This window comes from Notamacropus eugenii, chromosome X, assembly GCF_028372415.1.
Source record: "Notamacropus eugenii isolate mMacEug1 chromosome X, mMacEug1.pri_v2, whole genome shotgun sequence".
NCBI lineage: Eukaryota > Metazoa > Chordata > Mammalia > Diprotodontia > Macropodidae > Notamacropus > Notamacropus eugenii.
Window position 1 is genome coordinate 90,185,044 of NC_092879.1, and position 72,089 is coordinate 90,257,132.

The following is a 72,089-nucleotide window of genomic DNA, read 5'->3' on the forward strand; positions in this document are numbered from 1 at the left end:
AAGAATCCAATACTTAAATCTCTAAAAATACTTCACCCTCAGAGGAATGACTTTGCAAATGCTCCTTCTTTCCCTCCCCCTCTGTATCCAATTCATCTCCATGCCATGGTAGAGCTGGTGTCCAAATGAGAGCCTAGGGAAAAGGTAAAACTGAGGAAGACCATTCTAGAGGGACAGAAGCAATAACTATTCATAGGAGAAATAAGATTGAAAAAGTCATTAGAACTGCAAGCGATTTACAGCCATCCTTGACCTTTTCCAGAGACAAGGATGGTCTATTTTACAGTGAGAAACAGTCTGTTTAGAAAAAGCAAACATTGGTGCTTGGGGAGGAGCTGTTCGGCTGCTACCGCCATGGACGGCCAGATTTGATGATCCAGAACTCTAACTGCTGGGCTCGGAATTTTGTTTATGATCAATAGTTATAACCTCTTTGAGATGTTCCCGGCAAATACCCCATCATGTTTGTCCTTCATTTTCATTTCATTTTGTCCTTCATCTTTGATTCACCATTCGTCTTTGGGCTTGTCTCCCATCCTACTCAAAATGACTGCTGGGGAAATAAAGCATGAAATAGGGAACCTCACTGGATGGGAAACTTTCTTCACTACTATCTGACCATTTGTAATCTTCAACTTGAAACAGGTGCATACTGGGACTACAGGTAGAAGGGCAGTCCATGCAGCCCCAAACAATGTATTTGGGGCAGGAAGTCTTTTGTGCCCAAAGCTATGCAAATGACCGGTTAAATTCAGTTTTTATGTTGTGATCTTTCTTCAGTGAGAATGACTGTTTCTTACAGGAAAGATAGACTATGTGGGAACCAATGACAACTCTTATCTTTATGACATGTATCAATTTATGCCCAAGTGACATAAATCACTTTTTATACATTTTTTCTGTAATGGAAAAATATTGTGGGGCATTTTAATAACCAATAAATTATATGTTTAATGAACCAGACCCAAATATAAGCGGTATGAATCAAACACCCCTTAGAGTGAAGACTGGCTAGAAATTCAGATCACATTGGCTCCAGGCTATTAGATCCTCAGTAATAGACAAGAAGGAGGCTTATGCTTCATCTGATCATCCAGATGAAAATTCTTTTTGTGACTTAATCACTCATTTTCAGACCTTGCTCTTTTATTTACAGCTTAAAATATTTCTCAAACAAATCAGCAGTGACAACACTCAGTTTCACCTTTAACCTCTTGAAACCATTACTCTAATATAGTAAATCCATCAGAGTTGGGCATGGGGTGGGGTTCTCCTGGATTCACTTAGCCTAGGCAGCAATGTCCTTTTCATGCCATATTCCAAATACCATTGGAGGCTCTGATTAAAATAGTCACAGAAATGGGCAAGCACAGTATCTACATATGCTCATATGTATGTGTATGTATGTATGTGTCTGTCTATCTTTCTATCTTCTCTGGAAATCATTGTAGGGATGGGTGACAGAATGAGAAAAGGAAAAAAAAAAAGAAAAAAAAAACCCAAAACCCATAGGCAAAAACCAAACTTCAAACTTGAGGGAAAACCTGTGATGATCCTGCACAAGCCCAGGTCACAGGATCATAGGTTTAGAGTTGGAAGGGTGTTGGAAGGTCACATAATCGAAGGTTCAGAACCACAAGAGACCTAAGAGTTCAACTAGTCTAACCTGTCTATTTTACAGGGGAGGAAACTGAGGCTCAGAAAAGTTAAGTGACTAGTTCAAGGACCGATAAAGTTTGCAGTGAGTGCCACAGGTAGCCAGATCATTGAGCTCAGTTCTTTTAATGAGAGACAGCTTAGAGTATTGAAAAAAAGCATCCGATGTAGAGCCAGGACATTTGCATTCTCCATGTACTACTTATGTGACCTTGGGAAGGTCACTTCATTTTTCTAGGCCTCAGTTTCCTCATTTATAAAATTAGAAAGTTGGATTGAGGCTCCTTTCAGCTCTGGAAAAAATCTATCTCTATATGTGTTTATATCTTCATTTATATGCCATATGTCCCAGAAAAAAATCCCTTAAATAGCTTTGCTTAAGTCTTGCTAAAAGAAATATGCACTGTGTGGGCTGGTGGGTGGTGGGATGGGCAAGGGCAGTGGGGTTGTAGCAGAGAGCCAAGTGACCCCAGAGGCAGGCCTCCAAACTACTCTTTCAGGTCTTAGTGGCTTGGTCTAGGGGGGATGTCACTTCTCAAAATTCCATCATTCCATATTTCAAAGGTCTCAGTTTGCATGTTGGATTTGATACAAGTGCACCCTACTTTATGCTACAGATATGTTTCAGAAAAGTTGCAGACATCAGATTTTTGTAAATAAAAATCTATTTTAAACTCACATACAGTGGGAGATAATAGCTATTTAAAGAGACTGAGTGTTGTGGAGCTTTCTGCAAAGTAAAGACACAAAACAACCCTAAACCTGATTTTTTAAAAAAAAATGTGAATGATCAGACCCTATTTAAAAAAAATAAATTTAGACTTTGATATACTGGGTTTATATCAAGTACTGGCATGTTTTACATAAAAATGGGCACCTGTTCCAATGTACCTTTATCACTGGGGAAAAGGTCATCCCAGAATGAGAAACTCAAGAATTGAAAGGCCCTGCAGTGGTCACTGATCCAGTCTGGATCTGAACAAGAATGTGCTCGCAAGCAGTCAGCCTCAGCGGTTTTGGACAGTGCTTATTTTGAGGACCCACGAAGACTCCAAAGGATATCCACACATATACATATGCATGCATGTATGTATACACATATGTATATGTATAGGTGTACGTACACACACACAAATATGCACATTATTGTTGGCATTGTTTAGTCATTTTCCAGTCATGTCTAATCAGACCCCACTGGGGGTTTTCTTGGCAGAGGACTTGGCAGAGTGCTTTGCCATGTCCCTCTCCAGCTCATTTTACAGATGAGGAGACTAAGGCAACAGGGTGAAGTGACTTGCCCGAAGTGTCTGGGGCCACATTTGAAGTCAGGTCCTCCTGACTCCAGGGCTAGCACTCTATCTACTGTGCCACCTCATTGGCCCAGTATAAATACATCTGTGTATATATACACATGTATATCCACAATACACACATATATTCCTTTTGAATATACGTGTGTGTGCATGTGCATGCTCGCGCACGTGTGTGTGTGTGTGTGTGTGTGTGTGTGTGGACACACCTTCTCTCAACTATGCTGTCATCAGCCTCTCCAGTCTTGTTGTAAGCTGTCTATCTTGGAGACAGACCAAGTGGGAGAGAAAAGTGTGGTTGTCAAGCTATCTGAAAGTCTACATGGCATGTCATTCATATTCAAATTTGGAAGGTCCATTCCCAGCCTCTGCTCCACTTTCTCTTTCCTCAAATATGGAATCATTTCTTTCTCTGGCTACATTTTCTAAATTTGTCAAGATGTGTTTTTGCTAATTTGGGGTCAATGGGATTTTCAGAGAGAGCTGGTTAAAACTGAAGCATTAAACTCCCTTTGGCATCAGAGAGAAACAGGAAGATGACATTGGTGCTCTAGTGGCAATAGAAGTTGCGAAAGGAAATTCATTTCCCCTAAACTTGTAGATGAAACACTAAATTGAGCGCCAGAGTTGGCTACTGGGGCTTCCTAGAGCCTCTTAGGTAGACGGTGTTCTAGTTGTTGTCCATCACTGTACATTCAGGTCAACAGCGCTCTTTGATCAACAGTATCAAAGACAGTGGATCAATCCAGGATAATCATCATTCTCTTGAGGTGAACCTGTTATTAGGTTAACTAATGTTTCAAAATGAACCATAGTAACTTCTGCTCCAGATTTGGAGGTAGATTGCAAATAACAGGGGAAAACTAGGGGAAATGCAAAGAGCCTACTAGCTTTGGAGATCCCCAGACACCATCAGGCATCACTTGGGAGGTAGTTCAATTCTACTCTCTGTATACTGTGGTCTTCCTGCATTCCTTAAAGGATCAATAAATCAGAGTTTGGGGTGTGTGCTATTTTCACAACAAATCAAAAGCAGTAGAATCATCTGACTATTGTGACTATAGGCCTGGTTCATGGATGTTCATAATAGCATAGGCAGCTGTGGGTTTCCCTATAATTAATAAAAATATCATCCTGACAAAATGCATTCCTGACTCCCACACAGTATCATGTACCACAATGATACAATCAGCCAAAGGACACCTGCCTTTTCCCCCTTTTCCTTTCTCTTCCTTTCCCTGTTCAAAATATACTCCAAGGTGGGATGGGATGCTTCCAAGAGTGGGGAGATCCTCCCTCATTTGATATTTGCAAGTGAAGGCTGGGTGACCATTTGTCTTACATGCATGGATAGGGCTAGGTGACCAACCTGGAGATTCTGAGACCCACAAGAATTCCAACTCTATGATGAACAATACCGTTATGACACACAACCTTGAACATGTCAGAACAATGTATTTTTTCTAAATATAGATAGTGAAGAAACATTCTTTTGTCTTCATTCCAGAAAATACTGATGTTGCAAATGCCAAAAACCAAGCTTCTCAAAAATAAAATAACAATCCAATTACCCCAATTTGTGGAAGCCATCTATTTGACCTCCATCACATCTTCCATTTTCTCTAATGACTTCAGTATGTAGCCTTCGGTCTTTCCACCTTGGATGCTATCTTCAATCTTCCCAGCTTCTAACCCTACCTCTGCTTCTATCTTCATCCTTCAGCAATTTCACTAGATATATGGAGATGACACTCCTTGAACTATAACCTCAGAACTTCTCAGCCTTCCTTGACTTTCAGACCCTGCATCTCCATTCTGCTTCACTCTGCCCCTTGCCCAAAGCAGCCAAATCATGCCATCCTGTGACCTTGCAATCACTCAAAACTCTTCCACTTCCAAGGTCACTAACTCAGAAATTTTCCTAACAACAGCTTGCCCTTTTAACTCCCTAACTCTGTCTCTCCTAGTTACGGTTTTCTCTTACATAATGACCTCTGGTTCTCAGCCTCCCTCTACTGTCTCAATCTGTCTGCCATGTTCAAGCTTCACTTGCTGACAAGTGGCCTCAGGGTCAACTATTCCAATGGTTGATGGTTCACCACCACCAAGAATTAATTCTTGATCCCCCCGACTTTTGCAGGACTTGTTTTGCTAATTCCCAACCCTGGCAAAGTCTCACTATTTAATTTAATAAATGCTTATTAATGGTCCCCTGGCATTGCCTAGGACCATTGTAGAGTTCTGCTTAGGGCTATACCAAATTTCTGCCTCCTAATTATAACCAAAGAAATTATTTTATTCCTCTCTTGTTGACTGCATAGTGCAACTCTTACAGAGGTTGTCTTAATTATTTTCTACATTACTCAAGCAACTAAATGCATCCCTGCATATTCTGAGCAAGAAACCTCAGTTCTAAGTCTACTGAGACAAGCAAGGCAATCAGAGATGAACTCTCCTAACTCTCTTCTCCACGTTTCATTACTTCTCTATGGCTCCACCTCCTTCCCACTTGTCTCAGATGAAGAGTCAATCCTTATTGCTGCCAAGGGCAACCTTCCTTTAAAACATGTTTGTGGATGCCTTTTAAAAGTGTCATTGTTACTTCCCAGTTCTTCCACCATAGAAACCTTCCAGGTAACAAAGATGAACAATGATGCCAGATGAACCAACACAGAACTTGTCTCTTATAGAAGTGGTATAAACTCAAACAGAAATGGTGCCACTAAATCATGCAAAAGAATCCCTGTGGTCAGCATATTGACTTAGTTTTAAAATGTAATATTATCTATTTTCTTATATTTTAGTTTACTTTGTTAAAAAAATCTCAATTACATTTTAATCTGGTTCAGGTCCGACAGGAGAGTGTTGGAGACCGTGCTTGCCATCTCAGTCTTATAGGCCATCAAATCCAATGGCTTTTCTTAGTTCTTATCTTTCTTGACCTCTCTGTTGCATTTCACATTCTTGATTACCCTCATCATCTTGAAATTCTTTCTCTCTGAAGACAATATCATGGCCAAAAGCATGACATTGTCCTCTGATGGGTCCCTTCCTATCTCTCTGAATACTCTCTATATTTTGCACTAGTTTTAATCCCTCTTGCCCTTAAATGTAGCCATTTCCTAAGAACATTAAAAAAGGGCCAATAAATATCGACAGATTTCAAAGGAAGAAATCCAATCCATAACCTTATGAAAAAATGCTCTAAGTTGTTAATAATTAGAGAAATGCAAATTAAAGCAACTTTGAGGTTTCATATTATACTCATCAAACTGGCAAAGATGACAATAAGCAATGTTTTGTTGGAGGCACTGTGGACAAAATGGTTCACTAACAAAACAAGAAGTTATGAATTGGTCTGACTCTTCTGGATAGCAATTCAAACTATGCCCCCAGAGTTACTGATCAGTGCTTACTAGAACTATATCGCAAAGTCTTCAAAGAGGAATGTGACCTCTATGGACAAAATGTTTATACATTTCTTTTCATAGTAGCCAAAATTGGAAACTAAGGAGGTGTTGTCCTTTTGAGGAATGACTAATAAGGCATAGCATAAGCGTTTAATGGAATGTTTTTGTGTACAAGAGATTATGAAATGGAAAATTTCAGAGGAAACCAGGAAGACCTCTATGAACTGATGAAGAGCAAAGTGAGGAGAGTGTATATGACAATGACACAGAGAAAGAACTTAAAAATATTTTAGAGGGGCAATCAAGGCAGTGACAAACTCTGAATTAAAAAAATGTGAGATGAAATACTCCCCTCACGTACCAGAGAAGTGAAGAACCTAAAATGCAAAACAAGATGTACATTTCTGGGCTTGGGCAATGCAGGAATGCATTTTGCTGAATTATACATGTTTTTAATGTGGGTTTTATTTTTCATTTTTTTTTGCTGTTAAATTGAGGAGTGGTCAGTGGGAGGGATAGATTATAAATGCATGTCAAAACAAGTATTTTTAAAAATAACCAATGTTAATATAAGAATGCCGAAATCATATGAAAAATGAAAAAAATAATCATAGGATTATGGAAGCTGGAAGGGACCTTAGTAACCATCTAGTCCAAACATTTAATTTTTAAGATGAGGAAACTGAGACCCAAGGTGGTTAAAGTGACTTTCCTAAGGGTATTCAGGTAGTAAAATACCAGAGGCAAGATCTGGACCTACATCCTCTGACATGAGTCAGTATTCTTCCCACCATACAGTACTATCTACTGGTAGATTCCACTCTTTTCTTTGTAACTTTTATGCTCCTTCACTCTCTGTTTTCTGTTAGTGTTAGTGAACTCCCTTCCCCCAGCTATGCTATAAACTCCTTGAGAGAAAGCTGTGGGACCTCCACTACTCTTTTGAAGTCCCTTGGCCTAACATAATGCTTAAGGTTCGTTGTTGTTCAGTCATTTCAGTTATGTCCAACTCTTCATGACCCTATTTTGGGTTTTCTTGGCAAAACTACCAGAGTGGTTTGCCATTTCTTTCTCTGTCTCATTTTACAGATGAAGAAACTGAGGCAAATAGGGTTAAGTGACTTGCCCATGGTCTCACAGCTAGGAAGTGTCTGAGGCTGCATTTGAACCCAGGAAGAGGAGTCTTTCTGACCCCAGGCCTGGCTCTCTATCCACTGTGCCACCTAGCTGCCCCATATCACACACACACACACACACACACACATATATGTCTGTGTGTATATGTATATATATAATATACTATTACATATATGTGTATTTTTTATCTAACACACACACACACACACACACACACACATGCTCCTACTGCAATAGGTAGAAATTTCTAGAGCATCACCTTAAGGAAGAGCTGGAAGTGGATGTGTGACTAGCATGCCAACTCACAATATGACCTTGATCAAGTCCTTTCCCCAATCTAAGCCTTGGACTTCTCACTTCTAAAATGAAGGGGTTGGCATACCATGTGTTTGCAATGACTAGTCTCCATCTGGACAAGCTGTGTGGATGTCCAGCCCTCCCTCCCTCCTTCCCAGAAGGGACTGTCCCATGGCAGCAGATGTTGCCCATGCTGTTCCACATGGCTTCTGTGTTAGCTGACTTTGCTGAAATATTGTTCTTTGCTATAAGAGAAGGATCTCTGGATGGCTAGAGGGGTGAGGAAGTGAGCTATATATGGAAATGATGGTGATGTAAAAACAGGAGCTGAAAAATAATAAAGACAAGGATAAATAAGGGGGGAGGAACTTCATGATGGTTCAGATCCCTTCCTGCTCTTAAAGATCCAAGACATTGTTTTCTGAGAGGTGGTTGCTGGTAAACAACAATCATTTCTTTCAACACAGAATCACACGCATCACAGAAGCACATATGGTTCTTGGAAATCTTGAACGTTGTTTCCTGTGATTGAAATTCAGTACACTAAATGATTTGGAATGAACTGAGTGATTAGAATGATCCTGTGCAAGAGGAAGCTAAGCCGAACAGGCCTGGTTTCCACTCAGGAAACGCTTCAGACTCCTGTGTTGGATTTTGTTTTCCTGTGGTCCTCTTTATCATGAGCATGAAGTCCTAGGGCTGCTTTCTCTTCATTAAATCTCTGTCATGAGCAGGCTTTATCAGGACTTTAATGCCTCACCAATTCCGTAAATTTCTCTCCTCCATTCTCTTCTGACCTTTTTAATATTCTGTGTTTAGATTGCTTTACATATTATACCGTTTCACAAAAAGCTTATTGCCCAGCAATTCCTCAAACTGGATGTAAGGCCACAAATGATACTGGAAAGTGCACATGTCTCATTATGAGGCACTTGGTTTTATAATTGCGACACTGCAGACCTAAGTCACTTTCATTTTGATCACTAAGTTGCTTGTTACATTGAATTTTTCCTCCGTTATTGAGGTGACTACACCCCAAAGGGATTATGACAGCTGCCTGCATTCCTGCACTATACTTGAAGGGAAAGCAGGGTGAAGATTCACATTGGTAAATCTACAGTGAAGACTCTTCTCTTAGAATCTTTATTCCCATGGGACATTCCTCTTTTGGAGAAAAAAAATGGAGAAACCATTGCACATGTCCATTTCTTCTTGAATTATGGTGTCAAAGAATTCCAATAACCACAAATGGAATTAAAGGCCTTTGCATCCCATATTCCTGTGCCTGACTGTCCCTAAGCATTCAAGAGTATGGGTTTTAGACTTAAAAAAGAGAATAATGAAAAAAATCTCTGCTTATGCATAGCCAATGAGCCCCACACTATTCAGAGCATATTTAATGTGGATACAAGAATAGCAGTAGAGATACCTGAAATTTTATCAGAGATAAAATCCAAGAGAGAACAATAAATGTGATAGCCTCAGGTGTATGTAGAAAAGCTCACAAAAAGCAAGATGAACTAAAAATGTGAGAGGTAAATTTGACTTTACAGGTTATCATTGAGACTTGACAGACTAGGAACCATGACTGGAACATGGCTTTGGAAAGGTGTATATATATATATATATATTATTCAAAAGAAACAAGATAGGTAAAGTGAGGAGGGGCAGAGTAGCATTTTATACGAAGAAGATCCATTTCTGTGAGGAAATCTGAAAACACAGGGAAAAAACAAGGTAGAGAAAGCTGGGCTAAAAAGACTTATCAAGACAACGCTGGCATCAGATCCAGACAGGTCTTGGTACTCTCACTCTGCCAAGGGAGGAACAGTTATAATTTCCTGACTTATCTTAAAGATAATTTCATTCTACAAAGGGTAGAGGAACCAATGAAGGCAATTCTTCTTCTGGATATAATTCTCTCCAACAAAGAGGAACTGGTTGTTGGGGCGAATGTGATGAGGATATTGAAGGAGGGGAGTAACTCATCTTAGAATCTGTTACAAAACCAAGAAAGCTTGGCATAGTTTATCCTGCACCTTCAAGTTGGGGAAAGCAGATTTTAAAAGTATAGAGAAAAGATAAGTAAGCTCTTATGGACTAAAATTCTATATGAAGAGTCATCCATGGATGGGTAGGGTGCTGTGAAGTTTGAAATTGTGATGATACAAAGAGAAACAATTCTGATGAGTAAGAAAAGGAGGAATCTAAAATCATGAATGTGGACACATAGAAAACTCATCAATCAAACTAGGTAAAAAAAAGACATATAGAAAATGAGCAGGAAAAGGATGAAAAATACAAAAGTATGTCTCAGTCCTGGAAGAACAGTGTTAGGGTACTTTGTAACTGTAATGTTCATGTTGACACCCCTGAGAGAGAAAGAATGAGAGAGTAAGAGAGCGAGAGCAAGGAGAGAGAGAGAGAGAGGGAGGGAGGGAGGGAGGGAGGGAGAGAGAGAGAGAGAGAGAGAGAGAGAGAGAGAGAGAGAGAGAGAGAGAGAGAGAGAGAGAGAGAGAGAGAATGTACATCCTTGTCTTTGCAAAGATGGAGGGCTATGGACATGGAATGTTGCATATACTGTTAAGCTGGGTTGATATTTTAATTAGTTTTAGCAAACTTCCTTTTCTCCTCTTTTTTATTCTTTATTATAAGGAATAGCTCTCTGGGAAAGGGAGGGGAAAGGAATATAATAGGAAAGAAAGATTATGTAACAAACAAAGGATAGCTTTAAAATATGAACAGAAATGGAAAAGAAAGAAAAAAGAATAGAGAGCTAAATTTCTGAATGAACTGAGGCTAGAGAGAAATGCAGAGGATGACACAAAGAATTTTTAAAGTAGGGATAGTGTGATGTCTCAGCAGGGAATGGAAGGATGTTAACTGTTGACAGAGAGAAGGCGAAACTACTTGCTTTTTTTTTGCTTTACCAAAAGAATGACTTTTGGACTGGAGAAGACAAAACCCCAAAGGCTAGCAGGAAGATGAAATATCAAACGAACAGGGAGATGGGAAGAGAGCGCCCCAATGCTGTTGCCGAACTCCAGTCATCAGGACATCACACTGCAGATACTGGCAGACTGCTTCCTGAGAATCCCTGTCAGTAACCTCCGAAAGAACTAGAGGAAGGGAGATGTACTACAAGAAGGGAAAAGAGGGGAGTCTGAAAACTTGAAACCAGCTAACTTGACTTGGATCCCTGGCAAAATTCTAGAACGTCACATGAAAGGAACGATTAGAGAAAGAGAAGTAGTGATTACACTGGTACCTGGAGCATGTCCAGAGGAAGGCACCCAGGATGGTGAAGGGCTTTCAGTCCATGTCATATGAGGAGAGTTGAAAAAACTAGAGATATTGAGTCCACAGAAGGGAAAAATATGACAGCTCCCTTTTAGATGTTCATTAGGCTTGATATTAGGAGAAACTTAATAGCAATTGCAGTTTGTAGCTGTTCAAGGTTGGAAGTGGCTGCTTTCGGAGGTTATGGGATGTTTCTTCTTGAAGGTCTTCAAGCAATGACTGGGGGGTCACTGGTCGGGCAGGGTTTGGACTGGTTGGTTGTTGTCCTTCATCTTTGAAGACATCACCATGGTAAAATGAAATTTCAGTGTGTTCAATTGTAGCTGATCAGACCAATACGAGCTCAGAATGCTCTACCACAGGTTGGGCACAGAGAGTCCGTGTGAATATTTGGGGTACCTGAGGCCCCTTCCAACTCTGAGTCTATGGATAAGGTGAGTTGGTGTTGAATATTAGACACTGGAACCTTGGAGGTTTGGGTTCTGGATCTAGCACTTTCACCAACAGGCACCATGATCTTCAAGAGGTAACTTTATCTTTCTGGTTCTCAGTTTCTACAACATTAAACTAAAGGATGATGATGAAGATGATGAAGATGATGATGATCATGTCATGACAATTGTGATGAGGTTGATGGCTAGCATTTCTATGGTGCTTCAAAGTTTGAAAAGTTCTTTATGTGCATCATTCCAAATGTATGTTACAATCATTCCCATTTCATAGATGAGAAAACTAAGCTATAGTAAGGAAAAGTGGCTTGCCTTTGGTCACATGGTTAATAAGTGTTGGTGGCAAGATTCTAATCAGGGACTTTCTGAATCCAAGTCCAGTGTTCTATCCATAGTACTCAATACTGCCTATAATGCTAAGTTCTTCTGATTGTAGCTGTAAATTTTGAGATGGGTCTAGTGGAATAGCTTTGGTTAGGAGCCTCCCTAGGGATGGTGCTCTGACCAGACTTGGGGACAGAAAAAACCATGGGCCTGCTTGAAGATGTTTTTGCACAGACTTTGCTTTTTCTTATCTGGTTAAATGCTTTTTTTGCATTCAGTTCTCTTAGTGGATTAATCCAGCTTTGGTTAGGGTTGGAGCATAGGAAGAGAGGAGGTGAGCAAGAAGAAACAGGACCTATTCAGTGCCAAAAATGTAAACCACACATGGTCTTGCTCATTATGTGAAGCACCATTTTCACCTGGAAACAAGGCATCTTGTTATCATTTTTGTGGTTTCTCAATGCAAGAAATATCAAAACATTCAGCTCTGTGGTAGGGTACACCAGATGCAACATTCCTGGCCTTTTAATCCAGGTATGGGAGAAAGAAAATTTGCCAACACCTTGCAGTATTTGATGGCCAGACTTCGAGGCCTTATTTTTTACATGTTAAACACTTCTATTTTGTACAACATGGGCTGGAACAGTCTCGATGGGTCAGAAAAAGAGAAAAGGAGCATGTACAGTGATGTCCAACATTGCTCTGCCCTTAATCTTCCTGAGTGATTGAGAGGTAGGTAGGTGACAGAGTGGATGGAGCTCTGGGCTTGGATTTAGGAAGACCTGAGTTCAAAACTGGCCTTGGAAACTTACTAGCTACATGACCTGGGGCCTCAGTTTCTTCTATTGTAAAATGAGTTCATAATACCACTCACCTCAGAGGTGTGTTGTGAAGCTCAAATGAGATAATATTTGTAAAGTGCTTACCACAGTGCCCAGCACACAGTAGGTACTTAATAAATGCTCAATGTCCTTGCCTCCATCCTCTTCCTGTTATGTTTTCAAAAACCCCTTTCTTACAGTATCCCTGGAAGTTTAGTTCCATTTTCCTGATGAAGAAACTGAGATTCAGAGGGGGCCACCACTGGGCACCCATCTGGGTTCTCTGAGCTTGGGCCACATGATGTCCCTTATACTCTAAATCCAGAATTCTCTAATCCTAAGGTAGTTCAGGTGGCCTGTGTCTGTCTGTCCAGTTGCATGGCTTTGAAGTCTGAGTCAGAGGGCAGACTAGAATCCTGGGCTCTCTTCCCCAAGGCACACCACAAGCCACTTGCTACAGAGTGCTCCATAACCATTGCAATGTGAATAGTTCTCATTATTTGAAAGTGAAAAGAAGTCATTTCTGAAGAAAACATTCTCTTGGGGGTGATGAGTAAGGTTGACTGTTTCCTTTCTCATGGCTATAAACTTTATTTGCTGCATTGTAGTGTTTGAATGATTTGGGGGCCGAAAACACCTAGTTCTGTTCCTGGGTGCTTTGCTGAGCCAATTATAAGCTGTCTTGGGGAATGAGTTGAAGAACACAAAGAACATTGTGGGCCCAAATCCAAGAGTTCTTTGGTGACAATCTCATCTTCCAAGTTGTAGCTTTTGTGCTGATGCACACACAGCAGAAAAGATGACCTAATTATCAATCGTCATGATTGCTGACTTTTCCATTTTGGAGAAGGTACAGGGAAGGGGCTAGACATACAATTTCATCCACGTAGGGAAACTACCAGGATAGAGGCTTTCGCTGTAAGTGTGCACTGGCTAAGCATCTGTACTGAGGGAGCAATGGGACTCAGTGCATAGCATGTTAGACTTGGAGTCAGGAAGACCAGAGTTCAAATTCAGCCTCACATACTGACTAGCTCTGTGACCCTTGGCAAATCACTTAACCTCTGTGGCCTCAGTTTCCTCATCTCTAAAATAGGAATAATAAAAATACCTACCCTCTAGGGCAGTTGTAAGGATAAAATGAGAAAATATTTGTAAAGTGCTTCACAAACCTTATGGTGCTAAATAAATATTAGTTATCATTATTACTTATACTTTCAGAGAGTTGGTGATACCTACCCAAATATTCCAATGTTCTGTGATCTCATCAGTGTAGACATTTCCTTCAATGATGCAGATTACAATCTATCCTGATGTGACTAATCTGCACAACTCTTATGTGTGTTTTCACCCAAGTTCACTATTTCAATATTCTAGAGATCTGCCTCACTTTCCCTTGATGTCATGGTGCCAAGACAGCACATGGAGAAGTCATAGGTTAACCTTTACTCTTGTCATGTGACTAGTCCATCTTTTGCACTCACACATTTCTCTGATGCTATCCTTAAATGTCACTTCTCCTTCATGACTTGCCATTTGGAATGTGTTGGAATCCACATAAGCTCACTCCACACCTCCCCACTTCTTGGTTTTCAATCCTTCAGAGACTCTTCTGTTCTACAGGTTGTAGTCATGTAGAATTTGGTGACATCTACTATGGAGAATTAGCATATTACAAAGGGCTTTGGGGAAGTATCTCTTCTATATATTACCCTCAGACACTGCTGGGTTGTTGTCATGTATAAAGGACTTTCCAAAGTTCTCTGCCCTGAGTAACCAATGGCCTGCATGGTGTTTCACAGAAACCTCTGGTTCTTCTGCTAAGGAAGCATGCAATGTTGATCATGAAATGTCACTGCTATGTGAATGAAGAGCTACCACATTAAAAAGTCAGGGATTCTGGATAATTTAGTGATGGGACGGACATTCTTTTAACCTAATGGGACTTGGTGTGACAAAAACTTTTAAGATGATAATAGTCTCAGATAAATTATGATCAGCTAGTTCAACCCCCAGAAAGAAGGAATTTGTCTCTACTATGTTGCCACAAGAGTTACTAGAGCATTTGTAGCTTTTGCAGGAAGAATTTAATATTTATCTGAAATAGTTTGAATTAGAGGGGAGAATTTAGAATAAAATGGAAGATTCTCACATTGGGTGACAAATCTTCCCACTTCAGAATGCTTAAAAAACCAAGGCATTGTCACTTGACTGTTTCGTGATCTGGCCCTGAGATGAGGGGACAGTGTGGTTTGGCAGAATTAAACAAGGATTGAAAAATGAAGAAGATTAGGAGAGGACCTAGAGAGTAGCCTGGATAAGCATCCTCCGTTCAGAAACTTGATCTGGTGGTTTCCTGGCAACCAATGGGCAAACCTCCCACACAGTGCCTTCCTGTTGATTCCAATTCCCATATTAATTCAACAAGTGACAACCCTTTTAATGACATCAGGTCTTAGGCAACATGCACACACACATATACACACACAAGGACTTTGTGTAGCTTGGAAGCAGTCAGAGTTTAGACAGGTAGATCTCTAAATCAACAGAAAAACAGCACCTCTCTCTCAAGGAAGCCATCCAGGATAGCTTAGGTGCTAAACCTTTTAAGAAGAGGGAATTATAATCAACATCAGTAGACACAGGCAACTTGAGCAACAGATGTGGGTAATCCACAAGAACTCTGGCATCCAACAACTGTCTTAGCTATGCCCAGCTGTGCGTCTGCCAGGGCTAATGCATCATAACACAACCTGCTATTTATTTGCCTTACAATGATGGGAATTTAAGAGGAAGATGAAAGAGAACCAAGACCTAAAAAGTAATTAAGAATTTTCTTGAATTTCAACTTCTTCTTCGATCTCCAATCATCTGCACTGTTGGCAAGATAAGCTAAGTCTTAATTGTAACTATAGTAATCATCTACTGCTAAATTAACGTGGTAGGGGGAGATGGGAGGTGGGTGTCTTTTTACATCATGTGCCAACTTCCCAGGAAATCACTTGAGCTGTTGCTGTAATATAGATCAGAATATTATTTGTCAGGCAACCATCCACATACATAATAAATATTCTGGATCTTTTATATAAGAAAGATCTAATACGAATCTATCCTTGCCTAATAATGCTAACTAAATAAAGAATTTGTGGGCTCTTACAAGCAGCGTAAGACAAGAAGCAAGCCTGTTAACAAGGCTCAACCAGATGAAAAATTGGCCCATGTACCATCCTCAACCACAGAGGATGAGCATGACATTTTCTTCTTGACACATGCCATCCTCCATGTCATTCAGTTGGTGTCTATTCTTTTCAAATTCTTATTTTTCATTTCTTATTTAACCAATGCATGAACACAGTGCTAGGCTCCTAGATTCTGCCCCCTACATGGGGGGCTAGCTAGTGACCCTTTTACAAAATGCAGTATAATGTTGGCCACAAGTGGGTCTGGGTGAGACATTGGATGGGTTGTTGCAAGACGTAATGGGAAAAACAAGTAAATGCTAAGGTCCACCTGTTGGTGGTAACATTTTTGCCTACTTTGTAATCAGAAAGTTCTACCGTAATGATGAAGGTCAGATGGGTTTTTACTGGGGAGCATATGACATTTACACAAGCAAAAATAGGTTAAGGAGGGAGGAAACAACATCATTAGGGATATCAGCAAAGGCTTTACACAAGAGGTGGCACCTGAGCTCAGTCCTGGAGGAAGCTGGGGATTCAAAGAGGCAGAGGTGTGGAAGGAGCGTGCTTCAGGCATGTGAGACAGACCATGCAAAGGGGTGGAGGTGGGAGACGAAAAACAAAGTTGAGGCATCAGCCAGTTTTGCTGGAAGAGAGACTATGTGAAGGTAAGGGTGATCTCTTGGAAAGTGGAAAGTTTCAAATGTGATTTTAAAAGACAGAAAGGGCACAGTTTAACAAAATGGAAATGCTATGTGTTTGTTGGGTCCCCCTCCCGCATTAAAAGGAATAACTTTCAAAACAGGCTGGCAGTGCTCTTTGTTTTGTCCCACTAGGGCCGTGGTTGGACACTCGACCTCAGTCTAGCCAACAGAAGCATCGCTTAAAGCTGGCAGGGACTAAGGCCAAAATAATGCCATATGTAGGGCCACATGGCCATGGAGAAGTTTGGGAGAGGCCCGGCACAAGCATCATTTATGGGCTGCCTTTTTACAACGCCCTGAGTACTTCTCGAATTAATCCAGTTCAGGGGCCCAGAGTTATCAGGAAGCATTTCTAATTGGCCATTTCCACTATTAGCCACAGGGGAAGATGTTGTTACTTGCTCTTTTGCATCTGGCAAACATCTAGTTGCAATATAACAAATGTCATGGAGGAAAGATTGATCTCTAGATTTACTTGGGAGTCTGGAGGTGGGGGGGGAGGGTGGAAGGGTGGGGAGTTGTCTGATTGGCAGACTGGTTGGCTGCCTCCCATTCCCACCCCTCCCAGACTTTGCTGCAGAATTCTGCAAACAAGCAAGCCATGCCTAGGTTCAGCTCCTCCTGCCTGATTGCAGCAACCCCACCCCAGGCTTAGCTGGACCCGTGGCATGCCCTAGCTGGCACAGAGGCTGGCCATCCCAAAAAAGAAATCAGGGAGGCCTCCCGAGAGGGAATCACAGCAACTTGCCCAGATGAGCAAATTACATTTTCCTCTTTGAACTGTTCAGCATTTGCAGGGACACCATTTGGGAATGCCTTTGGGTCCCATTGAATCCCCATGTAGAGAGAGACTATGTGCTAATAGAGGGTCAGCATTATAGCCAGGGAATTTTATCTAGAAAGTTATAGAGGATGAAAATCTGGCCTGAAAGAGAATCCCGCTGTGAATGCTGCATTATGACACATTTGCACAGAAATACTCCCTTACTGAGAAGCATTTTTCCAAAAACCTCAGTGCCCCTCAGCCTTGTACCACAAATGTCATTTTGACATCAGAACACCAAGTTCTTTGTATGGGATTTGATGGGTCAAGTAGCATCCCCTTCCTCTACACAGGGCCTCAATTATATGTGCCCAGATTGTAATGGCCGCACATAAATAGCTTCATCAAAATCACCCATGAGTCATTCTTGCCCTACCATGAAACCAGAACACGGAGGCAGCAGGATGTCTTGAGTCTCCCAGAACAGAATGAATTCTCATCACAACTTGATTCTCCTAGGTGGGCACCCTGAAGCTAGACAACAATGGGAGGCTTAGCACAAAATGGTGAACCAGTTCAGAGGTGGCCTGGTGTATCTGATGAGTGTCCCCATCCTGGGCTCCTCCCCCACCTCCCACCTTGCCATGCTTGTCTTTCCCTAGTGGGCTCCCATGCATCCTGAGCACCTCCCATTGCCATGTGCTCCCATGGGAGCTGATCTCTTGGATGGTTCCCCTCTCCCATCTCATCTCTGGAGTCCAAGCAAGGGTTAAGTCCACGAAAGTAACTCAAGCTAAAGTGTTCCTGGTTTTAAATGGTCATGAGTTTTTTCTCTCTTTGTCAACAATCACATTTAATGTTTGCTGAAAATGGTTTTACCTGCCTTACCTTTGAAGGAATAACTAGAAATTCAACATTCTGGCAAGGCCAGTCAGGGCTTCTTTTGGTGGGGGGAGAACGAAAAGTAGGATGATGGTTAGCATCTTCAAATCACCCCATGTAGGTGTCTATCTGTTACACGGCTGCCACATGCACAGTCAAGCAGAGGATAAGCAACAAAGAAACCCTAAGCAACGAGGAAACTAGCATGTTAGTTATGCAGCCAACTGAGCACCACTGGCCAGTGGGAGACTGGCAACCCGAGAGGGAGGTGCCCTTTCCAAGTGAAGGTATCCCATGACATTGGAAGTCTGGATGATACTGAGATCTATGTTGTTGGTGGTGATCAATCATGTCCAAATCTTCATGACCCCACATGGGGTTTTCTTGCAAAAACTATTGAAGTGGTTTGCCTTCCTTCTCCAGTGGATCAGGAAAAAGAGGTTAAGCGACTTGCCTAAGGTCACAGAGCTAGTGAGTATCTGAGGTTGGATTTGAACTCAAGTCTTCCTCACTCCAGGCCTAGCTCTATCTACTGAGCCACCTAGCTGCCTCTACTGAGAGTTATACAATGCTTTAAATATATTCTCTCATTGGAGCTTCACTGCTATCACACAAAATAGATATTAATGGTGATACTATTCCCATTTTACAGATGGGGAAGGTGAGACGTAGAGAGATACAATGATTTGCCAGTAAGTGTCAGAGACAGGATTTGGACCTAGTCATATGGCCTGACTCCAAGACCAATAGTCTATTCACTACATCGTATTGCTTCACACAGAGCTGCAAAGAACAGCAGGTGTTCTAAACAGCAGCCATAGCCACAAACAAAATATCAGTGTTCACCCGTAGGGTGGGAGGGAAAGGGCTGCTGGCCACACATTTGTCTTTTCTGCCACATCCCCAGAAGGTGACCACACCATTAGCAGGGTCATCTGGAATCTGGATGGCATTATAGACAGGGCATGTCTATCGATGCACAAATGAGGGCATGCCATGGGAGAGAGAGGCGGGGGCAGGGAGGGAGGGCATCCACTGGCGAGTCAGCTGTGTGTATATGCCTCTGAATGAGAAAACACCAGTTGGTGATTTATGGAGGTAGCTTCTAGGACTTGCCACATTTTGCTTCCCTGTCATTTTGCACCCATGAATTATTCATAGTTGGACGGATACATTTTTCTGAATTTGAACAACTACAAAATAGAGATGCTAAGGTTTTATTGAACTAAATACCGCTTAGATCTAAGCAAATTTCAGATATGATGCCAGCCAGTACACAGGCTCATGATACCAAGTCACCCATTAAACCCACAATCTTAGCCATTCAGCTCCTTTTAAGCTCAAACCTGTTCCCCTCCAAAGGCTGCTGGCCATGCTTTCCAGAGTGTACCATCTTTGAAGGATCCTGTTTACATGCACTAGACTACCACAATCTCTTCTTTTATAACATGTATTGCTAGAAGTTAATCATACAAGTGGCTCAAAGTTTACATTCCAATCCTTCATGACTCTTCTCTTGTTCAAGGTGATAAGGTGCCATTTCTATGTGAATTTCCATTCCACTTGGAGAATTCTCACATTATGACCTAAACCAACATGGTCTACTTCTGCCTTCAAGATAGAGAGGAGAGAAGAAGATACACCAATCCCTGTTACTCCAGATCAGATACTGAGGACAGCCTTCTGGTACATTAACATAGAACAGGAGAACACTGAGTTTTCTCCTATGGAAGGGATATAATTTCTTACCAATATCAACAACATGAGAATTTAGTTTCCAAATTCATTGAAATCAAGCGACCCAGTTTCAAGATCATCGCCCATATCTACCTGGTACTATATCACTTGAGTTTTCCATTTAAAACAACACAAATAGTTGCTTAGACTGAATGACTAGCTCCCCAAAGAGAGATTAAATGAACCTCTTGTGGTGTAACTAGGATCAAAGACTCACAGCTAGAATGGACCTCCAAAGTTATCTAGCATTCTACAAATGAGGAAACAGGCCCAAAGCCAGGAATAGACTCATTAGAATTTGTAGGGAATTTATGAAGAGAGGAGTTATGGCCACCTGGCTTAAGGTATTTAAGACTTGCCTCTATGTCTCCCAACCTAATACTTTTATCCTCCTATTTGTAATGTTTTATTGAAGCTTAAAAAATCTTACTGACAATGACAAATGAATCCCTTCCCAGGAAAACTCTATTATAACAAAGAGTAGCAGTTAAACAAAGTAAATCAACATATGAACCAAGTCTGACAGGGTATGTGGCATTCTGTGCCCATAGTCTACTGGCTCTACAGAGAAGAGGGAAATATGTTCCATCACTACTTGTGGGTTTTCAAGATTGGTCCTTGCATTAATCTGGATTCTTACTGTTGTTCAGCGATGATTTTTTACATAAGTTGTACTCACTGTTCTTACCTTATTCTTCCCATGGAAGAATCCTATGGAAATAACTTCCTTTTTGCTGTCTCAGTCAGTCTTAGAAGGAGCTATGGCACAATGCAGTACCATCTTACACAATACATCAGGGAAAGAATAGTGGTTATATCAAGATAGAGAAATCTTCCTGATTTCTTTCCATTTGCACATGGCAACACAATGATAGTCAATCAGATGTCTAGTAGGAGCAGAGCACAGTGTGACAGGGGGTGGGCAATAGAGAGGTCGTTCTTGGGGAAGAGAGAATGATTCCCCGTCTTGTTTCAGGACAAAGAGCAGGCACAGTTATTCTCTCCCTGTCTCCACTCCTCCATCTGGCCATGAGGGACTAAGGGGTCAGTACTATGAAGGGACAAAGTTTCTTCTGGTTGCTTATGAACTCAGAAAGACAGATGCCTCAGGACTTGTGGAATCTTTTACTGTTTTCCTTAATGGAGGCAGAAATGCTGTGAATTGCCAGGTTGGGGGAAGGGTGACTGTCTTCTCTCAACTCACCATGTGTCCGTGAACACATGGTACTTGTGTGTGTGTGTGTGTGTGTGTGTGTGTGTGTGTATTTTTCCTTGATCTTAGGTGAGTGAATATTCTGAAGGTGAGTGCCTAAGTGACCAGAAGATCCTTCAATGGGCCTGCCAGGAAGTAAAGCAACAGACTTTGCTGGAGTGGCAGTAGACAATGACAGAGAAAGTGTCTACAAATAGAGAGAAAAACAGTCATCTGAGGATGGCAATAGCTTCAGGGAGTGTTACTTCTAGTAATGGAGGAAACAGCTGGTTGTGGTCTTTAGAAGACACTGATCCTTGAAATCCAGCAGGGAACTTATACCTAGGGGAAAATCCCTTAAGGACTCTATAAGGGGAGAATGAGACACTGGGGCTAGAAGTCTTTAGGTACCACTCAGCCTCATATGTTCTCTCTACACCTACCTTTGTACTTCAAATTGGAGCCCACTCCGCTCAGAGACCCTGAGTGTTCAAGGGGAGAGCACACCCCAAATGGCCCCTGTTTTGTAACTCCTGTTCTTTCTATACTAAACCCTTTTCTAAAAGGTAATTGATGCCAACTGCTTGACTGATAATGGGGAAGACACTTAATGTTGAATCACATACTACAATTTTCCTCAGGTCATCCCTAAAACCCTGAGGGGAACAGCAATCATACCTGATGACTCAGTCTGCCAATGTGAGTCACCGTTGGGAGAGTAAGCCCAGAGACGGTGCTCTAGAACTAAAGGAGGCACGGACAGCTGCTTTACTTAGCAGAGATAGCAGCAATAGCCAAGAGCACCCCAAGGCAATAGACATAGCCAAAGAGGTAAGAAGGGCTCCTGGGGTGGTTGGGTCAAGATCAGAGCCTCTCTTTAATAAGATCAACAAGCAGCCCCTCTTCTTCCTGGCTCAACAATAAATCCCCAAAGCTGAGTTGACTCATTCTCCCAAACTAATTGGCAGAGTGTGCTACTGCATTGTAAGATGTGCACAAAGTGCTCATTAAGGTCACATTTTATTAGGAGTTTTGGCTTCCTTAGAGGATGGATCATCAATCAGATCCTGGGAGCTGAGGTCAGCCTGAGTTCTGGTGCTGCTGGTTGATGCACATGGTCCCAGTCCTACTAAGAGGCACTAGTGAGTGAGGAATGCTCAAGGCAGTTACAAGAAGAGGAGCCAATGGATGGTTGGGTGGGCTCTGCAGTGACCTTACATACAAAGTTGATCGAGATGAAAGGATGGTCAAGGTGAAGATGCTTCAGTGACTCTTTGGCAGGGGGGATGCCAGGTTTAGTTTTATCTTGTGTCTAAGGCAAGTAGATAGAAGGAGGAAAAGCTGAACCAAATGTGCCATGGATATACATTGGTACTTTATCAGGTCCTTAAATGTTAGTTTGTTTAAAACAAAACATAAAACTTCAATTTGCATCCACAGTAATTACTAAAGAACACCTCCCTGACCAAGAATGATGATTGTTTTTTACCAAGAGGGTAAGAGAATATTTTAACCAGAGTATCTAGGAGGCTTTCCTTATTCTTTTCAAATTGCACTATGGAATCTAACACCTAGATTACTTTTGAACCCAGGGTCTTTGAAGAACGCCACCACCCAGTAGACCAGTCATTACTGAATCTGTAGTGACAGAGTCAAAAAGGACCTCAGAAGTGAGCCTACTCAGTCTGCACCCCTAAGAACCATACCTCTACCATGCAGATGATAAGTAATCCTCCTGCCATTTCCTGAAGACCTATATTGCAGGAGAGAGTGGAATGATCAACTCATAGAGCAGCTCTAATTATTAGGAAGTTTTTCTTGATGTGAACCCTAAATTTTTATCTACAATTTCTCTTAGCGCCATGGGTTTTGCTTTCTGGGATCATATGAGAATAAATTCAATTCCTCATCCCAATTTAAGCTCTTCAGACACCCAAAGAAAGTTTTCCTCTGCCATCTTGTCTTTTCTAGGCTAAGCATTTCCTGTTGCAGATCTGCATTTGGTCCTTTCCCAATGGAGCTCTCCTTTGGACTTTACAGCTGAACATGATTTATTCTAAAATGAAGCATCCAGGAATGAAGACAATACTTCCAGAAGACTGACCAGGGCAGAGCACAGTAGAATCAATTCCTCGTTCCTGGAATATTCTTGACCTTTTTGCTTTCCAAATTACAATGTTGACTCATATCGCACTTACTGTCCAGTGAATCCCCCAAATGGCTTTCAAAGTGAGAGAATCTGGGTCTGAAATTCTGGTGCTTAACCACAAAATATTTAATCTCTGTGGGCCTCAGCTTTCTCAAGTATTTGTGCTAGATGAACTCTTAGGTCCCTTTTCTAGTTTTATGAGATATAAATTCATATTCATCATAAGAAATACTGATGCCAAGCTGAATTAAGACCAAGAATGCAGTTCTACACTAGAGGCACTTTGAAGTTAAAGGGTGGGGCAGCTCATCTCTCAGGATCACAAAATTAACATAGCACTTCTGAGTTTGCTTTCCTGGAGAAAACACCAGAATGGGAGTCAGGAGATGTGGGTACTGGCCATCTGTCACTCATACATGGTCTAAACTTGGGTAAGTCATTTGTGAGATGAAGGAATTGTATTAGATGATATCCAAATTTATGGAAGAGAAAACCCAACAATAATAATGTCTGATATTTCTACAACACTAAGGATTACAAAATGCTCTACATATATTAAGCCATTCAATTACTGGGATTTCTAAACACCACAAGGTAAATCAGTCACTCCTTTCATGTCCAAAATGGATGGTTTTGGAAAAGAAGCTAATTGATAACCCTGGGCAAATAGGGCATTTGTTGCTGATTTGGGGAAGATACACAGCTGAGCACAAGGTATGAGCACATTCACCAAGCCCTTTAACTCTGGTTTTAATTTTTGAAATGTGCTTTCTTCAGAAGCAGAGAAGGAGTAAGAAGTAGGTGGTAGAAGGAAAGGTTACAGGATTCACTTTGGGCCTAGCCAAAGTATCCAGTGTCAAGGAGCCCTTCTTGTGGTTCTGTGAGCTGATGCAAAGGGCTATGCATACATGCTGAAGATGGCTTGGAGAGGCACACAGAGACTGTCTTTAATAGACTGGCATGGTTTTAAAAACATTATTGTGACAATATTGCAGACAATTCTGGGGCAAAATGAGCGTGATGGTACAACTCACAGTCTGGTCCTGTACTTCTTAACTTGAGTCTGGAAATAGAAAAGCGTTTCCTTTTTCAATGGAGTGCATAGCAATAATACTATTGGTCCATGAACTAGTCTGAAAGGTCCCAGTTCCATGCTGACCGGATTGACTATCTGTGTGATATTCTCAGACTTAGACCTCTAGTCTTGTTATTCTGCTTAACTTTATCCTCCCACTCATGCTTCTCCTTTTGGGAGGTACACAAGAGTACAAGGCCTTCCGGAGGCCAGAGACCCAGAGAGGATTCAGTCTCTAAATAGCTGAATCCAGGGTCTCATGCTTAGCTGTATTCCTCTTCCCCTGTGGGAACTCACCTCAGTAGATACTCCAACTATCCATTCTCTTCCACTTAGCCCTTAAGAGTTATTATAAAAATCTCTGGGAGTTGGGGGTTGGGTGCCAGGTGATATAACAGTCCTGACTTCTGTGAAGTACTTTCATTTGTTTCCTAATAAGACTTCCTCTAATACCCATGATGAGGAATTGCAGCCTCAGGGAGACACGACCGTTTAGGTCACTGCTCCAGGGCCTGCAGTAAACCTGGCCAGATGCTCACAGGGCTACTGGTTGGCACCGGTTTGTGTTTTCCTTTTGTAAACCTTGTTTCACTCTTTAACAGAGAGTCTCTCCCATGGCTTCTTCCTACACCTCTAGATTTTAACCTCAGATCTCATTGGCTTGTCCATCTGACTGCTGTATGGAGTCTACATTTTCACCTCTGCAAAGTGGGTCAATAGAAGAATCGAAGCCAAGTGGGCCACACATACCATTCTGAGGTTTATAAGAATCCAGTTATTTGCATGTGAATTTCTGGTAAACTCCAAAATGAGCTCAAGGCTGGCAGGGAAATGTTCTTCTAGATACCTAATACTTAAAAAAAATTCTCAATAAAGGTATAATTGAATTCTAGCCAAATTGGAATTATTCAGTGGCTGATTATGCAACATGGAATTATCCTGCTCAAGAGTGTCATCTTCTCTTGCCAACAGAACCTTCAATCTGATCCAATCCAAGAAACGTTTGTTAAGTATCTGCGGTGTGTTAGGTGTGGAGCGCAGAGATGGGTCTTTCCCTAAGGAGCTTCATGCCTTCCCTTCCATATTTGCAAGATCCTTTTGGCCAAGAATCATCAGTGTGTAAGGAGGGGTTCAAGCCTGGTATATTTGCATGAGGCTCTCCTCCCTGGTATAGAGGGAATGATTACTGAACACTGTATGCCTGCATTTGGGGTAGCCATGGTGTGAGATCTTGGGAGATGACTTCTTTATTGCTTTGTGGCACATGTGGTTCTAAACCTTCTTTGAGTGAAATAGAGAGAAGGAAGTAGGGAGGGAGAGAAAAAGGGAGAGAGAGAACATTCCTTTTCTTGCTCCTAGCATTTCCTTATAAGTAGTACATTTCTGGTTTCTGTTTGCTATCTGCTTGGATAAATGGATTTATTTGCTATTCACTATTTCAGGATCTATGGTATAACTAGCATTTGGTGGGAAGGAAATTCCTTGGATATAAACTTCAGGCACTCTTTTCTCTTTAAGGGATAATAACCAGGAAAGCAGCTTGAATCTGCAAACATTTTCATTACACTGACAATATTTTGGGGGTAGAAGATTAGAGTAGTAACTCCCCCGCCCCCAGGAGAGCAGAGTGGCCAGTCTAGAGGCCCCAATCTCCTGCCTCCCTCTAAAAAGGAATCAAAGTCTCTCTTAGAGATGATCAAGCTAGAGGACAAAGATATCTATTTATCCCTCCCCATGAGTTGCATTTAGACAAACCCATATGGCTGTACACATAGCTTAAAAGGGTGCACCTTACAGGATCATCACAGATTTAGAACTCAGAGGTACTTTGCAAGTCATCTGATCCAATCCCCTCATCTCACAAAGGGGGAAATTGAGGCCAGGAGATATGAAATGACTTGTCCAAGGTCATACATGTAGTAAATGGCCAAGTCGAATAGTTGAGGATCTGGCTTCCAATCCAGGGTAAATCTTGTAAGCAGCTTCGACAAAATACCTTGTGAGAATGGAGGATAAAGTTCAATTTCATGGGCTTGCTGTGATTTATGTTTTTATGTGCCTTCCCTTTCTTTCTTGTTGGATGGTTCTACCATCAATGGCCAAACACTTGCAGACCTTGCCTAGACCATGAAAATGAGTACTGCGTGTACCAAGGGATGGTATTGACTCACGTGAAGTCCATTTCATTTGGTAGGAGGTGCCAGTGTTTATTTGTATGAAATGGGTATTTATATACATTAATGAAGGACTTGACAAGAGGACTAAAACCTTTTCATATATTTCTGTCGATGAGTCCTACCTTGGCAGTGGAGCCCATGACGACAAGGTTTTTATAGTCTTGTCAATGCCTAATTTAGTAATATTTGTCCTAATAGTATTTTTGAGCTGACAGTGCTCGGGGAAGAATCTTACTTTGTCACCATCAGAACTGAGCCTGAACAAGTAATACCCAAGAATAACAATCAAAGACCATATTGATTTCCTTTGGCAAGTTGAAGACACTGCCATCATTAGTTCGACGTCCCCATCTCATTGCAGAAGCCCTGGCTCCTCCAACAGGTTGACAGTAAGCAGAGAGTAGCACTGGCCCAAGAATCCCTTTGGTCTGTTACCTAGCGAACAAAGATTTTCCTTGAGATGTAAGAGCAATTGTATACTCTGATATTCGTGTTTTATGAAATTGTATTGTCAGCCACTGATGTTTTACAGAAATGCACACCGGGGGGTGTAATTATTTAAAGTTGAAAATGTGCTGAATAGAACTTTGTTTTAATAAGCATTTCTGAAGTTAAATAGAGAGAAGTTCAAAGGACAAATACTTTTTAAATACAATTATTCATTTCAGATGATTATTTCAAAGGCTGCCACTGAAATTCACAAGGATTTGCTTTGTCTTAATTGTGAACACAATTAACTGCAGTCTCATATCTGCCAGTTTGAACAATAAGACTATACACTAATGAGCTTTATGCTAATTTTGATCCTCAGCCATCAATTTCCCAGATAAAAACACATAAATATCTGGTACTTCCTTCTCCCTTTAAACACGCTCATGTTTGTTTATTTTGCTCACTAGCCATATCAACTGCCATATGAATGTATTCGAGACCTGGGTTTCTTAGTATTATTGAAGTGAAGTGAATTTCATAAGCATAGAAGCACGGAGCAGAGCTCTATCTGACAAATTGGTCTTCCTTAAGTTTGTCTGAAGACCTTTAAGGAAATGCCAGCCTAGGGTGGTTCATGAGTCTCACTTCACGGTTTTGGATGAGGTGGGAAGCAAATGTTTGGCAAGCCAAGGAGACTGGGAGAAGGGAAAGAAGGTGGGAGGGAGATATGAGGGAAGTAGGCCCAAGTCAGGGTAAAGAACTAGGATCAGGAGAGGACTGGCTCTCACTGACGATTCTGTGAGATTAATGTTTGCATTAAAAAAAACCAAACCAAACCAAACCCTTGAAACGGACTAACCTGATATGAGACTTCTGGGACCTGTTTTGTATGTATGGTCTCCTCAGGTGACTTGATCCAGTTGATGCCTGGTATGATTTGAATAATGTAGCCTGGAAGGGAGTCATTGCTGTGGTTGGAGTCTTAGAAGAGATGTTGGTTCACCTCTGACCTCCCACTTTTACAAGCTGTGTGATCCTGATCTCATCACTTAGTCTCTTTGAGACTCAGTTTCCTCATCTGAAGAATAGGGATTCGAATGTCTATGACACAGCCCACTTAAAACTGGTCTATAATTCACACTCTCATGAGTTCAGAGAGAATTCTGAACTATTGCTTCAACTTTTTTCCATGCTCTTCTGGCCACCTCACTTGGCTGTTGTGAGAATCAACGGAGATAATGCGTGTTTCATAAATCTTAAGTAGTACATAAATGCCAGCTATCACTGCCATGTACGGGCCTGGCATGACAGGGTTTTTGTTTTGGGAAATAGAAATCATCTGCATCCAAAGTCAACATACTTTTCAGCCTTCCAAACAACCAGGGGAGACTGAGCAAAGCTTGAGGGGTCCAGATGGGCCTGAAGAAGGAAAAATGAGAAAGAAGAAGAAAAGTGGGTGTACCGGGAGGAGTTGGAGAGAAAAGGCCTCCACAAGCAACTTCAGCAGCCTAGCTCTTTCACTTTGTCTCAGGCTCTGTTACAACTTCCATTCTCCCAACGACCTGGCCTCTTACGGACTTACGGTGCCTTTCTTCCAAAGTGCTCAATATCTTGAACAATGAAAACAATGACCTCTGAGCTAAAAAGCTTCAAAACTACTGACTTCTATGGAATCCTTTGGAGGGGTTTGGCAAGAACAGAAATTACTCCATGGAAAAATGTCGCTGTTCAGTGGAGCTCGTACTACTAGTTACCACATAAAGCAGAAGCAAACTTCCAGTGAGTCAGAAGGGCTGATTATCTATCTGGTAGCTTAAAACATTCTCCAGCTTGCCCTTTCCATTTGCTTCCTCCTTTTAGTTGTTTCACTGCATATTGGCACATCTACCAGATGATGGAGGAGAGAAAAGAGAACAGGCGAAATTTATTGTTATTGACTCCCCAAATGTGGGAAGGTGTCACACCTTGGCTTGGGTTGGCAGAGTCCAAACTGGGGCACCGTGCTGTCTAACACAGGAATTACCTAACAGGGTTCGTCTTCCAAATTGTACAAGATGGTGCCTGGAATGGCTTTTGGTCTAGATGCTGATTTCCAGATGGGTGCGCTTTCTTCAAAGACACAGAGAAACATTTCCCTCCTCCCAACCTCATGGAGACCATGTTCTCAGTCCTTTGCCAGTCTGTGTATCACAATCCCATTCCCTAGTCAGATGTCTCTGTGTTTGACTCAAGTACAACTGGTAGGATCCTACTCTTTTGCCTGGCTTCACCTCACCTGTATACTCCATGACAGATATCTCTAGGGGATGGGCTACCCTACTTCTGGCCACAACTGTACATAGGCTAGAGTGTCTTCTGTGATGTCGCCATCTCTCATTTTGGGATTATCCTTTGTTTCACTGCTGGTCCTGGCTTGACACCAGGTTAAAGAGTTTCCAGCTACAGTTTTAAGAACGTTGAAAACCACTCTCAATTCATGAAAGCCACATCAAAGACTTCAAGTGGGAAAAAGCCCCCCAAAACAACAATGCAAAACAAAACAAAAACTCAAAAACAACAAAACAAAACCCAAACCCAAACCCTTTCCTTGTAGAGGACAACTTATCAAGCCATAGGGCATGACAAACTTTAGTCCAGTCCATGTCCAGACATTAGAGCTGAATTAGTGGGTTTGTATTGCATTCAGTTTTAAGAAGGTTGAGGATTATCTACAGATTTTTAAAAAACCGGCGCTATTCTCATTTCATCCTCCTATCAGTTGTCATACTTAATAGCACCTTCACATTGAGATATTCTTTGTGATACTTTGTAGAGATAGATCAAGACTTAGAAAGTCACATTGTATAATGATGCTCTTGGTTAGGCCATGAGACCATCTCAGAAGTAAGAAATCCTCAAAACGAAGTCTTTTGACGACCTCCATCCACCACTATGTCCCACTAGTTAAAAATTGAAAGCACAACTTTTGCCACTTCCTGCTTTATATCCTCTAGTATCATTAGGAGATTGCAGAGTGTTTCTGGCCTCACAAATACACAAGTAGATCTGTGATCTCATCAATTTGGAAATTTCCATTAATGATGCCAATTATAATACATCCATGCCTGTCCATACAATGGCACTTTGATCCCTTCATGCCCTCCCAAAGGTTCACCACAGGGAGTCCATCCAATATGCTAGAATTCTTTCTCACTGTTTCCCAACATTTTATGAGTACACTCTCATTGTCCACCTATCCTCCCTCACATTCAGCACATGATTAGCCCATCTTCTCGGTACAGTCTTTGATGAAGCTTTTCTAACTTCTGTTCTTCTTTGGAGATTCTTGTTGGTTACATGTTGCAGCCTCTCCATACCCACTATGTACCTCTCCATGACCCTCTCTATGATGCTTAGCTTTAGTTCTTTCAAGGAAGTGGTCTTCCACATCTCGCTGCCAGTTACGACATTGACAAAATGCTACTATTGAAAAGATGGACTTTGACTTCTATGGGTAACATGAGCAAGTAAAAGAACTTTACAGTTTTCCAAAAATCAGTTCAGCCCACTCTTCTTTTCAATTCTGGGCCCAGCTCTTTGTACATACATATATAAAAATACATATGTGCATACACATAAATACATGCATATATATGCATATATGTACTTGTCCCACAGTGTGTATATATACACATACACAGATACATATACACATTTATTGCTGTTCAGTTGTTTTGGTCATGTCTCTTCGTGACCCCATTTGGGATTTTCTTGGCAAAGCCACTGGAACACTTTGCCATTTCCTTCTCTAGCTCATTTTACAGATGAGGAAACTGAGGCAAACAAGATTAAGTGACTTACCCAGGGTCACATAGCTAGTGTCTGAGGCTGGATTTGAACTCAGGTTTTCTTAACTCCACACTCAGCATTCTATCCACTGCACCACCTAGCCACCCAAATATACATATACTGCTAGACAAACTCTATGAAGTGTCCATTGAGATGTATGTTGAAATTCAGGCAATGGTCTTCATATCTATTTTGTGTTATCTCTGTGGATGGACAGATAAAATACCTGTGAGTGATTACAGTGCTCTTTCAGGAGGTTCTACAATGTTTTGGGGCTTGATGACCCCAATACATTATCAATCATGAGGAGGACCATCTAGGGGAACCTCACAACTCACTGAAAATTCCTCCTAGATTTACAGTGGACCTTCTCCATCATACCAATATTTTTGGTTAGCATCTATTTCCCTGATCTGTATTTCACCTGAAGTTTATTATTAGAGGACAACTTAACAGGTTTATTTCTTATACATCCCAAGGAATCTTTAATGATCTTGATATATGGATAGGACACATAAATTGTTGTAACACAACAACGCAAAATTATTGGAAAAGAGCCTGTTGAGTCAAAAGCTTTTTCATAATTAATAAACAAACACAATGGGATGTTACGTTCTTTGTCTTTCAGTTAATTACATGACATGGTCCACTGGTGAATTTTTTTGTGAAAGCCTGCTTATATGGTGCTTGCCTTGTCAAGAAACTTCCAGTTCTTCTCTTGACATTTTAGAGGTGTGAGGTTCCATATAATTGGCTGATCATTGGCATCTTTCATTTCTTTCTCCTAAATCATTCTTTTCCATAGACTTCTCATAATTACCCTTTCCCAGTTTTGCATTAAAGCTATCAAATAGCAGAGTATTATCAAGTTCTTCATAGATTTTCTTTTCTATTTCATCCTCAACAACTAATCTGGTGTGTACACTGCAGTTGTTTTCCTGCAAATACCTATAATTTCTACCACAATATGTAATGACCATATATCCCATGACATGATGTTTCCTGTAGGTTTGGAACATATTATAAGACCTGTTCTACAAGTCCTTTATTTGATTCTCTGTGGAGCACCTGTGAACTATTGGATTTAGCTGCAACTCCCTTCTTTCTTTCATGTTCATTTATAGCAAGAATGTCAAGACTGATTCACTTCTTCCAGGCCAATACTTAGTCATTGGAAAAAATTCTTAATTTGATTGACTCATCTAAAAATGGTATCCTTCTTGGTACCCTTTTTGCCCCTTTTATCAGAGCACTGATGGGTTAAGTGGCACACGAGTTCACATATCCAGTATGTGTCAGAAAGAAAAGGAATGGGCTTGAACACAGGTCTTCCTGGCCTGAAGCCAGTTTTCTAGCCACCACACCATAGTGCTCCTCACTGTGGCTTGACTACATTGGACCAGGCAGGGAAAGACTCACTGTGAATGTGACAGTTATCCCTATGTCACTGTCTGTGCACAGTCAGACCATCAACTTTTCAGAACTGAGATCAGAATTTAAAATGGACAAGAAATAATAATAATCATGAGGGTACCACATGGTAGAAAATTAATCCTGAATTATTGAAACAAGCCATTGGACACAAAAAATGGGAAGTGCACAACAGAAATGGCAATGACATTAACTATAATAATTTTGTCTGGAAAAAAATAAAAAATAATTGTTTGTAGACCATCTACTAAAGACAGAATGGGTAGACAAAGTGTGGTTCATTACTCTAATGGCATATAATCTTGTTCTGAGAAACAGTGAATAGGATGAATATAGAAAATCAAGGAAAGACTTAGATGAACTGATGAAAAATGAAATAAACAGAACCAGGAAAACAAAAGACATAGCAAAAAAGAGCAACCACAGAAGAATCAAAAGTGAATATTGCAAGATGACAAAAAAGCTTGGCTCCCAAGAAGAGGCATGAGAAGACACTTCTTCCTGTTCTTTTGCAAGCACAGGGGCTTTACAGATATGGAACATTTCAAATAATATTAGGATTCTTATATCAATTGGTTTTGTGGAATTTTGTCATTTCGTTTACCTTTTAAAAATATTTTTGTTATAAGGAATAGTTGGAAATGAGAAGGAGCAATAAATGGAAAAGTCGAGGTAATATAAAATATTCTTCACAGGCCCACATCACACCATACCATGTGTCTGCTACAGATAAAGTCATCTACAAAACACTTCCCAAAGGCACCCCGTGTTACAAAAAAATGCCAAGTAGTCACTTTTAATCTGTTAGGGAACAAAAAAGGAAATGACAAACCATAGTAGGTGGTACAGTGATTAGAATTCTGGACCGGGAGTCAGGAAGAACAGAGTTCAAATCTGGCTTCAAACACTTATTAGCTGTGTGACCCTGGCCAAGTCGTTTGACCTCCGTTTGCCTTTGTTTCCTCACTTGTAAAAGGAGGGCAATGATAGCAGGAGTGTTATGATGATCAATGAGATAACAGGTGCAAAGTGCTTTGGAAACCTTAAGTGTTACATAAATGCAAACCATTAGAGTGATTAAATTCAGTTTACCAGGTGAAAGGAGAAAAAATTCACAAGCAATGAGAGGAAGGAACAATTCCCTGAACCCACTATGTGCTGATCTCTTTCTCTCTCTGTGCAGTGAGAAAGATGGATATATCATATATATGTATATACACACATGTATACACATATATGTGTGTATATATATACCCACCCACTGTGTGTATCTAATATGTATATATTTATAAAACATATACATATGTATATGCATATGTATATATATATATATCAGTATACATCAACATAATTCTAGCCTTTTTCTCTTTAGTACCATTTCTATTTTCTCTGTAAACAAGTCAGGACTATGATATTAGAATCCAAGTGTGGTGGTTCCACTGTCCTTGAGGGAGAAAAGAGTTTTGTAATAATTGTTGAAAATCTTTGCCCGTTTCCCTTTGCTTGTATTCTTTTTTGTTTCTGTTTTCATCCTTGAATGCTCTTAGAGTGACTTTGATTAGCTAGTTATCTTGTCTTGATTTCTTTAGACTGGTTTTCTCCTCTACTGCTTCATGAGACAATACCGCTCATGATGTTTCATCCACCATCTCCGTGAGATTTTGCCAGAAACAGCCTGGCAAGGAGTAGCAGTGGTGGCAGTTCAAGGTCCCAGAACCTCCATGAAATGGGCCTAAGGCTATATACTGGGCAAGGGGAAGGAAAAGAAATAATCAACGGTTGTATGGCTCTGACCTGAAATCCAGGTTGCAGTTTAATGCACAGACTCAGGTTAATTAACAATGACAAAAAGCTCAGACCTTAAAATGATTAAGTCTAACTTCCTTCATTTTATAGAAGAGGAAACGAAAGGTCAGAGAGAAGTCACATGCTTAACTGCACACTGGAGCCAGGATGTGAACCTAGGTCTTCTGACTCCAAATACCGTCAGCTTAGTCTCGTAGGATCCTAGATTTAGAGCAGGGTGCCTGTCATACGGGTTTCTTTGAACTTGTCCCTTTGATCATTTCTTATGGTGAGATAATATTCATATACAAATATTCATTTTTTCAGCTATTCACCAACTGATGGGCATCCACTTAGTTTCCAAAATAAAAAATAATATAATATTATATTATCTACAAAAAGCAATTTTCCCTCTTTGCCTCTACTTATTCTCTCAATTTCCTCTTCATAGTCCATTAATAGCTATAGCTAATATTTTAAGAATTATGTCCAATAATAGTAGTCATAAAAGATATCACCGCTTTAACTTTGATTCCAGTGAAAAGGTACCTAGCGTTGTTATAATACAGGTGATACCTGCTCTTTGCTTAGATACTAGTTTTCAAATTTTCTGTGTGTGTGTGTGTGTGTGTGTGTATGTGTGTGTTTTAAAACTAGGATAGTAAGTGTTTTCTGTACCTGTTAACATAATTATATGATTTTATTGTTTTCTTGTTTTGGCTATTAATATAGATTTTATATTTATGCTTTTCCTAATATTGAATCAACCTTATATTCCTTGCATAAAAATTCAACCAGATCATAATGTATAATCTTTTTAATATGTTGCAGTAGTCTCTTTATTAAATTTTTATTAAAATCTTTGAACCAACATCCATTAGAGATATTAGTTTACAGTTTTCTTTCTCTTTCTCTGGTTTAGGCATCAGAACCACATTTGTCTCACAGAAGGACTTTGGTTGGATGTCACCTCTCCCTATTTCTGCAAAATGAATTGTTCCTTGAGGATTTGATAAAGTTTGCTTGTAAATCCATCTGGTTCTATAGTTTTCTTCCTTGGGAGTTCATTTATGATTTGATCAAATTTTGTTTTCTGAGACTTACGACATTAAAATTTTCCAACTCAATTTCAGACAATCAATTTTATATTTTTATAGATATTCATCCATTTAAAGTATAATTTTGACCATAATAAATTTAGACACAATGGTCTTTCTTACCATTTGTTCCAAGTTTTCTCTTTTCATTTTTTACGTTGGCATTTTCATTTTCCTCTTTTTTGTGATCGTATTAGCTTTGTTTGTGTTTGTTTTTAAAAATCTCCTAATTTTATTTATTGTTTCGAAAGATTTTTATCTTATTTTGTTTTCAATTTTGCTTACTGCTTCTTTGATTTTTGAAATTTCTGGTTGTGCGTGTAGTTGGGCTTTTTGCTGTGGAAATTTTTGTTCTCTGTTGCATGACTGATGGCAAGGAGGTTGTTATGGCAGTAGTGGTGGTGGTGGTATGTGCCTAGTGGTTAGGTTATAATTGTCCTCAGAGGGCAGCATCTAGCTTCAAAAGGGAAAGGTTGGGAGCTTGCACAGTAGAGAGATGAGGCAGAGTGAAGAAATGAAGGGAGTCAAGGGCAAATGTTACTGTGGGAAAGACAAGCTCTATGACTTGCAGTTGTGGAAAGGGAAGGATGCAACTCATCTTTCCAACCTCTGACTAGTTGATTATGTACAACCAGAGTCAGGACATGACCTCCAAGTTGGAGCCTACTGTGCCAGAGGATGATCATGGTATGATTGGACAGAGCACTTCTTAAAAGATCTGGGAATAGAAAGAGATATGAATTGGGAGCCAGAGGACCTGGGTTTGAAACCCTAGTTTTGCCACTAACTATATTGTTGACCTTGACCAAGTCACTGAAATCTCTATGGATCTGTTTCCTCATCTATAAAATGAGAGGATTGACTATATGACCCCCGAGGTCCCTTTTCAGTGACAAATCTATGATTCTAATTCATTTTTGAGGTGCCATTTTATAAGTATAACAGATGCTGAAATTGGCACTAGGATACCTAGATTTGAGTTCTGCCTTGGTGACTTCTAGCTTAGGTTACTCTGAACAAGTCACTTTATCTGAGTTATAGAGTTATAGAGGAAATAAACCTCTATAAAATAATCCTTGTGCTTCAGAGTTCTTGTGAAGAAAGTACTTTATAAGCCTGAAAGCACTATATCCATGTGGCTTTTAGAGGGTTTCTGGGAGAAGAATGAACTTTTCCTTCTCTTGATAAGGCAACTCTAGCACCTGCCAACATAAGGTGCCACTGGGCCAGCAACTGCAAAGTGAAAAAGAAATAGCAGTATAATTCTAACGCAATGGAGGAGGAGAATTTTAAGAAAATTTATCAAAACAATTACAGGAGAATACTTTCATTAAAAAAAGAAATTGAGTTAATTAGAATGGAATCCTAACTCTTTGCCAAGTGCGTCTACTCTCACTCCATCTTTGTTACTTTTAACGATTTGATGTTCATTTAAAATTAAGTGCTTTTGCAGTGTGGAGAAATCCTGATTTACTGTTCTACTCAATTCCCAGCTTCGTGGGGATGATAGAGAATGATGGTCTTTTAGCCAGAGATTCTCTCTCTCTTAGCCTTGTTGGATTGGAGTCCCCCTTTCCCATCTAAATAATGCAGAAAAATGGACAAGGCGCATAACCTTGTCCTAACGGAACCAAAGGTGTTGTTCCCGTAGGATGGAGACGTGGGAAAGGGGACAGAGCTGTTCCAGAAGTGCGCCGAACCCCTTCTTTTGTCTTGTATCTCCCAGCTACTTTTCAGTCATAAATGACTTGTTAGCTAAGATTTTAAAAGAACCATAATGGGATCATTTGGCTAACGTGCTGTTCAGCCAGTAAGTCCTTCACTCCTGATGCAGGGACAGCCTGTTAGGGCAAAATCCTGCCTGCTAGCTCAGAATGGTTTTTATATTTTTAAATACAATACAACCTTACTTTAAAATGCATTTTACTTTGAAAAACACAATAAAGTTTATATAAAATGTAAAAACCAGTCTTAACTTGGCACAAAACCAGGTGACTGGCTGGATTTGGCCTGCAAGCCATGGTTTGCCAACACTTCCTATAAACAATCTCATTCCACAGAGGGATGAATTGAAGCTGAAAGAAGCGACAGTCACCAGCTAAGACAGCAGGCCTCTCCTATCTCCATGTATTTGCACAGGCTGTCCCCATACCTGCAATGCTCTTCCTTCTCACTTCTGCCTCTTGGAATCCCTAGTTCCCATCAAGATTCATCTCAAGTGCCTCCTCCTACATGAAGCCTTCCCTAATTCTCCCCATTGTCAGCATTTCCATTTGAGGTTTCGCCTAATGCCCTCAACTCAAATTGCTTCGTAGTTGCTTTGCATGTATTTAACACTCCTCTAGATAAACCCAACTTCCCTCCAGTAGACTGTAACCTGCTCGAGGTGAGAAAGTTTCCTCTGTGTCTCTGGACTCTCAGCACCCAATGCACCGCCTAATATACTAATATACATGTCATATATACAGTAAGAACATAACAAGTGCGACTTGAACAAAAGCTGAATGACTCAGGGAAGGGTGAATTGGAGAGGGGAGTCTGTCAAGCCCCCAACTCTAAAATAGAGTGGTTCTGAGAAGGGTCTCAGAAATCATTTCCCAATCAGAATGGCCAATGGCTAGAGCTCATTTGCCCAAGGTCTTCGGTGAAGTGCCCATCTGAGGCGGGCAGAGGAATCCCTTTCCAGCAGAGGTTCTATCTTGTTCAGCTATCTACTCCTCCTGCCCATTGCTGAATCTACTCCCAGCATGCATTTTCTTAACTCATTAAGATGGCACCAACCCCACATAAATCTGTCCCCTGGGTTATTCTTCCTGTGCCCTAATAAATAATCTTTAAAAAAAGAAAATAGAAAGCTTTTAAAAATAATAGATGAATCTTGGAGCTAAAGATCAGCTAGAAGAGAAGTATCTGCAAAGGGCCCCAAACCACAAAGCAGATTATAATAACACTTGCTCATTTTTAAAATTCTTGGCTGCTGAAAAATAATAAGCCCTCCCCTACACTTCTGCTATTCCCATTTTACAGATGGTCAAGGTGACACAGAGAGAAGAGGTTTGCCCAAGGCCAGATATTGTCCGTTCTGGATGGGGGTGGAATTTAGAAACTCTTGGCTTTCATACCTGTTGCTTGACAGTTTGTTCATATACCTTGTGTGTAGTAGGTGCTTTGTGGTTGTTGAATTGTGTCATTTAGTGGGGCTCTGAGATGCAGAACTATGCAGATTTGGGGTTTTGGAAGGTACCGCAGAGAAATGCACCACTTGATATATTTGAAAGGGGGACACATGAGTGAACAACAACTTTCTCTACTAGGGAGGCATGGTGGCTGAATTACTTCCAGTTTGTGACTTTTTAAATTTCACTGAAAAATAAACAGATGAGGAAATGTTAAAGTCATTTTTCTTGAGCTTGTCATGGCTGAGGAAATATTTGATTGTGTACATATGTGGGGGTGGATGAAAAGGAAGGACTGGCGACGAGGAGGTTGAGAGAGATTCATTTAAAGGAAGCAAAAGAAATTTATTACCTGAGATTTAAAAAAAATCAAATAATGAGCTTTGGCACTATATGGAACACTGGATTGTCAAGCTCCCTCCCAACACAGGAACCTGCATTGAAATACTGCTGACAGATGGAAAAGGGGAAGGGAAGAAAATAAGCATTTATAAAGTGCCTACTATGTGCTAAGCACTGTATTAAGCGATTTTCAAATATTATCTTGGTTTATCCTCACAACAACCTGGAGAGAAAGGTGCTGTTATTATTCTCCTTTTTATACTTCAGGAAACTGAGGCAAACAGAGGTTGAGTGACTTGCCCAGGGTCACTTAACTTCAACTAGAAGCAAAGCCCTAGTGACGGGGGTTCATTATTCACAAAGCACCCCATTGCCCATGTAGACAGCTATTTGCTGGTAAGCTCTTCCTGACATTGGACCAATGTCTGCCTTCCCCCCAGTGGTCCCAGCTTTGCCCTCTAAGTGACAATGACTCCCTCTTCCACATGACAGCCAGTTCAATATCTGAGGATAGCTGACATGTCATCTCTTACATCTTTTCTTCTCCAGGCAAAACATCTCCATCACTTTTAACTTTTCTTCATATGATACCAGCTCCAGAAACCTCGCCATCTGGGTTACAGCACTTCTCTGGATATACTCCAATTTGCCAATTTTCTCCTTAAAATGCGGTGCTAAGAAATGAGCACAGTCTCCCAGCTGTGTCTGGCTAGTCCAGGGTACAGTGACATTATTTTTCTATTTCAGTCTATATGCCATACTGCTAGGGATGTTGTCTAAGATCGCATTAACTTTTCTTTCATGGACATGTCATAATTTTGGTTCATATTGATTTCAGAATTAACTAAACCACTAGGTTCTTCATATGAAATTTTATTAACTCTTCCCTCTCCTATCTCATACAGCTTGGGCAGCTGTAGGACTTTTAACTTACTCCTACTAATTTTTACCTTGTTAATTTCACCCCCACCATTCTAGCCAAGCCAGATGTTTTTGCATAATGGTTCTGATACGAAGTCTATGACCTATCCCAACGAGCTTCATGTTATCTGCAAATTTGCTAAGAATACTTCCTATGTCTTTATAACATTCCTAAAATATTAAACAAGGTTAAACTAAGGATGGATAGAATTTTGTGGCATGGCTCTAGAGGCTTCAGGTTGTCATCAGTCCACTGTCCAACCTTCTCAGTACTGCTATTCAACCAGTTCTTGATACACCCAACCAACCTATCATTCTGCCCACATTTCTCCATCTCATTCATGAGGACAGCATGAAACAACTTACAAAATGCCTTACTGAAATCATGACATCTTATGTCTATATCAATTTTTCTGCTCTATGAGTCTAGTAACCTGACCGCAAAAGAAAGAGAGATTAGTTTGGCAAGAGTTGCTTCTAATGATTAGTACTTCTCTTTCTAAAAGCTCACAAGACATCAGTTCTAGCTTTTTATTGTGGAATCAATAGCATGTTCAAATGATTTATAAAGTTTTCTGGAATCTACTTCTTTTTATTTTCTGAAAACTGGAATGTCATCTGGTCATCTTGATCCTCCCAAGATTTCTCCTCTCTTTCATGATTCCTCAAAAATGATTGGCAATGTTTCCCATCAGTAATCCTCGGCTATAAGTTCTCTTTGTACTTGAGGATTTAATTGATCCCCAAGTCAAGACATCTGACCTTATCTAAATCATCTAGGTGTGTTTCAGGAGCTCTTTCCTATTTTGTCATTTGTTTTCTTGTCATCCATATTTAATCTATTCATTCTGGTACCAAGATAGTGGTACTTTAATCTGTCATCCAGAAAGAACAGAGGGGCAGCTAGGTGGCACTGCAGTAGATAGAGTGTTGGTCCTGAAGTCAGGAAGACCTGAGGTCAAATCTAGTCTTAGACACTTGCCAGCTATGAGACACTGGGCAAGTCACTTAACCCTGTTTGCTTTAGTCTCCTTATCTGTAAAATAAGCTGGAGAAGGAAATAGCAATCTAGTCTAGAATCTTTGCCAAGAAAACCCCAAAAAGGGGTCATGAGGAGTCAAACATGACTGAAAAAATGACTAAACACAAACACATACACACACAGAAAGAACAGTTCCAGCTAGACTAACCTCTTATATTTCATATTTTTAAGACCAGTCAATCAGGGGAATGCAGTTGATATGTGACACTAAGATTTCAGCAAAGTAATTCTTAGATTCTCACATGGAAGCTAATGAATACGATGGAAAGATGTGGCCAAAATCATATGGTCAGGCAAAACCAGGACATATTAATGATCAGACACACAGAGTAACATCACCTTCAGTTTGGAGGGAGATCTCTAGTAGGTAGCCTAATGTATCTGTTCTTGGTCCTTTGTAGTTCAAACATTTTATCAATGATGGAAAAAGCATAGATGTCCAAATTATAAATTTTAATATGACACAAAGCTGGGAAAGGATAGCTTAGTCTTTGAATGAGAAAACCAGTATCTATAATACCTGGAAAGGCACAAACAATGGGCAAAATATCTAATAACAAGAAATGTAATAGGGATAAATACACTTAGATTTTAAAACATCAACTTGACAAGTACAGCATGAGGATTGTGTGATTCTACAACTTTCTTTGGTGAAAGAGATCTTCAATTTTTAGTGAAGTGTAATGCTGATATGAGTCAACAATATGACATGATAGTCGAAAAAGCTAAGGTGATTCAGGTTTACATTAAAAGAGGCATCCTGTCCAGAATGATGGAAGTGATAGCTTTATTGTAGTGAATGCATTATTCCACACCTGTAATGTTATCTAGGCATCATATTTTAGAAAGAAAGGGCATGAAAGATGTATTTGAGTGTCTGAGGATCTGTCATGGCGATGAAAGAATGCATTTGTTTAGCTCGGTTCCAGAAAGTAGATCTGAGAGCAGTGAGAGGAAGCTGCAGGGAGTCCCCCTTAGGCTTGATGTAAGGAAATAAGTCCTAACACGAGTGCTCTCCAAAGTGGGATGGGTCAAATCGTTTCTCATTTGGGATCTTCAAGGAAAGACTAGATGACAACTTGTTTGAGAAGCTCTATGAAGGTCACTCTTTACAAAGAGGTTAGGCAAGAAGAGCTCTGAAAGGCCTTCTGATGCTGCAACTTCTCAACATCCCCCCAGAATCCACAAACTATATACCAACCTCTGCCTTGTTCTTGCTGGAAAATAGCTTTCCTTTTTTAAAAGCCTATACCATTTTTACAGGTCTCAGCTTTAGCCTTACTGACATCACTCTTATAGACTTTTCGATTCCATCTTTGAAAATCTGAGTGCATTAGAGAGTGCCTTATGTAGACACAATAGTCCCTTTAAATGTCACCTCTACCCAACCTTTTTTATTTGAGATCAGGATACTTGATTGCATCTTCCCCATTTCCCACTCATCTTGTGCCACCTACCCTTTCAGAGTCTCTGACCATGGGATTATGCTGATATTTTATCTGAACTATTTGAAATCCATTTTTGTAAAACCTATGAGCCTGTGTCTGACTCTGCCAAGTATTCCTTTCCTTGACTATTACAAACTCTAAGATGGTGTGATGGTTACTATCTTTCAAATTTTATTTTTTCTGCTTTACCAAACTTTGCTACTTCTTCTGCTTTCTGCTTTCTGAGAGTTGATATTGTTAGCAATACAAGCACTGCTTTTATTTGCATGAGAATAAATTCTTAATGATATTGCAATATTTTGAAGAGATCTAAGATTTCATGGATGTGGGTAGTACTCTTGTCATTGCAAATCACAAATCCCTCATGTCTTCTCACTATGTGCAACTGACCCTTCCCTCTTGTACTCTTCTTGTGGAAAAGATGTTGAGATGTGGGCTGTTCAGTCAGGTTCATTTGGTATTGATTCGATGAGCTCACCCAAGAAACAGTCATTCCTTAGCATCAAGGAATAGTCACTCCCAGTCCTTACCTTTAGGTCCTTCATTCTCCTGTTTACCCCCAATTTATCCTGTAGTTATCTTTGTTTTTGTATGGTGCCTTTCCATTAGACTATGTGAATCTTGATAACAAGGACTGTCTTTTGTCTTTCTTTTTTTAATGCCCTCCTCCCCCCACCTGCCCCACACTTGTGTGTTCATCCTTCGTTGCTGAAGAAGACCACGCCATCAGAGAAATGATGACATGACTTGTACTTGACTTTTTTTTTGAGTGAGGGAAGACTGTACAGGTCACCAGCCTCACTTCTCCTCCAGAGCCATCTGAGTCCAGTGACCAGATATTCATCAGGATGACTGTGGATGACCCAGGATGAGGCACTTGGGGTTAAGTGACCTGCCCAAGGTCACACAACTAGTGAGTGTCAAGTATCTGAGGTGAGATTTGAAGTCAGGTCCTCCTGACTGCTGCACTGGTGCTCTATCCACTGCACCCCCTACCTGCCCCACCCTGTGCTTAGAACATGCTGGAACACTGCTTAATAAATGCATCTTGAATGGACTTAGTAGGTTATGTCAATTTAAAGGAACTAGAAATAAGGAGGCTTAGGGAAATCCTTTCAAATATTTGAAGGCCTGCCATGAGAAAGGAGAGCACATCTATTAGAGTGCTTAGCTTGTTTCACTTGATATCAGAGGGTAGAACTAGGAACATTAGCTAGAAGTTGCAGAGAGGGAAATTTGGGGTCCATATGAAGAAAGACTAAATAAAATTGACAGCTCTTCCAAAGGGAGACATCCTGCCTTGGAAGGCAGTGGTTTGCATTCACTAGAGGCCTTGAAGAAGGGGTTGGATTGGATGAGCATTTGTTGGGATTCTTCTTCAGATATGGATTGAAGTAGATGGTCTTCTAACTTTGGTGATCCTTGACCATAAAGAATGAAGCAGCAAATGTATTTGTGCCTTCTTCTGCTAATTTTAATATTTTGTGTACATCAGGGCAATATCAGGTCTGTACATGTGCTGTATCTTGCTCTTTCTATACAAATGGTCAACATCCTTTCTCGTCATACACACACACACACATACACACACACACACACAAGTATCCCTGCTAATGCCTTTTATGCTATGTCTCACATTCAGGTTATCACTGGCAATATGCTACGGCATACTTAAACCCTCTGTGTATCATTCTATTGCCATTGTGCTACCTGCCATTTGGATTCTTCTGCCATCTTGGTGTTCCGTGACTCACAGGATCATGAGGAGAACATTAGCATTTAAAACATGGATCTTTGTAGATGTGTCTTGGAATAATTAAAGTATTATATCGTTGTCCATACGTGATCCTACCTGATCTCTTTCTCATATTCAATTCTATACATATATCTATACATATAATATACATATATACATATTTATGTGTATGTATACACAAATTGCTGAACTTTTCATCTAGCTGCATGCATAAGAATATAGATATTTTGCATTTGATACTTCTGTGGTCTATACCAGGGCTTCTTAAACCTTTTCCACTCGTGATCCCTTCAGCAGATCACAAACTATGGTTTGCAAGTGCTGGTCTACACTGTGCAAGTATCGTTGGTAGTCAGATCATTAGTACACTGCAGTAATATTATCTTTTCAGATTCCCTGTCCCTTTACATTAACCCAAATATTTTCCACTGTGATTCTTTCTTACCATTCACAGTTTCATTTTCAGGTATAAAACTTGTTTATGTATAATTTTACTTCTCGACCCCTTTTCTTAGATCCATTTCTTTGGAGTGAGGTATACTCTTCCACTGTTACACTTCTTTCATGAGTTGCTTCCAACCTAGTCTTGGTGAAAACTATGAGAAAAATGTATCAGAATACAAACATTGGAGATCATAAATCTCGTTCCCCTTCCCAAAACATTTTTGGTGAGAATCACAGGATTCTACTTCTACATTCTGGGTGTCATCTATTGGTCATATTATCTAGTTTTAATTTTTTTACACCTAATTTTTATTTTTCTCAATTACATAAAAAATTAAAGATTAATTTTTGAAATTTTGAGTTCCAAATTCTCTCTTTTCCTCCCTTCCCTCACTACTCCTTGAAAAGGCAAGCAATTTGACATATCTAGTTTTACAGTTTGTACCAAATGTTTTTCTCCTTCCTCCTGTAATTTTTAAGTCTTAGGTATTTTTTTATTTCATGCTAAATATATTCTTCCTGGTTCTAATAAGATATATTCTATCCTTTACCAGGTATTCTCTCTTTCGGCATCATGAGCCATGGTCCAGAAAACCAAGTCCTGTTCTTTGAAACTCACAGAGTGGAAAATTGACTTCTTTAGTCTTCATTCTTTTCTAACATCATGACCAACCATTGGAAGAATATGTTAACATACCTATGCCTCTGATGCATTCAGTTTATAAGCAGGATATAAAGGTTCCTAGAGATATCTTCCAGATCTCTTCTGGCTATATAATTCACTTTCATGTGAACCCACAGAAATTGATCATGGCTTGAGGACTTGCAGGGTTTCTCTGTCACCCCTCAGCTATACAATCTGGCAACAACCATTCCCTTCCTAATTAGCCATGCCATGTTAATGTAAGACCATGGATTGGATGGAAAGCATTCTGAAGATGCAAAGGAAAATTATCCTAATGAAGATGATGAATTGGAGTTGTTACTAACCAACTGAGATTTAAATAATATATATTCAGAAGATGGGAGGAAAGAAAGATATGGAGGATGAATATGGGATTATGCTATAGTCCTATAAAAATAGTGTCAGGAGTTCTCAAGGTCAGAATTAGCTGAGGCTAGTGAGAGAAGCTAAGGCCAATAAAAAGAGTATTAACATTTTGCTTTATTCATTCTGCTCCAAAGCAACAATAAAGCATAACAAAGAAAAAAAAAGATTGCTAGTGATTGGAACACCATCTCCTGTACTAAGAGCATCTGTCACCAAGGAGTGCCTCTTAGCCTGCTTCTCTGGTACCCGTACTCCTTTGATCTAGTTCACTAGTACCTCTACTGGAGGTGCTGCCCTCTGTCTAGGAGGCGGAGAGCGATGCATAAGGTGTGTCCTGGATTCAGTACTTCTCCATGGGGCATGGTTCTCTTTCACTCATACACATATGAACAATGACAAGATGTCTCCATCACAGCGAAATGAAAGAGATTATTCAAGGGAAAAGACAAGAGAGTCAGAATAAGCTGAACCCTCACTCTACTCTTTAGTATCCATGTAACCTGTTGTCAGTGTCTCTACCTCTCTGGTCCCTGGCTTTCTCTTCTGGAAAATGGGGGGACTAGGTTAAAAGATCTCAGAGATTCCTTTAAGATTGGAATTCCCTTATCTTCAGATCTCTGGAAATGGGTGCAGCCTGAAGAGCAAACAGCTGCTTGTGCCACTTTCACATCATGTCCCCTTCCTAGTCCCTGAACCCATACAAGAAAGTCTAACTTAAGCTCTGGCCCAATTGGAGGCTTCCTTTTTAACTGTATGATTCTGCAGGACACTTGCACTTTGGATTGTGAAATCTGCGTTGTTCTGACTTGGGGCAAACCAACATCCTGGAATACAATGCAGATGGTTACCCACTTGCCAAGGCATTTGCTGAAACATGAGTTTCCAGCTCACTGCAACTTTATTTCCCAAGTGCTCAGGAGACTCCGCCAGCACCATGATGCTCCAGCATACAGGGCTCTGCATACGAGCACAGGATAAAGGCAGCATATGGCTCCTCTCACTATCCTTGCAATTGAGGGGGTTTTAAGGCACAGTCAGAAGGGAAAGAAATTTCTTATGCCAAGAAGCCCTCACTGCATCCTCCTTAGCAGCAAGGAGAAATTCTAGACACAAGTTCAGGAAAACAGGCCATTCAAAGCCTCCACCTGCCAGAGGATGCACTCTAAGTGCTGACTTTGGATGTCTGTGCTGTTGAGCTAATTCTGTCAGTGACCCTTGGGGATTTGGAGCACCTGCATGATAGTTACTGTGATAGCAAACCCAAGGAGTCTCTCCAGCTCATCGTGGCATTAGGCGGAAGAAGGAACTGTTGCCAGCCAATGATGCCCTTCTGTGCCTAAGTTAATATGCTCAAACTGGACTTCAGTGTCCTGCCATTGCCAAGTGCATTCAAAAGCCTCAATCTCCATAATAGACATATGGAATGGATATTACTTGATACAGAAGGAAAGTGTGTGCTCATGGGAGGTTATTATAACATACCAAGGTTACTCTTTCATCGAGTGGAAATCTGAAATGCAAAACAGCTTTAGCTGTCAAACTCCTGAACTTGACCATTTATTGAAGAAGATTTAAAATTCTATTCCTGTACTATTAGACATTTAAACAATGCTAATTTTCCTTTAGCTCATTGTGTGTAAATGTAGTCTTTGTACTCTCTGTGAGGGTTTAGAGGTCTAGCTAGTTGAAAGAGACAATGAAAAGGAGGGGTACTAACTCCCTCCTCTGGCCCCCACCCTTGGAATGGGGGCGTTTTGGGTTTTTTCCAGACCCTCCCTTTCTCCTCCTACTAGGCAGGACCTATTCTTTAGTTGCCACCTTCCTCTGCCCTTACAAAGAGACTTCTCTGTGCATGCAAGGGCAGGAAGGGGAAGCGAAGGAAAAGATAATCTGGTCTGGAAGTTGAGCCGCCTACCAGACAGCAATAAGCAAGGGACTTGCTTTTGCTTACAAAAGCCCTGGATCCAGTTTTATTTACTCTGGGATGTTCATAAAAATGACAGAGATTATAATTATAAATCAATATTATTTTGTCAGATATAATTTCAAAGACTCCCAGGTGCTACCCAGATTTACTATTTATTGTATCCTGAAACCAAGATCAGTCCTTTCCCTCCTCTTTTGAAACCCTCTCCTAAAGAAATGACAAAATGCAAATGTAAAGAAGTTATGCCCCATCATATTATCTTTAGAAAGTCAGCATTAAAGAGTTATCAGGAATAACAAAAAATAGAAAAAGCTTTGGAACAAATGTCCACTGTCTTGGGTAGCAAGCTAAGCGGGTTAAAATAGCCATCTCCGCCTGACACCTCTGCTCCCCAAATGAAAGGCAGCAGCCCCTCTTGCTGGTGGTAGAAAGTAGAGACACCTTCAGCACCTGGCACTCCAGCAGTTGCCCTGTCATGACACATGGAATGTCCATGGGAATTTTTCTTCTATTTCTTTCTCTTCATTCTGCCCATGCTTTACTTCTGTCTCTTCCTGTCTGACTGTCTTTCCCTCACATAGCCAATCATCTTCTCACAATGTACATACCCTCACTCCTGAGAGTTACTGAGGCATCTTACAAGACAAGAAGAAACATTACAGTCTCTATGGATCTACATCTCCCAGAAATTCACTCAGCACTTTCTCTCTTCCTTAGAGGAATTAGTATATGATTTGGAATACGTTAAATGATCTCCCCAAAACTCAACTACATGGATATGTTGGCAACACACTGAAATAAGAGTAGCATTTCTGTCCTTTGTGTGGCACAAACACTGTGTATGAGGTGTTCTGTAGAGTTCTAAGCCACTTTCTCTGAATAGGTAATGTGTGACTCCTGCCTCTCTCTGCAGACAGTTTCTGCCATGTGCATTCAAAGAGATTCAAAGAGGAACTGGAGAAGCTCAAGGTCAGGGAAGTGGACACATTTACATTCTCTGCACAAATGAGAGAGAAGCAACACAATGCACTGCAAAGTCACCTGGTAGGCCAGCCAAATCATCTTGGGAACATTCCCTCTCCATCTCTTAAGTGCTCAACAGAATCGCTGAAAATGTGGACAACATTTTATGCATTTTTTATCTGGCTCTCGGACATAATTTTTCTTCGACATAAAAAATTCAGTCCTAAGGAGCTTCAAAGTCTTCGGTTCCATCATCTCACAGCTCAAGTTGAAGGCTTTAAAAAATGATGCCATTTTATATATCACCAGTGTTAATGAAAACAGTATGTTTAATTCTTAAGGAATAGTTTGAATTTGAGCTACGAAGTCCTTAGAACCATAGGACAGGCAGCAGACTTTTGATTATTTCATTGGTTAAAGGGAAATCTCAGATGAGGAAATTCCCTCCTCCAGTGTAGGTTAGCACCTGCTCTATAACTTTTTAGTCTTCCAGGGGAGAATAAGCATTTAAGCACCTACTGCACAACACTGCCAGTCTTCTTGGGACCATATACTCATGTTAAAAATTCACTTCTTTGTAGTCCTGCCTGTTTGGAACACTGAGATTTTAGAAAGTCAATGCACTTTTCAAGGCTTAGGTTGGACTCAATCATTAGGGTGAGTTATTCACAGAGCCAGAGAAATCAGAATTGTCAATTGGATCACTAATAAAACAGATGAGCAACTGTAAAAAGATATACAGTCTGAAGTGGAAAGGCCAGATAGTGCCTGGACACCTGCTCTCTAGTGGAAAAAGCCTCCCCCTTGCACTAGGAGAGCAGCTGGGCCCAAGCCCTCCTGGGCTTCTGGCCCTTCCAAGGAAGGGAATGAATTCCCCTGAGACAGACTAAGATGGCTCTAGAAACCACCAATCAATCTATACTGGGTCTCAGAGCTCCCAGTTCATCATACAGGAGTTTCCTAAAGTCACAGGCTAGTACTGGACTCAAAGCACATGAACTTTCTACTAAGCCTGGATAATGGAATAACGTCCACCCAGGAAGGATAGGCAGGCGACATATACAGACGTCACTTACAAAATTATGTGGTTTTGTTGGCTTTAGCTAGTTAAGCAGTAGTTTCTATTAAACACTAAGTGTGTGTAGAACAATATTTTGTGTGGTTGAGGAGACAGAGAGAGGAAGAGATACAAGTAAAACACTGTCCCCAAGGAAGTCAAAATCAAATGCAAGAAATCAGGACATATAGAGATAGAGACAAATAGATACACACATAGAGGGATGTGTATGTGCACTTATGTTAAAACTCTGTGTCCCAACTATAGTATACTATTGGCCACAGTTTAGCAGAAAGACATCTAGATTAGGGATCAGAGGACATGGGCTAGAATCCTGACTCTGTGTGAGTTTGGAAACATCACCAATGAGTTCTCTCTACCTAAGCATCCTTGTTTGTAAGATATGGTGTTGGACAAAATTACCTTTGAGGTCTCTTCTACCTGTCAATCCAATGATTTATTTCTGGTACATATCTCACTATGGTCTACCATGATGTCTTTGCTCATCCTATTAAGGCCCCTAAGTAGTACAGTACAATAGGGAGCCAGGGAGACTTGGGTTCAAATTCTGTCCTATACCCTATCTGTGTAACCTAGACCAAGTCACTTAATATCTCTCAGCTTCAGCTTCCTTATCTGTAAAATGAGGATAATGAGAGCACCTACCTTCCAAGGTGTGTGTGTGTGTGTGTGTGTGTGTGTGTGTGTGTGTATACACATATATATGTATGTATGTATGTATGGATATGTGTAAAATAGGTAGCTCTAGATTAGATCAATGTATCACTACACATATATGTATGCACATATATTGCTTTGCAAACTTTCAATGTTATTCAGTTACTATCTAGGATCATACAATGGTACTCACATTGTTCTTTTTAGAAAACTTTCCCATTTCCTTTCTTAGCAGAAAAAGTAGTACTTTCTTTGTGAGAATTCCGTTCTTTGAAGTACACCATTCTTCCTGAACTAACTTCCCCTCTAGAATCTGTAGGGTGGGGACTCTACCTAGCCTTTCTTGTGATTTTGGCAAGGCATGGATGGCATTCCAGTCAAATAGGCCACGATGTTTCCTGAACACAACATTCCATCTCCTCATGTGCTGCTTCTCACCTTCACAAAAGTGGCCTACACTGTATCTGAAATGAATACCCTTTTCACCTTTTCCATATAGAATTCCTAGCTAGGAATTGCAGAATTTCTGGACTGACAATGATCAATGATCATCTAGTCCAACCTATACTTGAAAGGACTCGCTCTCTCCATCCATCTCTTCCTGATGCATCCCATTTCCCTTTGGGGCAGTTCTAATTGGGAGAATTTCCTTTCTCAAAGACTCAATTGTGTCTCTGCTTCTTCCTTCCATCACTCTTAGCGTTCTTCTCTGGAGGTCCAGTACAACAGGTCTAATCCTTTTTCCAAGTGATAGCCTTTCAAATAATTAATGATCATTCTTAAGACATGTGGTGAATTCTATTGATGATCCTCACATATGAGATGATCTCAAGGTTGCCCTCCCCCGAATGTTTTCCAGCTTGCAAATGCCCTTCCATTACAACAGTGTCCAGAACCAATGCGTTAGGTCAGAAATAGCTTGACCAGGGCAGAATACAGGAGAATGTACTGTAATATGTAATATAATCTCACTGTTAGCTTTCCTCCCTGCCAAGAAAGCTCCTCTTCCCTCTTCTCTAATCACATGATCCTCATCTGACTTTAGGTACTCATCTTCTCCTCTGCATGTTATCATAACAGGCTCATAGCAGGTTTCCTTGTTTCCAGTCTCGACTCTACTACCAGTTCTTTTTTTTTTTTTAAGAAAAAAGGATGACTTTATAAGAAACAACTTCTGTGAGATACAATTTTACAAATTGTATATTAAATTTAATGAGTTGGTAACAGAGTTGCCCTGCTGGGCTTCTTCTGAATGTTTTTGTTTTACTATGTATTTTTTAAATGTTCTACTGTTGCTCTTTGAAAAATCATCAGCTACTTTCCACTAATTACCATATCCTCTCCCCTCAATACCAAGCCCTCTCTTGTGATAAATATAGTCAAGAAAAAGAAATCAAGACATTGGCCACGGCTAAGAAATGTACGTGTCACCCTATGCCTGCAGTCTGTCACCTCTCTACCAATAGGTAAGGGGCATGCTTGGCTCTCAGTTCTGTGAACTGTTGCTCTAGCGATCAGAGTTCTCAGTGTGATGTTTCTTGACATTAGCCATCATCTCTTTTGCACATGCTGGATACGAGAGCCCCTAGGTACTGTGCATGCATGGGATAGGGGCTACAAAATATTCCCCAACACCACCTGGTTATGGACACTGCTGAATTCTACTCTTCCAGAGTGAATATGAAGAAACACTCTCTTTCATTCAAATGGCCTTGAATGAGGCTGCTACATTTGTCTAAGTCAGTATTTACAAATCAGGCTTAGAGAATAAAGGACTGTTATTGTTCTGTTTTTTTTATGACTCAGGTCTAAGACTTATTCAAATAAAGTGAAAAAGGTATAAAACTCAGGGCACGATGGAGAAGTAAACTCCAGCGGAAAGATTTGCGGGAATGAAACATGGTGTATGTCTCGAGAGAGATTACAAAGGGATTCTCTCTCTTCCTCTTGGAATAGTTACTAACTTTTTTTTCACAAAGTTGTGATCAGATGAGATTCTCACTTCCGTCTCTCCCATTCATACCACGGTTTGGCCTGCTCTTGCAGCGTCTGTGACCTCGTAGGAACAAAAGGACCCCAAACAGGGTCAAATTTCTGACTTAAATTTTTTTTTTTTTAAGAACAAAGATGTTCAATTTCAGATAAGTTAGAATAAGCTTCAGATAAGCATCTAAACTCTCAATGCTTTTCTGCCCCAGCTCTCAACAGGCTTCTGAGGTCTGCCCATCACAGGAGATTTCCTTTTCATCTGTATCTGACTTGGTTCAAATGAACCAGCTCACCCTGTAATGTCACAGGAACACATTTGGGAAACGTGGTTTTCAAACAAGGGCAGGCGTGTAAAATCCGACGAGCTAAGTCGCGCTAGGACACTCACTATTAAACGGAAGTGAAATAAGCTACAACTATATATATTTTTGTTGTTTAGTCACTTTAGTTGGGATCAACTTTTTGTGACCCCACGTGGAGCTTTCTGGGCAAAGATCCTGGAGTGGTCCACCACTTCCTCCTGCAGTTCATTTTACAGATAAGGAAACTGAGGTAAATAGGGTGAAGTGACTTGCCCAGGGTCACACAGCTAGGAAGTATCTGCGACCACATATGAACTCAGTTCTTCCTGACTCCAGGCCTGGTGCTCCATTCACTGTGCCGCCTTGCTGCCCATAGGGACCATATAGGGACAACCACAAACATCTGTGATAGATTCCTGCGGCAACCACAGCATTTTGTTCTTCTTTAGAGCCCCACTGTTTACCTGTAGGACAAACCACAATCTCATCTGGTTGGCTTCTAGAGTCCTTTGCAACCTGGCTCTACAAACTGGGTGCTAACTTAGGGGATTTTACTGTCAGGTCCTCAACAATTTCATTGAGTGAAATCACACTCTCTTCTAAGAAGCCACAACATGCCATTTCCCAGAATCTCTGAGCTGACCTCTTGGTGTAACCTGTAACAGCATAGACATTCCCCTTCCAACATATACAAGGTACAAGGTCATCTAGCCTTTAGGTAGAAAATTCTGGTGACCCCATTGCCACCCCTTCAATATGGCTCCTTCTCATAGGAAGGTTCATTTGCTTCTTTGTAGCTTTCTCTCAGTGCTCATCTTCTTCCTTCCAGAGCCAAGCCTCTTCTCTAAGCTGTAAGTGCCTAGTTTCCTCACCTGGATACGAACTCAAGCCCACTCACTTTCCAAAGAAGTAAAGATCATCTTGGGATACGAGGAAAGGGGTCTGCAAGGAAATACACCTAGATAGGACACAGATTAGATGCCAAACGTCATTCCAGGGAAGAAAAACAAAGACGTCTTATTGCTAAGGTGTTTTGGGGTTCCAAGTTGATTACAGGGATGTTGCCTCTTGAGAGAATAGAACCTAGGAGTTAAATTGGAGCACACAAGGAGGCACAACACAGGCAAAGGGTTACACCTAGGAGTGACATGTGAGCAGTAGATTGTGTGGCAGGAGGGAGAGGGGTCTTCATTTGAAGGTTCAGGCATCTGGGAGGTTGGCCTCCTCAGCAGAACTTGGGGGAAAGGACTATTCAGAATGTCAGCTCTGGAGAGAGAAGATGGGGCGTATCACACTATCATCAGTCCTAGACTAGAGACCTAAGGACAGAGGCTGGCCACACTCAGCTCAGTCTACATGCGTCCTGATGGGCATAAGGGAAGAAGAGTTGGCAAGTGTATGCTAAGAACGAGGCAGATGCAGTGATTACCCAACGCTCCTTGGAGGTTTTGGAACAGGAGCACTAGGCATGGCCAATAGTCTGCTGGTAGAGAGGGGAAACTTGTCCAACACCAAAGAAATGAGAGCTGCCAGTTTCTGGTGAATTGCCCCGTACAGACTCCATAAGAGAAGGCTGGACAGAGCATTCAAAGGAATGCTTTGTGCATGATACACAGGAATTCCCATTGACTGGGTGAATTTATTAGTTATGTGTCACATTCCCAAAGACTGGCAAGATGGTTTAGTTGCATTTCTATAATGTTATGCTGAATGGAGAGATGAGAAATTGGAACCTCTTGGAAACAGAAGCTTGTAACTATCACAGCACTGATTAAAATAGATCTTGAATTTATTGGAAGCACTTCTATGATGGTCAACATCTTTCCCTTTCTGCATCTAGTAAAATCCCCATGGGTCTTTCCTCCTACTTTGTTGCAGACAGAGATATGACTCAGAATTTGGGGGCCAGGGGCAAACAGCGCCAAACCCATTCAGAGCAGGGGAATGGGTGTGCAGGGCAGGAATATACCTCAGTCAGGTGTCTACAGTTCTCATTGGTTTTACTACCCAGAAAATAAGCTCTGTTATTTCTCTGCCTTGAAATCTGATGCCCCGGGACAGAGCATGTATCTTCCCTACTCTGGTGATGGTTCCACTCTGGAGCATTTTAATTATGACCCAGTGCCTTGCAATAAACATCTGTTCATCTTTCTTTCAAACTTTTCTATCTGGAAAGACTAGAACATGACTTCTTGCCAATGCTTCCTAGAGAAGGAGAGTAAGAAGATGAATGAGCTCCATAATAATACCTCGAGCTCTTCAGAAGGAAGGCCATCATCTAAAACCAATTAGGAATTATTCTGAAATGAGACCAGTGCTCATCAGTGAAAATGGTCTGAGACATTTTAACGAAGGAAGATCTTGGGACCTTGGCCTTCATCAAGGTCTTCCCATCTCCAAAGCAGCATTTGGAAGTACCAGTTGAACCTCTGAAACTTCAGCAGCCCAAGAGACTAGAGAGGCTCCAAGGACACATGGTCCAAGAAGCTTCGAGCCCCTTGGCCACATCTCAAAATGCCTTTTGGCCAAAAGCAAGGACCTGAGTAAACGACATTAACCAGCCTCCTACTCCAGTAGCTTCCTTTTCTGTGTCAATGCCATGACTGTTGCATGATCTTTAGGGCTTGCTCCCCTTACCTCCACTTCCCTGCCCCAGGAGCATAAGTTTTGGAATAAGTGATAAGCTTCCACCATCTGTGGTTTGACTTCCTGAGCTGAGGTAGGAAACAATCACTGGATTCCAGGCAGTAGCATCAGCTTTTAGAAAAAGGGTTATGGTTAAACAGTTGTGATAAAAGGACTCAGGGGATCCAGGGGATAGCTCCCACCCCAGCGAAGCTGCCAGGCCTCTGGCTTGCTCCAACGGACCCCTGGACCTGCGAGTCACCTTCAGATCTCAGCCAGCAATCATTAAATTGGATTGACAGGCACTGCCTTGAGACAATGGCAGGGTTTTAATGGAGCACCTCTAGATCACAAGGCAGGAAAGAATATTCCCCTTCTACAAGGATATCACTCCCAAGTCTTGACACTATATTTGCATAACAGGCCAATGCAGTTAATTACCTAAGAAATCAAAATAAAACTGAAAAAAGGAGCAAAATGAGACACAAGGCTGAATGCTTCTCTTTCTTCCCCTCCCTGCTCCCATGTCTCGTCTCCATGACTGATGGTGCAGGGAAAGGTTATTTCCGGACAGCCTCCGAGTCAGATCCTTATGCAAGTTGCACCCCAATGCTGGCTTCAATTTCAGTAAACGTTCAAAGGCCAAATGCAAAGTCTGACTGCTGGCAAGGTTATTACTTCTGCCAGGAAATGCTGCTGCCTCCCTCATGGGCTGGGGAATGGTGAACCCTCCCACCTCCCTTCCCCAGGCCCCACTCGGCCTCTGGCACTAAAGGGTAATCACTTCTGGGACCAATTAATCCATCCAGGGATGTGATTTCAACTCCTATTATTTGTTATGACAAGGTATGCAATTCCAAACCATAATGATCAAGAAAACAGCCTTGCTGCTGTCTGTACATGTCAAGACATTAGCCTGAACAGAGAGTTCAGAGGAAGGAATAGCACAGGGAGGGATGCCAGTGTCCGTGCTGACTTGAGGGGTGCACCTGTTCCCTCAGTGGCTCATCTTTGGCTTTTGATCTGCATAGAGCTCATTAGGAATTGGCCCAGATTTGGTTGCAAAAAACACTGACATTTCCTGCTGCTTCCTCTGAGAGATAAATAAATCCTCCACACTTGGCCTTACTCATTCACTCACTCAGTCAGTCAATAAGCATTTATTATTAGGCACCCACTGTGTGCCAGATATTGTGCCAGGCAAAATGAAAAACAACCTCTGACCTTAAGGAGTGCGCGTTCTGGGGGGGGGGGGGATTTTCAGGGGGAAGAAAGAACAGTACTTAAACAAATAAAGAAATACAAAATATGCAAAGCATGCATCAAGTATTTTTTTGAGGGGTGCTAGGAGACAGCTCTAGCAAACACATTGGCTCAATCTCCTGAAGTATAAGGAAGGGACTTCTTTCTGCTCCTTGATTAGAATGGAAGGGATGATATCAAGAGATATTGGTTCAGCGATGGGGGAGAAAGAGAGAAAGGGAAAGAGACAGAGATGGAGAAACAGGAAGAACGAATGAGACCTTTGACTCTAATTTCCATGACACAAGAACAATTAGACGGGTCAATGAAAGTAAAAGAAAGCCTGGGCATTGAAAACTGGGCTACACAGGTACAAATAACTATTTAAAAGGGGGATTCTGCTGTACTCCAGCAGAATTCCACATATACCTCCTCCCAGCCCATAGCACCCTGACTCCTGGGAGTCATCACTATCTGAGCTCTATCTTTAGGGCCTCGAATGTAGATAGCAGGCAGGTAATAAATGTTTCTTGAATGAAATATGTTTCTTATTTACAGATTACGTTCTAATTTGGATCCATATACAATTTCCTTAGGACAGCTAGGTGGTGCAGTGAATAGAGTGCAGGGCTTCAGTCAGGAAGACTCTTCATCCTGAGTTCAAATATAGCCTTAGACTCTTACTAGCTGTGTGATCCTAGGCAAGCCATTTCACCCTGTTTGCCTCAGTTTCCTCATCTGTAAAAATGAACTAGCAAAGGAAATGACAAACCACTCCAGTATCTCTGCCAAGAAAACTCTAAACGAGGTCACAAAGTGTCAGACATGACTGAAAAAAACTACTCAACAACAATTTCCTTCTATCTTATTCAACCACAAGTTGCTCAAAAGGCAGGGGCTGTGCCTGGAATAAGTTCCATTCTTGCATCTTAGTCCAAGGTTATACACTTGTCTTACTCAATAAATGTACCAGGCTTGGAATGCAGAGTCATTTGCTTTTTAAAACCATACTACAGATGGATCTCAGCACTGGCTCCCCCTGCCCTCTACCTCCACCAGGGAGCTGTTGCACTAGCATTTGCCATGCCCTGTAAGACAGGAATTCCTAGTGGTAGTGAGTGCTCTTCTTCTATCAGGGCAGAACACACTAGGCGGGCATGGCCTAGATGCTGGCCTCCAGGGGAGGCCACTAGCATGGGCACCAGGAGTCACCATCTTCCCTCCAGATAGGGGTTTTCCAGATGAAGGTAGCATAGAGAAGTCAAGCTTGAATTATGCACATACATGGCATAATCAGAAAGAAAAGGCTTCCCTCTTTCCAGAAGTGCAGACTCTTGGAAAAAGTGCTTCAGTTCTCCCCTGTCCCCTGAGTCCACATTGCATCATTCATAGGGCAGACAATGGGCTTGAGGGCGTTGAAGAGGCCACCTAACCCTTCAGCGTTCAGTTCAGGTATCATTAAATGAGTCTAGCATTATCCTGGGTCATCAGAGCAATTAGGAGGGCCCACTTGTGAGACCTGCTGCTCTCCCAGAGCTGAGACTAAAGGAAGGGAAGCCAAAGCCTTCTCTAACTCATTTGCCATAAGGGATTTTAACACTGTAAAAAATGTGGGATGCAGAATGAAAGTGGGTTGAGAAGAGAACTGGAAAGAGGAAAAAAAAGGATGTCATTCGTGAATGAAATATGCGATCAAGCCAGATATTCCCGTTAAACTGACAGAGCATGTCAGCTAAATCAAGCAAAATGAAATCTGGTAATGTTACAGTATGTCTTTTCAACACCTCGGTGTAGGAAGAAGCAACGTCTCCAAGTAGCACCAGGGTGTGCCTTAATAGCTATGCGTGAGGCAGATATGTGGGAGCTCTCTGCCAGACATGGCATTTTCCCTATCTCCCTCTCTATCTCTTAGGGTCTCCAAGGGTAGTGATTAGGGACAAGGCTTCAGTTCAACAGCTAGAGCCTTGTAGGCCTTGGTGGTTATGAAAGGTGTTGGTTCTTTACATGGTCACCAAAGATATCCATGCTCCCAAAACCACACGGAGATGTTGGGTCCCACGGCATGAAGAGACTTTGTCCAGGAAGGTGCTTTTCCCCTACAGTACTCTGCTCCTGTCAGGTCCAGTGTATACATCTTGGTATGTTGTCTCCTTCAGAATGTGAGCTCCCTGTGGGCAAGGGACCCATCCTGTTTTGCCATTCTTCCTATCTGCACTGCTCAGTACAGGGCCTGGCACTCAATTAAAGCTTGTTGACTGACTAACTTCCCAGAAATCACTGGATCTGTCATAGCCTCACAGGGCATTGGACTCCCTTCTTGGAGCCCTGGTTCAGAAAGGATGTTACCTAGCTGGGGAGCCTCCAGAGGAGGGAAAAGCACCTTGAGTTCATGTCCTAGGAAGGCTCTGGGCACACTGTTTGTTCTGCTTGGCCCCAGGGGAAAGTTCTTTAGCAAAGTCACACATTTAGGCCTGATGTCAGGAGGAACTTCCTCCAAAGAAGAATGGGTTTCCATGAGAAGTGGTTAACAATTTGTCAGCGACATTACCAGAGAATTCTGGCTCAGGCCCAGCTGGGACTAAAAGACCTCCAAGGTCCCTTCCAATCTGGAGATTTCTGGGATTGCAGGACACCCAAAGTTATAGGCCCAGTGCTGAGAGCTACCTTAACTTACCCAATGAGTAGAGCTCCGATTTAAACACACTGAAAACATAAAACAACCCAACATGGAATCTTTTTTGAAGGTGGATCAAGATTTTATTGCATCTGTCTGGACTGCCCCATGAAGTTCTCATTCAGGACATGGGAAAGGGGGAAGAGAAGCAAATAAGCCTTTATATGGTGCCTATTATGTGCCAAACACTCCTCCAAATATCTCATTTCATGCTCACAACAACCCTTTGAGGTATGTGTTATTACTATCCCATTTTACTGTTGAAGAAACCGAGGCAGAGTTAAGTGACCTACCTAGTGTCATATAGCTAGTAAAAGTTTTAGGCCAATTTCAGCTCAGATCTCCCCAATTCCTGTTCATTGAGCCATGTAGCATGGTTGCCCTGTTGTGGGTTGCAGCCACAGTTGTGAGTGGAAAAACTTCAAGAAGCCTTGCCTAGACTGATGTGGGCTTTGACAGCAGAAGCCTTTGGTTCAAATCTCTGCTCTTCACTATCTGGATGACCTTGGGGAAGTTACTTTCCCTCTCTGGGTCTCAGTGGGACTATGATGTCTCAGAGTGGTATGGGATGACCTTTGTATCCAGAGCTGGCAACAGAGACAGCTGTCTGCCTCAGTACCCCTGCTCTGCAGCACCCAGACTGAGGATTCCCAATGACCTGCTAGGGACCAGGCTGGGGCCTGAGGTACCCAGCCTTGCATCGTCTCCTTTGTTTTCTCTCCCTTTTTGTCATCCAGTCAGTATTTTGGAACTCTCTGTGGGAGGCACTGTACCTAAAGCTTGGAATACAAGGAAAGTCTGGAACCGTCCCTGTCCCTGAAGGAGCTTCCCATTTGAACGTGTGTGACAAGGCATAAACAATTCAATCCATACAAGATATGTCCAAAACACAGGAAAGGGAATCCCTAAGGGAAAGCATTAGCCATGAGAGGCGGAGTGTGGGGCAGATGGGGAAGGCCTTCCACAGGCTGTGAGATTTGAACTGAGGAAGCCAGGATTGGGGGAAGGACTCAAGCCAGGGAAATGGTACAGAGATAGATCTTCAAGGAACTGCAAGTAGGCCAGAATGATTGGACAGTGGGGAGTGGAGAGAGCAATAAAGGCTGCGAAGGTGGAAGAGGTCTCATTCTGGAGAGTGTGTCTAACCAGAGAACCATGGGGGTTTGATGAGTGACCAGCCCAAAGCCAGATTGACATGGGAGGGGAGGAGAAATTGCATCAAGGAAAGATTTGATACAGGGAGACCATAGAGTTCAGGTAAGAGAGGAGGAGGAACTAAATGAGATGGGGTAGCTATGTGAGTAGAGAGAAGCATTAGGAGGCACATTGGGAAGGCAGAAATGACCAGATTTGCCAACAGATTATTTGAGGTTTTAAGCATGGGCAGCTGTGTCAAAGGTGGTGCCCTAAATAATAATAGGAAAGTTAGGAAGAGGGGAGGATTCGGGGGAAAAGATAATAAGCTTAGTTTTGGACATGCTGAGTTGGAGTCACTTCTGGGATGGTCCAGCGTCCAAAGCTGAGCACAGTGGGTAGCCATCGATTCCAGCATTCCTTTCCCTTTGGCTGCTACCTTCCTCCCTTTCTCATCTCCCTGCCCCACTCCTGATACCATGGCTGCCAAGGCACTTCTTGCTGTATAGCACAGCACAAAGTGAAAGATTTGGAGTCCAAAGAATTGAGTTCAAATCCCAGCTCTGTTGCACAGCACGAGGGTGAATTTGGGCAGGTCACAGAGGCTGTTATGGGGCCAAGCTGTGGCTGCTGCCAATATTCCACAGGATAAGGCCATGCAACAGCCACTCAAGTGGAATTCTATCAGAGATTTCAATGACATGTCAGTCATCCTCCATTGCTAATAACCACTTCTACCCCGTCTCCAGCAACCCCAAGGGTTGGCCACCAAGAGACAGACCTAATATCCTGGTGCTGCTCCCTTATAGATGCTGCCACACTTTCTGTCTGGGTCCATTTATGATTAAGCCCCTCGCCCTGAAGGATTAGTTGGGGACTTTGTAATGGTTTGCTTTTTCAAAGCATGTGTGTTATTTATCCCAAATATGTGAGACATAGAGAGCCCATATTTCCCGCTTGCGTGGGCGAGAGGTTCCCAAATGTGGCTGGTTATATCATAGGATGTGAATAGCTTGCATTAGGGCTTTCCCTGCTTCCCAGAGTCTATGAGGCCAACACGAAACAGGCCACAGTAATAGAAGAGAACGGATACTCCGGCCTCTGGGGAGTAACTTTAAATAGGCCGTAGATGTCAAAATAAAATTAGATCCAACGCGTTGTCATAATTAATTTTGGTAATAGAATGTGTATAAAAATGCATTTATTGACTCATGTTTTTGGTCAGCACCAAGATGCATTGTGCCTTGAGGTAAATATTGGTCTTATCCTGGATCAATATTTACCTCTCTGTTCGATATCTAGTGAGGCTGACTTTAACACAAGTCGATATCTGCTTAATGTTTGCAAGCTGCTCCTTAGTAGTGTTTTCCCACCTTTCCTACAACCTCAGGAGGGTATGGAACTTTGCAGTCAGCATCCTAGAGTTCTGTGGACCCTTGTTAATCTACAGACAAAAGGACTGTGTAACCTTCCTGTGTCTGTCACCCGCTTTCTCCAAGGCCATAGGAAGCAGGGTTTGCCATAAGATACTTCTAGGGCCAGGAGACTATAGGGGAAATCTCCTTTTCTCTGGGGTTATAGGGAGGGCACAGTACAGTCACCTTAATCAAAGAAATAATACTCTCTTTATGTTATGTTTTATAATGAAATAGAATTTCTTTATATCAAGGACTTTTTTGTTGGTATAAATGATGTCCTACCTGTAACTTAGCAAATATGCCTTTGATAATTGCTTAAAATTCATAATGGTTAAGTGACTTGCTTGTGATTAGATAACCAGAGAGAAGGAAAATAGTATGAATTCAGTGCTTTCTAAGCTCCACACACTGTACTAAGCTCTGGGGTTACAAATAAAAAAAGCAAAGCAGTCTCTGGCTTCTAAGAGCTCGAAAACAACAGCCATGCAGAAGGGCATGGTGAGGGAAGAGACGCAGAAATGATGGGAAGACGAAGGCTGATTTGCTTATTGTTTCAAGAATTAAAGGTAGAAAGGAGTGGGGACCTGGGTCTGCAGAGAGACGCAGGCATAGGAGGAAAATGCGAGACAGGAGCAAGGCCCCAGGAAGATGGCCAGCCATTGAATGAAACTGCCTCTTGGGCAACTTCCAGCTTGAGACCTTGGACCCCAAGTGTGAGATGAAGGATTGGAAAATGGACCTACCTCATCTCAACCCAGCAGGCCACCATTATCATCCTGAGGAAAATAAGAGTAACTGGCATTCAGTCAGAGTTGCAGTGTTTACCAAATGTCTTACAAATATACTCTCATTTGAGTCTCCTCACAACCTGTTAGGGAGATACTAAAGAGATTATCATCTTGCTCTACGAGAACGAAGGTCACAGCGCAAGCAAGTATCAGATCTGGTATTTGAACTCATCTTCATGACCCTGAGGTGAGCTGGTTACCCAGCATGCCCTGCTCCCTTTAAAAAAAAAAACATACACTAAACATAAGACAATACTGACCCTAGAACTAAAGTGGTAAATCTCAACTCCCTCCCCTAAGCGCATCTTTCACTGACACTATGATGGTTTCCTCAAGATCGTATTATCTGGACCCTCCTATCATCGAAAACAAACCTCTGCTATTAGTAGCATCCTAATGTTGGCTAATGGTTTTAAGAGCAGATCAAGAATAGTAAGTCATGGCTGCATTCTATGGCCTGTTTATTTAGAAGTGGTAATTAGGGAGGGGCTTCAATCTCAGGCTGAACAAACTTTAGAACTTTACCTAGCCCAGGGCTTCTTACTGAGGGAGGGACATGACATTTCTCTTTTTTTCTTTTTTTCCAAATACATCACTACTCTTATTTCACTATAATAATTTGCAATACTATGCATTTTATTTATTTAAATATGTGATTCCAAGTAGGGATTGATAGACAGATGATGGCTAAAAAATGGGGAAAAGTCCTGCTGTAGACCAAACCCCTTGTTATACACAAGAAAACAGTTTCAGAGTGAGCAAGTCCTTGACCAGCATCATATGGGTAGTCAGTGGCAAATCTGGAACTCCAACTTAGGTCCTCAAGTTCTAGCCAATACTTGACCTCTTGACTCAAGTCCACATTTTCATTTAGTATCAAGTACTAAGTGTTTAAAAAACACTTCGGGTTTAATAAAAAAAAAGCAGAACCAAACCAACTATACAGATCTGGAGGCCATAGTAGTCCAAAAGTTAAATTCAGTCTTACTGTACCGATAATGGAGCAGAGGATGAGAGTAAGAGGAGAACATATTAGAAACCCAAGTTCTCAGTCTGTATATTCACTGTTAAATCACAACATTATGAGATTATCGTGTCAAGTTTTGGTCTCCACACTTTAAAAAGGATGTGTAGAAAGTGAGAGGGGCCAAAGCCATTTGACAAATGACTGATCAAAGGGATGGGAAATGGTTGCTTCAAGAAAAGGTTAAGGGAATTGGGTGATTTTGATTTCCCCATATTGATTCAAATAGATGGCAGCTTCTATTACACTGAGATTCTATCAAGCAGCATGTTCAAAGGGCTGTTGACCTATTGTTAGGATTTTTCCTTTAGCTGGTCAGCTGTTTTAGGGCTGGAGACTTTTCAACTGTGTCAACTTGATGAAAAATGAAACATTCAATCTATCATTTAGAGGTTTTATCTATAATGTAAAACCTCCAGATATTTGCCAACGTTTAGAGGGCTAAAGGAGTGTTGGTCTCTGGCGTTTTCTGTCCCTTCCTGTTCTACTCTCATTGCTACCAAGAGCCCCTTAGCTGGCCCTACTTCCTCTCCTTCTTTCTGTCCCTTCCGCCATCGCCTAATAATCCCCCCTCCCTGCCGCCACCCTCACATGTATAGCCTGAGTTATCTGGCTGATCCAAAGTTCAGATCATGTTACTGACTTGCTCAGAATCTTTATAGTTCTCTATTGACTACTAAATAAGGGCAAACTCTTGGTGGTATTTGAGGTTCTCCGTAGCAGGACCCAACCAACCTTTCTATCCTTCTCTGTCAGTACTCCATTCCACAACTCACAATTAAGGATTCAACATTACCTGAACTCTGTCCATCCTCCTCTCCTTATTCCCCTATCTCTGCTTCCTTGCTGAAGGGAATGCATGATGTTCCTTCAGACCAGCAGATAACTCCCTACAAGAAGCCTTCCTCAATCCATCTTCATCCCTACTCCCAGCCAGAAATCATCTACCTCTCCTATAGTTTCTCTTTTCTTCTCTTACAGTATTTATTTTTCCCCCTTCTGCTCCTTACTTAATAGTATTTTTTTTCCAATTCCATGTGAAGATAGTTTTCAACATTCACTTTTATAAGATTTTGAATTCCGAATTTTTTCTCCCTCCCCTCTCCCCCAGATGCCAAGCAATGTGACATAGGCTATGCATGTACAATTATATTAAACATATTTCCACATAAGTCATGTTGTGAAAAAAGAGCCAGAATAAAAGGGAAAAACCATGAGAAAGAAAAAAAAGAGAAAATAGTCTACTTTGCTCTGCTTTCAGACTCCATACTTCTTTCTCTGGATGTGGATGGCATTTTGCATCATCTCATAGCACTTTCAAAGTTGACATTTGAATCCATATTTTCCTGACTTGAAGCCTAAACTCTATCCAAATATACAACTGTGCCTTCATTCTTATGCATTGAGCACATTCTAGTTTGCATCATATTTACTTGTACTTCTGTTTTTTCTCTCTCAAGTAACAAAGATTTATTAAGTGCCTACTATATTTTCAAGACAGTGCCAGGTGTTAGGGATAGAAAGCCAAAAACAACAGAATAAAAAGCAAAGAGTTTCTGCCTTTGAGGAGCTTCCATTCCATCATGGGAGCCAAGATATACATGAAGAAGGATACATACAACCACATCATTTGACTCAGAGATGCCACTGCTTGGCGTATACCCCAAGGAGGTCAATGAACCAAAGAAAGGCTCCATATACATCAAAATTTTTACATTGCTATTATTTTTGCAGCAGTAAAAAATTAGAAACACAGCAGATACTCAGCAATTGGGGAATAGCTATACAAATTGTGGTACATGAATGTAATGGAATCTTGCTGTACCATAAGAAAACAACAAGCATGATGAATGCTGAGAAATTTTAAAAGATTTATGCATGGATACAGAATGAAACAAACTGAACCAAGAAAACAATATACTTAATGATTACAGCAATGAAAATAGAAAGGACGAGGAATAAAACAATGGAAATTGAATGTGACCACAATGAAGAGACAGGAGAAGACAGCTCTTCTCCTTTGCAGAGGCACAGGTCCATGGATGTAGACTACTGCACATAAAATATTTTTGATTAAATGATTGGTTTTGTTACATTTCTTTTTTTCTTTTCTCCCTATGTTTTTTTTTTAACTTTTAACATTTATTTTCACACAATTTTGGGTTACAAATTTTGTCCCCTTTTATCCCCTCCCCCCCCCCCCAGACCCAAGCTTTCTAATTGCCCCTGTGACCTATCTGCTCTCTCCTCTATCCTCCCTCCCTACCCTTGTCTCCATCTTCTCTTTTGTCCTGTAGGGCCAGATAGCTTTCTTGACCCCTTAACCTGTATTTCTTGTTACCCAGTGGTAAGAACATTACATTTGGTCCTAACACTTTGAGTTCCAACTTCTTTAGCTCCCTCCCTCTCCACCCCTTCCCCTTGGAAGACAGGCAATTCAATATAGGCCATATCTGTTTAGTTTTGCAAATGATTTCCATACTAGTTGTGTTGTATAGGACTAACTATATTTCCCTCCATCCTATCCTGTCCCCCATTACTTCTATTTTCTTATGGTCCTTTCCCTCCACATGAGTGTCGACCTCGTATTGCATTCTCCTCCCCATGCCCTTTCCTCTATCCTCCCCCCCACCCTGCTTGTGCCCCTGTCTCCCACTCTCCTGTATTATGAGATAGGTTTTCCTATCACAATGAGTGTGCATTATATTCTTTCCTTTAGTGGATTGTGATGAGAGTAGACCTCATGTTTTTCTCTTGCCTCCCCTCTTTATCCAACCACTAATAAGTCTTTTGCTTGCCTCTTTTATGAGAGATAATTTGCCCCATATAACTTCTGCCTTTCTCCTCCCAATATTTCTCTCTCACTGCTTGATTTCATTTTTTTTTTAAGATATGATCCCATCCTCTTCAATTCACTCTGTGCACTCTGTCTCTATGTATGTGTGCGTGTGTGCATGTGTGTGTGTGTGTGTGCTCCCACCCAGTACCCAGATACTGAAATGTTTCAAGAGTTACAAATATTGTCTTTCCATGTAGGAATGTAAACAGTTCAACTTTAGTAAGTCCCTTATGACTTCTCTTTGCTGTTCACCTTTTCATGGTTCTCTTCATTCTTGTGTTAGAAAGTCAAATTTTCTTTCCAGCTCTGGTCTTTTCATCAGGAAAATTTGAAAGTCCTCTATTTCATTGAAAGACCATTTTTTCTCCTGAAGTATTATACTCAGTTTTGCTGGGTAGGTGATTCTTGGCTTCAGTCCTAGTTCCTTTGACTTCTGGAACATCCTATTCCATTCCCTTCTATCTCTCAATGTAGAGGGTGCCAGATCTTGTGCTATCCTGATTGTATTTCCACAATACTTGAATTGTTTCTTTCTAGCTGCTTGCAATATTTTCTCTTTCACCTGGGAATTCTGTAATTTGGCCACAATGCTCCTGGGAGTTTCTCTTTTTGGATTTCTTTCATGCGGTGTTCTGCAGATTCCTTGAATATTTATTTTGCCTTCTGGTTCTAGAATCTCAGGGCAGTTTTCCTTGATAATTTCATGGAAGATGATGTCTAGGCTCTTCTTTTGATCATGGTTTTCAGGTAGTCCCAGAATTTTTACATTGTCTCTCCTGATTCTATTTTCCAGGTCAGTTGTTTTTCCAATAAGATATTTCACATTATCTTCCATTTTTCGAATCTGCGCGGTATGTTCTGAGATATCTGTCTTTCTCATAAAGTCCTTAGTGTCCATCCGTACCATTCCAGTTTTGAAAGATCTATTTTCTTCAGTGAGCTTTTGAATCTCCTTTTCCATTTGGTTAATTCTGCTTTTGAAAGCATTCTTCTCCTCATTGGCCCCTTGCACCTCCCTTGCCAACTGAGTTAGGCTAGTTCTCAGGGTGCCAATTTCTTCAAGATTTTTTTGGTTCTCCTTTAGCAGGGAGCTGATCTGCTTTTCATGCTTCTCCCTCATCCCTCTCATTTCCCTTCCCAGTCTTTCCTCCACCTCTCTAACTTGATTTTCAAAATTCCTCTTGAGCTCTTCCATGGCCCGAGCCCATTGGGTGGGCTGGGACACAGAATCCTCGATTTCTGTGTCTTTGCCTGATGGCAAGAATTGTTCCTCCCCATCAGAAAGGAAGGGAGGAAGTGTCTTTTCTCCGAGAAAATATCCTTCAATGGTTTTATTTCTTTTCCCTTTTCTTGGCATTCTCCCCCACCAGTGACCTGACCTCTGAATGTTCTCCTCACACCCACCTTGCCTCCTGGTCCTCCCAGCCAGCGTTTGGGGACTGAGATTCAAATGCTGCTTCCCACCTTAGGGCTTTTGGTGGGGGCAGGGCTGCTATTCAGTGTGAGAATTGAGTCCGGGTGGTCAGGGGCAGGGCCACCTCTCTGGCTCAGTTCCCTCAGGGGGTTTATGCACAGACCATCCACAATGGATCCAGGCTCCCGCCCATTTGAGGAGCCCCTGTCTGTAGCCGCCTCTCAGCTTCTATCTCCTGGGGGGGCCCGAGCCATGGGGGCACCCCACTCCCCTCTCGACTGGCCAAAGACACTCTCTCACCTATCCCCGTCAGTCACCTGTTGGTGGGCGGGCTAGTGCCGCTGCTGGAGATCCCGTCTCTGGAGCCTTCTTGGATCTGTACCTCTCGGAGCCGCGGCGCCGCCACTGCCGCAGGTCCGGGCTGGGCTCCGCGTCTGCAGCACGACGGACCTTTTGCGAGAGGTTGGCAGGTCCCTCTGTGGGTGGGGGGACCCGCGTGGCCGCTGGAGATCCCATCCCCGTAGCCCTCTCGGATCTTTTCCTCACGGTGTCGTGGCCGCGACAGGGCTGCCTTCTGCTGCCCGTCCTGGCGCCCAGTCCACGGCGCGAAGGACCCCCCACGAGAGGTTTGCAGGTCTCTCCGGAACAGAAATCTCCCTCACTCCAATATTCCGTGGTCTCTGGGTGCAGAATTCACCCTGGGTTAGACCCCTCTAGCCGTTCTGTGGTTTGTGGGTTCGGAGCTATGTGTATGTGCGTCTTTCTACTTCGCCATCTTCTCTCCCTATGTTTTTATTTCTTAGAGGGTTTGAGTCTGGGATGGTCGGAGAGAAATAGAGAAATATAGATGATGAAAAACTTATCAATAAAAATCTATTTTAAAAGTATGTAAATACTTTTTTTGGGCAGGGAGAACATTAATAACCAGGGAGACCAGGCACGGCCTCTTCGAGATTCTAAGTTCCTCATGGGCAAGGACTGGGCTTTATTCACTTGTTTCGCCCAGCGTTGAGAGGGATGTTTCACATAATAAACGTGGGTGAAAGGGAACAGAGCAAAGCCCTTTTCCCGCCTGTACTCCTGCCCTTCCATGGCGCACAGGCAGTCACTTTTCAAAAAGACAGAATGTCAAGTTCAGCCACCACCATGTTACTTAATGCATCTTGTCATGCATGACTATAACTTCCTCTCACACATGCTAATATGAATTATGTGTGTGCACCGAGAGGAGGCCACATACCCTGGATATTACACTAATGGATTAATTTCAGAAGTCAATCTTCTGTTCTCAACTTCCTAGTCAATATCATGTATTTTGCATATTGCAGGGAGCCAAGGGAAGCAGTCGGAAATATTCCCTAGCTCCTCATGGAGCTTAGCTCAAGTTTGTTTCTGGATTTCAGTGTTCCTTTAGAAGTACATTCTTATTTTAGACATAGCCTCTCACACAGCATTCTCCCAGTGATTCATGCCTCTCAAACTCATCATTTACTCAAATTATCTTGGCCTCTCAAGTGCTCCTCACTGTAGGAATTTAACAGTTTTGCCCCAAACTTTGTGACACCACAACCACTTGTCATATTTCCCTAAAAACGTCCTTCTGCTTTTGTTGTTTAATGAACATTATCGTCAGTACCAGAGTTACAACCACAAATTCACACATTAATGCAAAGGATGGGACAGGATTTCTCAAGCAGGCCAGAAAGTGAGGGGAGGGGGAGGTTGCCGTCCCATGATGAGAGGAGACAGAGGCACTGGCAGGGCAGGCTGGAAGAGAGTTCACTATGATGGACCCAAGGACCACAAGTACTATTAACATCCTCAAGATTCAGTGTCAGCTTCTAGGGAAAGAGGCCTAGTTATTCTGCCCTCGTTTCAGCTTTGCTCACTGCTCTCTTCGAAAGGCTGTAACCCAGCCTCAACCCACTGATACCTCAGCTCTGGGACCTTAGAAAAGACGGACACTTTATCTATGGCTTTCCTTGGCTTACACTTGTTACTTTCCTGTGTAGGTATGTTTAATTTTGTATTTGGGGGAGGTAGGAGGCGTGATGCGTTATGTTGCAGGAAGAAGGAATAATTGTTTCCTTCTTTCAAGGTTTCATTCCCATGAAGACCCTCAGAGACAGTAAAAATTGTGGAATAGCTGAGACATCCCATCTTCAAACGCCCAAGCTTCAATAGATTTTAAAATCTAAACAAAACCTGGAAGGGAAGTGAGGCGGGGGTAGGTTTGAAGTATGGGAGAAGTAGGGGAGGCTGTTTTTAATCAGCTCAGAAACATATAAGAAATTATTTTCCTCATCTGTAAAGTAAGACCATAGTATTTAAGGCCCCTTCCAACTTTAAACCAAAGATTTAGAAATTAGGACATATTTCCTTCCACCCCCCATTTCTCACTGTGGGCTCGGGGGCATCTTAAGCAAATCACATCTGCAGATGTTGATCTTTAAATAAAAAACAAAATAAATCATGCTTACTTTTCCCCCTGAATGAGCTGAGCCGCTGGAGTTCTTTTTTTTTTTGTTAATATGTTTTTGGAGGGAGGGCAATAACAATAAGGAAACTGTGTCTGAGGGCCTAGAATCATGAAGACCTAAGCTCAAATCCAGCATCAGACATATATTAGCTGCGTGACCCTGGGCACATCACTAACCTCACTCAGCTTCAATTTCTTGAACTGTAAAATGGGAATAATCAGAGCACCTACCTCTCATGATTGTTAAAAAATCCAATGAGATAATATTTATAAGGTACTTTGCAAACCTTAAGGTGTTATATAAATGTTAGCTATTTAGAACACTTGAAATGCTATAAATATTATGGTACTATAATCTATTATATTTTATGCAAATTATTATTATTATTATTGTTACTATTACCTCTTTCAGCCTCAGTTTCCTTACTTGCATAATGTGGAAGTGGATGTAGGGGATATCACGGGTTTCTTCTATCCCTAAGTATATAACCCCTCCCAACATGACACACAACCATTTAAGTCACTGGTGACAGTCTTCATTTTTATTCATTTCACGAGCATATGATAAATACCTACTATGTGTCAGGAATGCTCACATAGAAACAAAGCATTTCCTGCCCTCAAAAGAATGCAGTTGGGGAGAACAGCACATCTAGACAAATCTGAAATCTAGGCAAAGGAAATCCAAAGCAGTACCAGGAGAAGAGGGACAGATCAGGAAAGATCATCTGCAAGATGTAGCATGTGAGTGGAGGGGGCAGCAGGGAAGGATTGGGGCCTAGATATAAGGCACCACCCATGGGAAGGAAGAGAGACAAGAGGGGATAGAGGGGGAACTAGTTGGCCAGAGGGGAATGATGTGTGAGAAGTCCGCAAAGATAAGCTGGAGGCAGATTTGTAAAGGACTGGAAATGCTAGAGGACTTTGTATTTTATCCTAGAGGCAACAGGAAGTGACTGAAAATTCATGAGGAGCAGACTGATGCTTCAGGAATATCAATTGGGCAGCTCTGTGGAGATGGATTAGAGAGGGAGCCACTGGAAGCTGGGAGACCAATTAGCAGGCTCTAGCAATGGTTGAGGTGAGAGCCCAAGTTAGGGCAGTGGTCATGTGAGGGAGAGATGGAGACACATGGGAGAGGTGATGTGGGGGCAGGACTGCAAGGACAATGCAGCTGCCGGGATGGCAGAGTAGGGAATGACTGAAGTTAGACACTGGGATGATGAGAGAGATGTTGACGCTCTCAGTGGAAAGTGGGAAGTGCAGAAGAGGAGAGGAATGGGGAGTGGGAAAAGATAATGAGTTCTGCTTTGGACATGATGAGTTTCAAACAAGAAGATAGATTAGCGATGGATATACAGATCTGGGAGTCACCTGCCTAGTGATGATAAATGGACCCATGGGAGGTGATGACATCACTGTGAGAGAGGATGTAGAGAGAGGAAAGAAGAGGGCCCTACAATCAGCGGTGGGAAGTAGATCCAGAGAAGAAGGAGGCAGACAAGTAGGAAACCCATCAGACCCAAAGAGACCTTTGAGAAAGCAAGCAAATAGCCTTCCTGTCACCACTCACTCCACTCTCCAACATTTGGCCTACCGCTTTGTCTAATTCACCATGCTAAGTCACTTCCTAATAGCAAATTCAATTTCCAGGCAAAGGTATTGAAATACACAAGAACTACAAAACATGATACATTAAACACATTTAAGCCACACACAAACTACAAGATGAAGGACAGTCGAGTCATTCAAAAATATTATACCATCATGGAAAGACAATCAAAGGACCTTGGCTGAAATCTTGTCTCTACTACTTACTTCCTGTGTGACCTTGGATGAGTCACTTTCTCTTTCATGGACTCAGGTTTTCTCTGTGAAATGAGAGACTGGATGACCTTCAAGACCCTCTCCTCCTGCCAGCTAGGATGCCCTGAACATCAGGAACCACAAACACAATATTTTTATCCAAAGTGGCAAAGGAGGCAATGGCAAATACCATATCCTAGTTTGCTGCCCCAAGAGGAAACTGCATGCCAAAAACGGATCGTGAAGAGGAACTTCTGAAAAGCGACTATTTTGATGCTCTGAATAGCCAATTCTGAAAATAACTTTAAAACAAAACTTGCTGATGTAAAACAATGAAACATGAACATCAGATGTTACCGTTTTTGTTTTGATTGCCCTCTTTTCCCAATAAATTTAGTTAAAAAAAAGATACAGT